Source organism: Podarcis muralis, chromosome 7 (assembly GCF_964188315.1).
Source record: "Podarcis muralis chromosome 7, rPodMur119.hap1.1, whole genome shotgun sequence".
NCBI classification, from domain to species: domain Eukaryota; kingdom Metazoa; phylum Chordata; class Lepidosauria; order Squamata; family Lacertidae; genus Podarcis; species Podarcis muralis.
In genome coordinates this window covers 3,040,719-3,112,032 of record NC_135661.1, presented here as the reverse complement: position 1 = coordinate 3,112,032, position 71,314 = coordinate 3,040,719, and the positions used below count along the sequence as shown (strand labels likewise).

Below are 71,314 nucleotides of genomic sequence, written 5' to 3'. Positions count from 1 at the left end.
GCTCTTCTAATGATATCACTAGATCATCGGCGTATGCCTTTAATTGATATTCCTTCACTCCAAGTTTAATTCCTCTTATTTCCGGTGTTTCCCTTATTTTATTTGCAATTATCTCCAGTACCATAATAAACAGGAGGGGGGACAGAGGGCACCCCTGTCTTGTACCTTTTGATATCATAAATGAGTCTGTTAAATTATTATTAATAATTAATTTCGCTCTTTGGCTCGAATAAATTGCTTTGATACCCTCCAAGAAGGGCCCCTCTATCCCTACCCTTTCCATACACTTTACAAGGAAACACCAGGATACATTGTCGAAAGCTTTTTCGGCGTCGACGAATACCAGAGCTGCAGGAATTTCATTTTTAAACTCTAAATATTCAATGATGTTTATTATATTTCTTATGTTGTCCTTCAGCTGTCTGCCTGGCAAAAAACCGGCTTGGTCTTTATGAATTGATTTTATCAAATATTTTTTCAGTCTTTTTGCCATTATCTCAGCAAATATTTTATAATCGTTATTGAGTAGTGATATCGGCCTATAGTTTTTTACGTCAAGTTTATCCGCCTCCGGTTTTGGTATTAGGGTAATATGGGCCTCTCTCCACGAGTCCGGTATCCTCCCTCCCTGTAAGATATTATTAAATACGTCACATAAGACAGGTGTTACATATTCCTCCAGGACTTTATAATATTTTTGTGACAGACCATCTGGACCTGGAGCTTTCCCTGGTTTCATTTTTTTAATAGCCTCCTTAACCTCATCCGTCGTTATTGGTTTATTTAGATGGGATTTTTCATCGTCTGTCAGCCGCTCACCCCCATTTTTCTCCAAATATCTTTCTATTTCTATTGTATCTTCATCCTCCTTTCTTTTGTACAAGGTTTCATAGAACTGAAGAAACTTTTCCTTTATTTCATTTGGGTCTTCTATTATATGTTCCTCTATTTTAATCTTATTAATCACCATTTGTTTTTTCCTTTTCCTTAATTGCCATGCTAACAATCTCCCCATCTTGTTTGCAGACTCAAAGTATTTTTGTTTCATTGATTTTATCCTCCATTCTACCTCTTGCCCTAATAATGTTGAGTATTGAGTTTGCAGCACTTTGGCTATTTGTTTCATCTTTTCATCCTCTGGGTTTATTATTAATTTTTCCTCACATTCTTTCAGTTGTTTCACTATTTCTTCCTTTTTTAATTCTCTTAACTTCCTTCTATAACTATTCTGTTGAATCAAGAATCCCCTGAGGACCGCTTTACTTGCTTCCCAGACTATGTCAATTTTGGTTCCTTTGTTTAAATTCCATTCAAAATACTCTTTCAGGGTGTTTTTTGCTTTCTCAATAATCTCTTCGTTTTCTAATAGGTATTCGTTCATTCTCCACCTGTACTGTCCCAGTGATCTACTTTTTATTTCCAAAATAATTGGGTTGTGATCGGAGAGTGTTCTAGGTTCTATCTCACATTTCCTTGTTCTTAATGATAACTCTCTTGAAATCCAAATCTGATCGATTCTGCCCCAACTCTGATGTACATCTGAAAAGTGTGTAAATTGTCTTATTGTTGGGTTTTTGTACCTCCAAATATCAATCAGATCTAAATTTTCCTGTAAATCTTTAAAAGATTTTGGGAGTTTCCCTTGGTTCGTCTTTCTCTTTTTTTCACTCCTATCCATTTCAGGGTCGGGGACTCCATTTAGGTCTCCTAAAAGAATTAATTTGTGGCTCTCTAATTCTAATAACATTTGTTCCAGTTTTTTAAAGAACCTATCCATTCTTAAGAAAATCAGCCCTAAGTGCTCACTGGAAGGACAGATCCTGAAGCTGAGGCTCCAAGACTTTGGCCACCTCATGAGAAGAGAAGACTCCCTGGAAAAGACCCAGATGTTGGGAAAGATGGAGGGCACAAGAAGAAGGGGATGACAGAGGACGAGATGGTTGGACAGTGTTCTCGAAGCTACCAGCATGAGTTTGACCAAACTGCGGGAGGCAGTGGAAAACAGGAGTGCCTGGCGTGCTCTGGTCCATGGGGTCACGAAGAGTAAGACATGACTAAACGACTAAACAACAACAACAACACATAGTTGTAATTCAACCAGTGTTTAATTGCTTTTTCATTGTTGATTTTCCCGCCTGGCCCCAATATTTTTAGCTTGTCTTATTTTCATCCGTGAGCTGCCTTGAGTCCCCGTCAGGAAAATAAATATGTGATCATTCTAATAATAAATTCAAGCCAGGCATTTTTCATCCCTATATACAATGCTGGCAAGAGAGGAAGGGCACCCATAACTTAAAGTGCGGAGGTGAAACAAGCATATGATCCTCAGATGAAGCGTGTCATAGAAATTTGATGTATTTATTTTACTTTAATAAATATAATAATGATATTGCCTTGACCTGCTTGGCCAAAAAAATCTCACATGGCTTTTGGATTCAGCAAAACCCAGGGGGACCGCAGTGAAACTGCAAGGCCACACCTGCACACTCCTGGCCCATTGTCCCAGGCCAGGTGAGCAAGAGGTCTCCTTTCCACTGACATCATTGCACTCCTGATGTTGCCATAAATAACGCTGTGACCTCATGTCTCCAGGGGCTTGGGGGCCCCTAGCAACGCTGGTGTGGAGGAGCCACATTATCAGAGAGTTTTTATTTCCTTTTGCCCCCTGAAGATTACAGATTTTTTTGTTTGTTTGTTTGTTTAGTCGTTTAGTCGTGTCCGACTCTTCGTGACCCCATGGACCAGAGCACGCCAGGCACTCCTGTCTTCCACTGCCTCCCGCAGTTTGGTCAGGCTCATGTTTGTAGCTTCGAGAACACTATCCAACCATCTCATCCTCTGTCGTCCCCTTCTCCTAGTGCCCTCCATCTTTCCCAACATCAGGGTCTTTTCCAGGGAGTCTTCTCTTCTCATGAGGTGGCCAAAGTATTGGAGCCTCAACTTCACGATCTGTCCTTCCAGTAAGCACTCAGGTCTGATTTCCTTAAGAATGGATGCGTTTGATCTTCTTGCAGTCCATGGGACTCTCAACAGTCTCCTCCAGCACCATAATTCAAAAGCATCAATTCTTCGGCGATCAGCCTTCTTTATGGTCCAGCTCTCACTTCCATACATCACTACTGGGAAAACCATGGCTTTAACTATACGGACCTTTGTTGGTAAGGTGATGTCTCTACTTTTTAAGATGTTGTCTAGATTTGCCATCGCCTTTCTCCCAAGGAGCAGGCGTCTTTTAATTTCGTGACTGCTGTCACCATCTGCAGTGATCATGGAGCCCAAGAAAATAAAATCTCTCACTGCCTCCATTTCTCCCCCTTCTATTTGCCAGGAGGTGATGGGACCAGTGGCCATGATCTTCGTTTTTTTGATGTTGAGCTTCAGACCATATTTTGCGCTCTCCTCTTTCACCCTCATTAAAAGGTTCTTTAATTCCTCCTCACTTTCTACCATCAAGGTTGTGTCATCTGCATATCTGAGGTTGTTGATATTTCTTCCGACGATCTTAATTCCGGCTTGGGATTCATCCAGCCCAGCCTTTCGCATGATGAATTCTGCATATAAGTTAAATAAGCAGGGGGACAATATACAGCCTTGTCGTACTCCTTTCCCAATTTTGAACCAATCAGTTGTTCCATATCCAGTTCTAACTGTAGCTTCTTGTCCCACATAGAGATTTCTCAGGAAACAGATGAGGTGGTCAGGCACTCCCATTTCTTTAAGAACTTGCCATAGTTTGCTGTGGTCGACACAGTCAAAGGCTTTTGCATAGTCAATGAAGCAGAAGTAGATGTCTTTCTGGAACTCTCTAGCTTTCTCCATAATCCAGCGCATGTTTGCAATTTGGTCTCTGGTTCCTCTGCCTCTTCTAAATCCAGCTTGCACTTCTGGGAGTTCTCGGTCCACATACTGCTTAAGCCTGCCTTGTAGAATTTTAAGCATAACCTTGCTAGCGTGTGAAATGAGTGCAATTGTGCGGTAGTTGGAGCATTCTTTGGCACTTCCCTTCTTTGGGATTGGGATGTAGACTGATCTTCTCCAATCCTCTGGCCACTGCTGAGTTTTCCAAATTTGCTGGCATATTGAGTGTAGCACCTTAACAGCATCATCTTTCAAAATTTTAAATAATTCAGCTGGAATATCATCACTTCTACTGGCCTTGTTATTAGCGATGCTTTCTAAGGCCCATTTGACTTCACTTTCCAGGATGTCTGGCTCAAGGTCAGCAACCACACTACCTGGGGTATACGAGACATCAATTTCTTTCTGGTATAGTTCCTCTGTGTATTCTTGCCACCTCTTCTTGATGTCTTCTGCTTCTGTTAGGTCCTTTCCACTTTTGTCTTTTATTATGGAAATCTTTGTACAAAATGTTCCTTTCATATCTCCAATTTTCTTGAACAGATCTCTGGTTTTTCCCATTCTATTGTTTCCCTCTATTTCTTTGCATTGCTCGTTTAAGAAGGCCTTCTTGTCTCTCCTTGCTATTTTTTGGAAATCTGCATTCAATTTCCTGTATCTTTCACTATCTCCCTCGCATTTTGCTTGCCTTCTCTCCCCCGCTATTTGTAAGGCCTCGTTGGACAGCCACTTTGCTTTCTTGCATTTCCTTTTCATTGGGATGGTTTTAGTTGCTGCCTCTTGTATAATGTTACGAGCCTCCATCCATAGTTCTTCAGGCACTCTGTCCACCAAATCTAAATCCTTAAACCTGTTCCTCACTTCCACTGTGTATTCATAAGGGATTTGACTTAGATTGTATCTTACCGGCCCAGTGGTTTTTCCTACTTTCTTCAGTTTAAGCTTGAATTTTGCTATAAGAAGCTGATGATCTGAGCCACAGTCAGCTCCAGGTCTTGTTTTTGCTGACTGTATAGAGCTTCTTCATCTTTGGCTGCAGAGAATATAATCAATCTGATTTCGATGCTGCCCATCTGGTGATGTCCATGTGTAGAGTCGTCTCTTGTGTTGTTGGAAAAGAGTGTTTGTGATGACCAGCTTGTTCTCTTGACAGAACTCTATTAGCCTTTGCCCTGCTTCGTTTTGAACTCCAAGGCCAAACTTGCCAGTTGTTCCTTTTATCTCTTGCCTCCCTACTTTAGCATTCCAATCCCCTATTATGAGCAGAACATCCTTCTTTGGTGTCATTTCTATAAGGTCTTGTAAGTCTTCATAGAATTGGTCAATTTCAGTTTCTTCAGCACCAGTAGTTGGTGCATAAACTTGGATTACTGTGATGTTAAAAGGTCTGCCTTGGATTCGTATCGAGATCATTCTATCATTTTTGAGATTGCATCCCAGTACAGCTTTCACCACTCTTTTGTTGACTATGAGGGCCACTCCTCATTACAGATCACAAAGAGGCGAAGGAGAATATCAGGTAAAATAACTCCTGCGTGTTTTCAGCCCTAAAGAATCTCAGTCTTAGGACAGGAGAACTAATGAAGGCCTCTGAACATATGCAAAGTGTCTTTCCTTTCACCACTTGAGTTGCAGCAACCCAATCACCTTCTTCTTGCTGCTCCAGCCTGCCACTCTGCAACTACGGGAGACGCAAGACCCTCTTGGGGTGTCGATGGTGTGAACCACTCCATCATAGGCTCAGGTTGCATAGATGTGTAAATAAACCATAGATCCTCAAGAGATCACTGTCTCCGCTGCCCCTCAATCCCAAAAGTAAACACAAACCCTGGGTGAATGCCTGGAACCCGTGGACTCTCGCACCACGGAGATTGGGTTGGCGTGCAGCAATAGGGAGGGATTGCTTGCTGCCCCTCAAGTGGTGAAAGGAAGGGGAGTCCAAAGGGGTTCCCAATGAGCAAACCAACCAGGGGGCCATTTCCTCTCTTGCAGGATGAAACCCTTCCTGCAGACATTCTGGTGCCTGAAAAAGAAGGACCAGGAAAGTAATGAAAACATCCAGGAGAGCAACCAGGGGCAGCGGGACAAGCTGGAGGCCCCGTCATCTAGTCTGCAACAAAGTGCCACCCATGACCCGGCTGGCCAGAGAACCTCCCAGCTCTTGCCCATGCTGGTAAAAGCTTCCCAGTCACCTGCGGAGGCCAGGAGGAAATCTCTGGCCCCTCCGGTAGTAGTCTTCCCAGAGCTGGTCCAGCGTCAGACCAGCACTGTTCACACCAATCAGCAGCAGACAGGACTCCAGGCAGCAGCAGCACTTGTTCCTGGGGGAAAAGAAGAGCCCCGAGGATTCTGGGCCAGTGTTCCCAGGTGAGTAGGCAGAACCAGATCCCTTTCGGGTTCCCCTTGGCAAGGCCTGCGTCATCCGAGGCCGGGGTCTCTCTTGGTTTCCTTGATCTCTGGGCGCAAGTCCCACCCACCCCACCCCTCCTTTTTAAGAGGCGTGTAACATGGAGCAGGGACTTCCAGGTGGCTGCCCCTGTTCTGTTCTGAATTGCTGGGGGTTGGACTAGGTGACCCCGCAGGTCCCTTCAAACGCTACAGTTCTATGATCCCTTCTCAGTTATGGCCTGCATCTGCTATCTGCACTTTCCAGAAACCATTTCCCCAGTTTGGTGAAAGGGGACAAATTCAACACAGCGCTAAGATTGCCACATTTGCTCAGACATTTCTGCTTTCCTGGTGGGACAACCTACCCGCTCCTTCCCCCCTGCATGCTTTGTTCTGGGGGTTCGCCTGCCTACCCCTGAGCCAATTAGGGGGTGCTTGGGGGGCATATGGGGAGAAGAGAGGGTGGGGGAAGCCCAATTGTGCTAGCAGAAGTCCAGGGTGCATGGAACGTACACACATGTGGGAAGTGTCTTGTAATTCTGGATATGCAGGAGTTTACAGTGAAGAGCAACGACAAAGTAGTACTAGGAGCTGTGGGGAGCTCTTTCATTAGGAGGTCCCTGATGAAGGCTGGAAATGACCCTCAGCCACCCCAGAAAGACCCCTCCCCTGAAAGTTTACCCCAGTATGATAGACACCAGGTGGTGCCATTTGAAGCGTGCAGAGATGACATGGCCACCCTTTGGGGTTGCCATTGCCGGTCCGAGGAACTGAGCCGATGCGGCAGTTCTGTGGCCCCTTCCCCATGACCTGCTTCCTGAACCTTCGTCCGGATCCGTTTGCCAAAGTTTGTGGGGATGTTGAATGAGGTCAGCGAGTGAGCGCTCGTCCCAATTCATTCGCAGGGAGATGAGACAATGTTGCATCAAGAAAATGCTAGCTCCCACTTTCCATTCTAGTTTCCCTGTCACTTTTCCCACCACAAAAAATGTCTGATTTGGAGTCTGTTGGGGAGTGGGAAGTAGGTTCATTGTGCAAATCGCTTCAACCGAGCAACTTGACTCTGCCGACGTGCCATTGAATTCCATCTGGAAGGAGCAACTGGAAGCCCCCTGACAAAGAACTGACCTTTCCTCTCGTCTGCCTCACTTACTCACCTCTCTCTTTCTCTTTCTCTTTCTCTTTCTCTTTCTCTTTCTCAAGAACTCTCAGATGAGAAATTTGGATACTTGTGGGCGGGTAAGAAGCTGCTGAGAGGAAGATCGCTCAGAGAAATTTTGGAGATGATGGATGAGCGGGAAATTTTGGACACCATCCTCCAACACCTCCAGCCAGCTCCCCAGGTGTGTGTGATGCAGGGTAAAGGTAAAGGTAAAGGTACCCCTGCCCATACGGGCCAGTCGTGTCCGACTCTAGGGTTGTGCGCCCATCTCACTTAAGAGGCCGGGGGCCAGCGCTGTCCGGAGACACTTCCGGGTCACGTGGCCAGCGTGACGAAGCTGCTCTGGCGAGCCGGCACCAGCGCAGCACACGGAAACGCCGTTTACCTTCTACTTGCACTTAAGAGTGCTTTTGAACTGCTAGGTGGGCAGGAGCTGGGACCGAACGACGGGAGCTCACCCCGCCACGGGGATTCAAACCACCGACCATGCGATCGGCAAGCCCTAGGCGCTGAGGTTTTACCCACAGCGCCACCCACGTCCCTTATGATGCAGGGTAGAGTTGATTTAAATCAAATCAATTTAAAATCATGACTCAAATCACTAGCCAGTAAGATTTTGGGAATAATAAATGTTCAGAGTTGTTTTTTGCACTTATATCAAAAACTACTGATTTGGTTATACTGTTAGAAATGCATAGACAGATAATTATGATATTTCTAGTCTAGTCTATTTCTAGGCATGCATATTTTTTAAAGAGAAGACAAGTGGCAAATAAATGGCAACTGTTCTCTAGACAAAAAAAATGACACTTTTCTTAATTTTATTCCTTTTTCTTTCCGACTTTAAAAGCAGACCTCCAGTGTCCACAGAAAATCGACTATCTTGTCCCATGATTCAGCTGCCTCAAACCTGAGAGCAGCAGTCCCTGGCCAGCAGAAGACCTCTAAGTCAGGACATGAGAAGGTAAGTTCTGAGTATTGTAGATGACACCGGGTGGGGTGGGCAGCATACAATCTGAGGAAAGAAGAACAGAGAAGTTTTACTTTCTTTCTTAGCACAGGCCTTGTACATAGCAGGGAGACACTGAACAAAACATTCAGAGGCAAAGCTCCCTCAGAACTACCAAGCCAATCAGAGTGCAGGCTTCCTCAGTAAGCGTCAGCAAGCAAAACCTCCCCCTTTCCCTCTTTTGGTTATTTGGCTTGAACATGAACACAACTCACCTAGAATGACCTCCTGTTGGAAGGGTGAACTTCCAGCAAAACATTTTCTTCATGGAGCGTGGGAGATCATCCCCCCACTCCTGCTTCACACACTCAGGCCCTGAGAGGGCCGTAAACATCTGGTCTCCAGCTGCTTTTGAACTACAGTTCCCATCGTCCCTGACCACTGGTCCTGCTAGCTAGGGGTGATGGGAGTTGTAGCCCAAAAACAGCTGGAGACCCAAGTTTGGGAAACCCTGATCTAACGCTAATATTTTAAGGAGCTTTGAACAAGGGTTCTGTGGGGGAAGCAAGACCATTCATGGGGCATGAGGGTGCTTCTAATGTCTGGTGCAGACGGAACTCTGGTTTCTTCTGAGCTCGAGGGTCCACAGCAGTTGGCTCCCCCTTTCCCCCTTTGGGAAAAGAGAGGGGGCAGAGCGTTTGGCAGTCTCCCTCATTGAGCAAGCTGACCAACTCTGCCTCTTCTGGCTGTCCCCGCAGGGAATACAAGGAGATCGTCTGAACGCAACCTGCTGCTCAGGTGTTCTCTCTGTCTTGGCAACCAACAACTGTGGCGTAGGTGGGGTGCCAGAAAAGAGACCACCCTCTCCCAATTTCAGTCATGCAGGGTGGGTGGGGAGACCCATAAGAGGCTGCGGGTGCAGGTACTAGTTTTCTTAAAAAGCGGGAAGAACCTAGGGTCAGTTTATCTAGGACAAAAGTGTGTCGTAAGAACGAAAGAGGAGCCTGCTGGGTAAGACCAGCAGCCCGCAAAGTCCAGGATACTTATCTCACAGTGGCCAACCAGATGCCCATGGGAAATTTGAAAGCAGAATTCGAACACAGAGGCCTTCGCCCTCCTGTGGTTTCCAGCAACTGGTATTCAGAAGCATTCCTGCCTCCAGCTGTGGAGGCAGAGCAATTAGGACATGCTGAACTTTTCAGCTTTCAAATTCCTCAAATGAGGGGTACTAAAGAGTTGTAGCATGACTTGGGATTTCAGAAGATACTGTGGTTAAATTAATATAATTTAGCTTTGTGTGGTAAGTAAACTGTGTGTCAAATTGCATACAAATCATTAAAACAATTGTCTAGTACTTGCAATCTTCTATTATTATTATTATTATTATTATTATTATTATTATTATTATTATTATTTTATTTAGCATTACCTGACATTTTCAGAAGGTAAAATTGAAATTCTTTGGTTTTCGAAAAGCAGTTTATGTAACTGGTGGGGTCTCCTCACTGTGACTCACCCAAACCTTCCCCACCCCTTAGACTGTCCTCTATAGATACTACGGACTCAAACTACGGGATTCCAGGAACAAAGATACAGTCCACCAATACTTGCACTTACTTCTAAAGTTGCCTCTTGAAGAGGAAACAGTCAGAGAGGTGAGTGAATTCCTGTGTTCCCATAAAGTCCTAGGCAGTGCTACACGGTTTGGACAAATGTACACGTTTTTGCCAGCGGATCCCACTAATACAGCACTTTTATTCAAACATTGGTTGGATGACTGCATCACAAAATTACCTGTGCAAATTTTGAAAGATAGCAATGTTTTGTTTCAAACATTGTTTCTGAAAGTGCAGATTGGCATGTGTTATGAGAATTATAAGGTCTAAGATATAAAATAAGTGTACCAAGCAAACACATACATAAATATATAAACCGCATGTCTGAAACAGTACAGGGAAAAGTCCTGAAACCATTTTGTCTCTCCCAAACTGACCTCAAATGTTTCTCTGCAAGGAGGGAGGAAATGAGAAAAACTTCCCCATTGTCTCTTTGCTCACAAATCCTGCCATAAGGGCACATTTAAGATATGATTAGGGTGAGCCTGTGACCTGGACTCAGGAATTAAGTACCGTAGTTTTCATCACGAAAGAATAGCCAGGCTGTCCAGGTAAACCCATTAGCAGCCAGGTAACCCCACCAACAGGTTTTGTGTCAGACAGGATTCTGTTGTAGATCGCCCCTTCTCTGATGTATGTATGATGTATTGGGGGGGGGGCAGGTCTTGGGCTCCAGGGTGGGCAAATTTAAAATGTCTATATAAGGGCTTGTGTGTCATTGTTTGGGGTCCCTCCTGCTTCCTGCGTGTGGTTGTGAGCACCCTGTTGCAACAGTTAATAAAGATCAGGCTTACTAGCTGCTTTGCTTCTCAATATTCTCTGGTTGGCCTCTGTTATTTTCTCCTACCGATAGAGAACCTGCAAAAGGACTCTATGGGCTCTTGGGTACCCCATAAGGGAAAAGGAGCATTTTTTCCTCATAACATGTGCATCGTTCTCCATAGGGAATTTCTGAAGCTGTCGGTGTGGCTTCATACTGCCATTTATCTCAGATGCTGATGGCGCTGCGTGATTTTGGCCATTCTTTTTTTTTTTTTTTTTTAAAAAGATATTTATTAAGGTTTTTTTAAAAGTTTGTATAAAATAGAAAAAACAAAAAACAGAAAAAACAAAAATACATACATAGAAAACACATACAACAACATGTATAATTTCAAACCCTTATATTCGTAAAAACCTACTTTCCCGACCTCCTCATACCTCCCCTTTCTGTATTCCAATCTCTAATTCATTCAATTCAGCAAATCCCTCCCCTAATTTCTATTTACCGTATTTTTCGCTCTATAACACGCACCTGACCATAACACGCACATCGTTTTTAGAGGAGGAAAACAAGGGAAAAAACATTCTGAATGAAATGGTGGATGTATCATTTTTGTGCTTCATGCTGTGGCCACAGACATGTGATCTGATGGTGAATTTGGGGTGACCCAATGCAAAAATCCTGAGAATTCCTGTGGATCCATGCTTTGTAACCACGTTTTTGCACCATTGCAGCCCCAGGCAACAGTGGGTGCGTGATTTTTTGGGTGCAGGCTGTAGCCATGGACATGCTATGTGATCTGATGGTGAATTTGGGGTGACCCAATGCAAAGATCCTGAGAATCCCTGTGGATCCATGCTTTGTAACCACATTTTTGCACCATTGCAGCCCCAGGCAACAGTGGGTGCGTGCTTTTTTTGGGTGCAGGCTGTAGCCATGGACATGCTATGTGATCTGATGGTGAATTTGGGGTGACCCAATGCAAAGATCCTGAGGATCCATGTGGATCCATGCTTTTTAACCACGTTTTTGCACCATTGCAGCCCCAGGCAACAGTGGGTGCATGATTTTTTTGGTGCAGGCTGTAGCCATGGACATGCTATGTGATCTGATGGTGAATTTGGGGTGACCCAATGCAAAGATCCTGAGGATCCATGTTGATCTATGCTTTGTAACCACATTTTAAGTGGGGAGCGAAGGAAAAACAAAGAAGGGACATGAGAGGGGTGTGCAGAGAAGCAGCTGGCTAAGAATGCTGGAGAGGGATTTAACGGGTGGGAGGAAAGAAAGGCAAAAGTCCCCCCCCCCAAGTCAGCCATCTCTCTCTCTCTCTCTCTCTCTCTCTCCCTCCCTCCCTCCCTCCCCCCTCTCTCTCCCTCCCCCCCTCTCTCCCTCTCCCTCCCCCCTCCCCCTCTCCCTCCCCCCTCTCTCTCCCTCCCCCCCCTCTCTCCCTCTCCCTCCCCCACTCTCTCTCCCTCTCCCCCAGCAGCACCGGAGCACAGAGAGGAATTAGAAAGAACGGCACTCTGCTTGCCTGGAGGGGAGGGGCTTTCCCTGCTCTTTGTTCCGTTTCAGCAATCACAGCAACGAAACAGAGGAGGGTGGGCAGTAAGACCCTGAGGCAGAATGCAGGAAAGCTGCCACTTCCTCTTTTCAGGTTTCCCTTCTCCGTGAAGAGCGATTTGACTTTTGCTTGATTTTTTGGCTCCAGGGACCACACATTCGCTCTATAACACGCACAGACATTTCCCCTTCCTTTTTAGGAGACAAAATCTGCGTGTTATAGAGGGGAAAATACGGTAATTTTTTGACCTTTCTTTTCTTAATTGCATAATCATTACAGCTAAAAACCACTTAATTTCTGAATCAACATCGTTCTAACATTCAGTAATTTTACAATGTTTCTTAAGATAGTCCTTAAATTTCTTCCAATCTTCTTCCGCCGTCTCTTTTCCCTGGTCTCGGATTCTGCCGGTCATTTCTGCCAGTCCCATATAGTCTATAACCTTCATCTGCCATTGTGATTTCGGCCATTCTGAGGTAAGGGTGTCAAATGAGGAAGGAGCATTGCAAGAGTGTGGCTCAGCCACCCCCAACCTGGTGCCCCTTCCCCATCTGTGTGTTTTGAACTGGAACTCCCATCAGCCCCAGACAGCATGGCCCATGGTTAGACACGATGGGAGCTGTAGCACAACAATATCTGAAGGGCACCAGGTTGAGAAGATCCTGGCAGATTGGGTCCTTAGCTGCTATTTACATCCACACTAAAGCATACGAAACAGCCTCTGGGTTCCTATCATCTAGAACAGGCATCCCCAAACTCGGCCCTCCAGATGTTTTGCGACTACAATTCCCATCATCCCTGACCACCAGTCCTGTTCGCTAGGGATGATGGGAGCTGTAGTCCCAAAACATCTGGTGGGCCGAGTTTGGGGATGCCTGGTCTAGAAAAACAGAGCTGCTTTGGAAGAGAATGAATCCTCCTCCATTTCAAAATATGGTCTTTTTCAAGGCATGTGATCCTTACCACTCCAATAAAGGAATTGGATCTGCTAATCCTCTCAGTACGGAAGGCCAAAAAACTTCCTCTGGGTGTATGTCTCAGCCATCCTTCTGAAGTGGGCTCCAGCAGTCCTGTCTCTGTGGCTCCAGATCCTAGATCTAATCTGATCCTTTTGCTCAGTCAGTCAGCCAAACGGATTCGTTAGAAACCATTGGTCATCCCCAAAGTACAAGCAATACAAAAGTGCACTGACTCATGTTTTTAGGTTGGTTGTCAGACCGTTGGTTAGCATTTCTTCAATAGTGGAAGCTAATTTTGGTGGGAGGGAGGTTGTCCCCTGGTTACCATAGAAGATAGAATCACAGAGTTGTACTGTTGGAAGGGACCCCACGGGTCATCTAGTCCAACCCCCTGCAATGCAGGAATCTCAGCTAAAGCATCCCTGACAGATGGTCCTCCAGCCTTCGATGAAGGAGAGTCCTGAACCTCCTGAGGGAGAGTGTTCCGCTGTCAGAAAGTTTTGAATGGAGAACCTCTTAGAGTTTGGAAGAGGGGACACCTCTCCAACTGAGGGGAGGGAGCAAAACCCAAGAGAGAAGGCAGTCGGCAGGTTGGGAGAGTCAGAGAGAAAGAGGGGAGAGGTTTCAGCTGCAATCAGATTTTGAAAATGGGGTGCTCTAGGGCAAGCGTTCATCTGCCTTATGGGAGTGCCTGCTGGCCACATTCCACTATGTTTTAGAGTAGACCCATTGAATTTAATGAACATGACTAAGTTGGGCCCATTCATTTCAACCGGTCTACTTGAAGCAAAGCATAGATGAGTATCACTCTCTGTGTTCACCTCCATATATTTGTAAATGAGGCGAATTGTTACAAAGGCATAGTAGCTGCGTGCACATCTAACAGTTCCATAACCTGAGGGGGCCTTGGGGTCATGTGCCCCTGACTCTCCACTTCTCCTCCAACCCAGCTGGAAGGAGATCAGAACCTTTTCCTTCCATTTTCAGTTAACTTCCATCAAGTGTTACTTCAAACGCCCCAAAGGATGGTTAATATTCACTGTGATTTGTTCAAAGGAGCCAAGAAAAATGAAACCCAGGAGTGTGTTGCCCCACACTCACTTTCTCCACCCTTTCCCTCCAGAATACAGGGGAGAGGAATGCCAGTATCACCATCATGCTTTGCTACGGGCAGATGGCTCTTGGGGCGCGGCCTGAGGACCTCCTGCGCTTCATTGAGCTCATTGTGGCAGAGCTCGTCTTCCAATTCCAGAACACCAGGAAGGTATGGCTCTCATTTTCCCACGGACTTCTGTTGCTTGTTCTCTTGGCACTGAGCAGACCTCCTGAACTTCGTCAAGGTCCTTGCACCACATGCCTTCAGACTGTGCCCTAGGGCAGGGTCTCTGGCTTCATCCACCGAAGGGTTGTAGACTGACTCCACACTTAGGACCAAATGGGATATTACAGTGGTACCTTGGTTCTCAAACTTAATCTGTTATGGAAGTCTGTTCTAAAACCAAAGTGTTCCAAAAGCAAGGAGTGTTTTCCCATAGAAAGTAATGCAAAATGGATTAATCCGCTCCAGACTTTTAAAAACAACCGCTAAAACAGCAATTTAACATGAATTTTACTCTCTAACAAGACCATTTCTGGGTTAGGCTTAGGGTTAATTTTGGGCTTGGGTTCGTGTTAGGGTAAGGATTAGAATTAGGGTTAGGGTCAGTGTGACTTTATGTTGCCTTGTGATTTTGATTCAATCTCAATTTTATAAAATCCCTTCTCCTTTTAGGACGAGGCTCTGAAAAGGGGCCTTATGAAGGCAGCCATTCTAATAACCAAGGCGCTTGTGCAAACGAATGTGGGGCATGTCATCTTTCCGCACAAAGCGGAGCTCACCATCTGCATCATTGTGAGTAAAGAAAAAAGAAAAAAGGAGGGGAATCTCCTGGGGTTTTTTTTCCAGAGCGTTTTTTTTTTTTATAGCTGTGTAGGTCTAGTTCTGGTAAAATATCAGGGTTGCAGGTTCTGAGCATCTGGCCCCAAACAATTTCTGGGTGGTCACGTTCTGCTCCAGCTCAAGTTTCCAAACCCTCTAGAAAGGCAGCCCTACATTGTGGCAACCTCAGCAGGATGTCACCAGTCCCTAAGGAAAAGTGGCTAGGTTCTCCCAGGAGGAGAGGGCTGTCCATGGCTCCTAGCCATGATTGCTGTGTTCTACCTCCACAGCGGAAGGAAGCAATGTTTCTGAACATCAGTTGCTGGAAGCCACAGGCGGGGAGAGGGCTCTTGGGCTCATGGTCTGCTCCCTGGTTTCTCACCGCTGTGAGAACAGGATGCTGGTCCAGAAGGCTGATCTTATGCTCTTATGAGGTAGAGCTCTGTCCAGGTGAAAGATGGATCTGATTCCCAGATCCAGGAAGCCCACTCTTCTCCCCTAGGAGGACCCACTTGCCAGTTGCAAAGGTGCTGTCCAGTGGGCTGGGCTGGAGAGAGAGCACAAGTCAGGGCTTGGAGTGGTGGTGGCAGCGATGGTGCCTCCAGGTCTCTGACGTGCTGTGTGCTTCCCCACAACAGGAAGTCATTGAAGAGGAGCCGTTGGGATCTTGCTCTATTTCTGTCCTGCACCACGCCATCGTCACCGTCAGCTGCATGACGTAAGTACAGGGAGGTACTTCTCACTGCCCCACTTATTCCTGGTCCTTCCCTTGCCATACACTTGGCCAGACACACTGCATATTTCCTCACCAGGAACTGCTGGGTGCTGAGCATTTCCTCTCCTTTCTCTTTCCTCTTCAGTGCCGTGAGACCACCTATGGACTCCACGCTTCGGTCTGAGCTAGTGAAAAAAAGCATCAAGAAGGTGTTTTCGTTGCCCTCCTTGAAACTTACAAAACTCAAAGCCGGGAGTCCCACGCAATCACCACAGAGCCAGGTGACTGGACCTTCTGCTTCTAGGGATATGAATGGAGGAAAATGGAGTTGCCAGGTTAAAGGATTTGAGGGCAGAGAGTCTGGGCCGTGTAAGCTACAGATAATGCTGCCACAGACACTTGGCCCATCACAATGATGTAACAACCAGGGACTTTGGGTGTGGTTTTTATTTTATTTTAATCATGTTTAAATATTAACTGCATTTAACCTTTGGCTAGAATGCATCCACGAATGATTCCTGCATGCCTGCATTTTGTGATTCTCATGCCTCCCTCCTATGCAGCATTTAATTTTGTTTGCTTGTTTGTTTATACGCCGCCCACCTGATTGGGTTACTCCAGCCACTCTGGGCGGCTTCCAACAAATTAAAACACAGTAAGACATCAAATATTTAAAACTTCCCTATGCAGGGCTGCCTTCAGATGTCTTCAGAAGGAAGTATAATTATGTATCTCTCTGACATCTGATAGGAGGGTGTTCCACAGGGTGGGCCCCACCACCGAGAAGGCCCTCTGCCTGCTTCCCTGTAAGCTCCCTTCTTGCAGTGAGGCAGCTGCCACAAGGCCTTCTCAATAAACAACAGCAACAGCCCCCTCTGAAGATTTGATTGCTATGGCAATGGAGGTTAAAGTACGATAGTTAGGGCCAAATGGTTTGGGACATCCCAAGGAAGTTGAGCCCAGTGTGGAGTCCTGTATCTTTATATCCCATGATCTGTAACCTTTCTTGGTGTATGTCAAAGAACGTTTGATGTTTATGACTCTTTGAGCGCTGTGTTTGAACCCCTGCATAAGCTTTGTTACGAACTTGCTGAGCAAGGCTGCCCTATTGCAATAGCCCTAATATACTGGGTCCCTAGTTGGATTCTCTTGTTTCTGTGTGCCATTCAAAAGGTGTTTCCTCACCTGGGCAATGGACAGGTGGTATAGAAATAAAGTCTTACCACAACAGCCCCCCCCCCCCTTTGGCTCTTTCCCTCTTTTCTCATTCTGGCTTCAGGCTGCAAAAGTACTTTTCTTTCATTGAAAAGAAATAAGAGTTGAAGAATGTGTGCTTCGCCAGATGTGCTGCCATTGGCCCCAGTCAGCACAGAACCATAGAATCGTGACAGGTGGCCACCCAACCTCTGCTTAAAAACCTCCAAGGAGTTCACGTCTTGCTTGCAGGTTTCCCACTGGGTCATCTGGTTGGCTACTGTGGAACGGGGATGGTGGACTAGAAGGCTCCAGAGCACATGGGATTTCCACGGGGGTCTTCAGCTTTTAACCGCTTTTGCTTCTCTGCTTTCAGGACTTTTATCAGCAGACGGTCAACGCCTGCCTCAACATGCTCACCAGCTTGCTGTCGGAGGCCCCCTCTCTGGAGGCGCTGCAGGATATATTAGTGGTAAGGGAGCCCCCAAGATGTCAGAGCAGGGGGAAGCAGCAGATCCTGTTGAAATGATTGCACGGGGGGGGGGGCGTCTGTGGCCAGCTCACAGGTTGTGGATGCTGATGCTGATGGTGAACTGGGCCTCTGTTCTGCTAGGAAGGCTTGTGCAAGGCACACATCCGTTTCCTTTCAAAGATATGTCCGCTGCTGATGGCATTAGGGGAAGGGCCGTGGCTCAGGGGCTGAGGATCTGTTTTGCATGCTCAAGGTCCCAGGTTCAGTTCTCAGCATCTCCAGGTGGGGCTGGGAAAAGACTCTCTATCTAAAACCCCGAAGGGCCAACTGCCAATCATCATTACCTGTGGCCAACACCAAGGTTGGTGGATCAATGGCTAGGCTTGGTCTAAGGATGTTTCCTGCATTCCATGGCTATGGATGTGGTGAGGTGTATGTTGTATTATTGCAATTATCACAAACACACAAATGACAGGTCGCAGGGCAGCTCACAACATGAAAATACAAAATAATAATAATAATAATAATAATAATAATAATAATAATAATAATAAATTTTATTTATATCACGCCCTCCCCAGCCGAAGCCGGGCTCAGGGCGGCTAACAACAATCAAATAAATTAAATAATCAAACAGTCAAATAATCACACATTCTAAAAATATTTCATTATAAAAATTAATTAAAATCAAATTGATTTTAATGAGAACACAAAATGAGAACACAAAATACACAATAAAACAAAAACAAACCAAGGGCCAATTAATTTCTAATTCTATTAATGTTCAACGTGTTTCATTTAATGGCTTCTTTTTTCTATTGGCGCTCCTCAGGGGGACACCCTCCACTTTTCTGATGTCCGGGCTGTGATTGGTCCAGACTCCAGCCTGGACCTATCACAGTAGAACATCATCTTCCGACTTCCTTCCCGCCTGAGCTCAGTGTGCGCAGCAGTGGAGAGAAGAAGACGTCGCGACTCGAGTCACCAGGAGGACCGGAGCAGGAGGAGACGGACGGAGACCAGGACTCGGCGGGAGTCGGCACTGCAGAGAGACCGCATCCGGATCCAGACCAGGCCGCAGGTGCAGCGTGAGGTGAGGAGGTCATCTGGAACCAGTCAGTCACGGTCGGGTTGGAAGAGAGACGAGTGAGTCCAGCCCTGTGCAGCAGCAGCAGCCCGGTAAGTTTATATATAGTCAATGTAGGCACAGAATTAATTTTTTTAACATTTTCTAATGGTGGTGTGCCTCGTGATTTTTTTCATGAAACAAGTGTGCCTTTGCCCAAAAAAGGTTGAAAAACACTGCCCTAGACGCAATCAAAAAACAATGGGAGAATGACATAGGCTATGAGATTAAGCCCACTCAATGCACTCTGCACGAGGTGGAGCCTGTGAAGCAGATCCAAGGGCAGCCCCCCCCCCCCCCAGAATACATTGTAGTAATATATTAATGGTAAGGGAGCCCCCAAGATGTCAGAGCAGGGGGAAGCAGCAGATCCTGTTGAAATGATTGCACGGGGGGCGTCTGTGGCCAACTCACAGGTTGTGGATGCTGATGCTGATGGTGAACTGGGCCTCTGTTCTGCTAGGAATGTTTGTGCAAGGCACACATCCGTTTCCTTTCAAAGATATGTCCGCTGCTGATGGCATTAGGGGAAGGGCCGTGGCTCAGGGGCAGAGCTTCTGTTTTGCATGCTCAAGGTCCCAGGTTCAGTTCTCAGCATCTCCAGGTGGGGCTGGGAAAAGACTCTCTATCTAACACCCCGAAGGGCCAACTGCCAATCATCATTACCTGTGGCCAACACCAAGGTTGGCGGATCAATGGCTGGGCTTGGTCTAAGGATGTTTCCTGCATTCCATGGCTATGGATGTGGTGAGGTGTATGTTGTATTATTGCAATTATCACAAACACACAAATGACAGGTCGCAGGGCAGTTCACAACATGAAAATACAAAATGAGAACACAGGAGGACTCCCCTGAGTGAGTGCTTGAGGGCCCTGCTCTTGCCACTTACCATCTGGCCTGGGGCGGGGCCTGAAGCCTCATAAGGACTGCGTGCTGCTTGCGGCCTGCTGCCCAGGAGGACTCCCCTGAGTGAGTGCTTGAGGGCCCTGCTCCTTCCTGCCACTTACCATCTGGCCTGGGGCGGGGCCTGGGGCCTCATAAGGACTGCGTGCTGCTTGCGGCCTGCTGCCCAGGAGGACTCCCCTGAGTGAGTGCTTGAGGGCCCTGCTCCTTCCTGCCACTTACCATCTGGCCTGGGGCGGGGCCTGGGGCCTCATAAGGACTGCGTGCTGCTTGCGGCCTGCTGCCCAGGAAGACTCCCTGAGTGAGTGCTTGAGGGCCCTGCTCCTTCCTGCCACTTACCATCTGGCCTGGGGCGGGGCCTGAAGCCTCATAAGGACTGCGTGCTGCTTGCGGCCTGCTGCCCAGGAGGACTCCCCTGAGTGAGTGCTTGAGGGCCCTGCTCCTTCCTGCCACTTACCATCTGGCCTGGGGCGGGGCCTGACAGGCCTCACTAGGACAGTTATTGCCGGAGGGGCACAGAGTGTTTTTAAAATGTTTTTTAAAAAATTTCTTTGGATTTTTTGTATGTGGGGGGTGGGGGTGGGATGGATGTGTGGTTGGGTTTGGGGAATTATTTTTTTATTATTATTTTGATGTTTTTGTAATTTTTACATTTTTTTGTTTGTATTGTTTTATTGATTTTGTTTGTTTGTTTAAGGTGTTATTTTGTTCTTAGGGGGAGGGGTCAGGGCTGCCAGGGAGTGGGCCCCAGCCCACAAAATGGCTGGGGCATGTTCCACAGGGGGGGATGCACTGGGACAACTGATCTCAGTGATCACGGGTAGGAGGAGGAGTTACGCTAAGACTAGACCATGTCATTACAGAGGGGGCAGGTTTAGTCGTTGTCTGAGGACTATTCCTGCCTCCGGGTCTGGTCCTGACCGGATGGATACTAGAATCAGCAAGGGATACCCACATGACCTGAAAGTGTTGCTGTGCAATGCCAGGTCAATGATTCATAAGACCACTGCCATCCATGACGTGATCATGGATGGAGGACTTGACCTGGCATGTGTGACAGAGACTTGGCTGGATGAAGCAGATGGGCCTGTCCTTGCTGCTGCTTGTCCGCCAGGTTTCTCTTACGCACAGCAACCCAGGTCATGTGGGCGGGGAGGGGGGGTTGCAGTGATTTTTAGGAAGTCATTAGTTTGCACCGGGCGTCCTATTGGGAAGACCCAGTTTTCTGAGTGCATGTTCTGGAAGTTGGGCAATAGGGGCAGTACAGGATTCCTTTTGGTGTACCGACCTCCCCGCTGCACCAAGGATTCCCTGTCCGAGCTGCTTCAGGTCGTGGCGGATGTTCTCCTGGAGACACCTAGCTTGGTCGTCCTAGGGGATTTTAACATCCATGCCGACACGACCTTACAAGGGGCCGCTCGGGACTTCGTGGAAAGCATGGCCTCCATGGGGCTGTCCCTGAATAAGTCTGGCCCTACCCATAGCCGTGGACATGCCTTGGACCTGGTGTTTACCTCTATGGATGTTGGTGATCTGACACTAAGTAAAAGCGAAACGAAAGAAGTGCCATGGTCAGATCACTTCCTGGTGCAACTGGACTTCTCTGTGACCCATCCCCTCTGCAGGGAGGTGGGACCAATTCGGATGGTCCGCCCCCGCCACCTAATGGATCCAACTGGTTTCCAGAGAGTGGTAGGGGATGCTTTATCCCATGTTGATGGCCTTTCAGCCGATTCCCTGGTGGCCCGCTGGAATGTGGAGTTAACCAGGGCTATTGACTGTTTGGCTCCGAAGCGCCCTCTCCGATTGCATGGAGCCCGGACAGCCCCGTGGTTTTCCACGGATCTGAGGGCAATGAAACAATCGTTGAGACGGCTAGAGCGCCGGTGGCGGATAACTCATTCCGAATCTGACCGGACACAGGTTAGAGCTCAACGTCGAGCCTACCAAGTGGAGATAGCGACGGCGAAGAAGAATTTCTTCACCGCCTCTATTGCATCTGCAGAAAACAGCAGCAGGAGACTTTTTCAGGTGGTTCACAATTTAGCGGAACCACCTGCAACATCGGGGCCCAGTACGGGCCACATGTTCTCCTGCAATGATTTTGCAAAGTTTTTTGCAGATAAAATCGCTCAGATTCGGGAAGAAGTAGACTCCACCGTGGGAGCAGGGCCGTGGCGGGAGAGTGCTAGAGTTCTGTCTAGTCAAGTTGAGTGGGATCAATTCCAATCTGTTACCTCCGAGGATGTGGACAGGCTGCTTGGACGAGTGAAACCAACCACCTGTCTCCTGGATCCTTGCCCATCCTGGCTTATAAAAGCTAGCCGGGAAGGACTGGGCGATGGGCTTCGTGGGGTGGTGAATGCTTCCCTCCGTGAGGGAGCCTTCCCAGACCCGCTGAAAGAGGCGGTTATTAAACCGCTTCTTAAAAAACCATCTTTAGATGCGGCCACGATGGCCAATTATCGCCCAGTCTCAAATCTTCCATTCCTGGGCAAGGTGATTGAGCGAGCGGTTGCCGAACAACTCCAGGCACGCCTGGAAGAAGCAGACCATTTGGATCCCTTCCAGTCGGGATTCAGGCCTCATCATGGGACTGAAACTGCCTTGGTCGCACTGGTTGATGATCTCCGGCGGGCTAGGGACAAAGGTGAGAGCTGTTTCCTAGTTCTGCTGGATCTCTCAGCGGCATTTGATACCATCGACCATAACATCCTTCTGGACCGTCTTGAGGGGCTGGGAGCTGGGGGTACTGTCATACAGTGGTTCCGCTCCTTCCTCCTGGGCCGCGTTCAGAAAGTGGTGGTGGGGGATGAGTGTTCAGACCCCTGGGCTCTCACTTGTGGGGTGCCTCAGGGTTCTGTCCTCTCCCCTATGCTTTTCAACATTTACATGCAGCCGCTGGGAGAGATCATCAGGAGGTTTGGGCTGGGTGTTCATCAGTATGCCGATGATACCCAGCTCTACCTCTCTTTTAAATCAGAACCAGTGAAGGCGGTGAAGGTCCTGCATGAGTGTCTGGATGTGGTTGGAGGATGGATGGCGGCTAACAGATTGAGGTTGAATCCTGACAAGACAGAAGTACTGTTTTTGGGGGACAGGAGGCGGGCAGGTGTGGAGGATTCCCTGGTCCTGAATGGGGTAACTGTGCCCCTGAAGGACCAGGTGCGCAGCCTGGGAGTCATTTTGGACTCACAGCTGTCCATGGAGGCACAGGTCAAATCTGTGTCCAGGGCAGCTGTTTACCAGCTCCATCTGGTACGTAGGCTGAGACCCTATCTGCCTGCGGACTGTCTCGCCAGAGTGGTGCATGCTCTGGTTATCTCCCGCTTGGACTACTGCAATGCACTCTACGTGGGGCTACCTTTGAAGGTGACTCGGAAACTACAATTAATCCAGAATGCGGCAGCTAGACTGGTGACTGGGGGCGGCCGCCGAGACCATATAACACCGGTCTTGAAAGACCTGCATTGGCTCCCAGTACGTTTCCGAGCACAATTCAAAGTGTTGGTGCTGACCTTTAAAGCCCTAAACGGCCTCGGTCCAGTATACCTGAAGGAGCGTCTCCACCCCCATCATTCTGCCCGGACGCTGAGGTCCAGCGCCGAGGGCCTTCTGGCGGTTCCCTCATTGCGAGAAGCAAAGCTACAGGGAACCAGGCAGAGGGCCTTCTCGGTAGTGGCGCCCGCCCTGTGGAACGCCCTTCCAGCAGATGTCAAAGCGATAAACAACTACCTAACATTCAGAAGACATCTTAAGGCAGCCCTGTTCAAGGAAGTTTTTAACATGTGATTTTACTGTATTTTTGGTTTTTATGGAAGCCGCCCAGAGTGGCTGGGGAGGCCCAGCCAGATGGGCGGGGTATAAATAATAAATTATTATTATTATTATTATTATAAAATACACTATAAAACAAAAACAAACCAAGGGCCAATTAATTTCTAATTCTATTAATGTTCGATGTGTTTCATTTAATGGCTTCTTTTTTCTATATCTCAAGTTGTTCTTATTTTGCTTGTAAGCTGCCTCGACTCCCTGTCAGGGAAAAAGGTGGGGTATAAAATAATGATGATGATGATGACGTAGAACAAATTGCAGCAAACTTTCTCCTTTACAAAACAACCCCTTTTTGAAATTTGTCCCCTCTATGGTCCCGGCATGATTGATCCAGCCAGTAGCCAAAGCTTTGTGAATTTGCAAACCTGGATTAATGGTTGTCCTTCCATGTGATGATGATGATTTCTCTCCCGCAGCACACAAATGGCTGGATTGACTCCACAAAAATCTTAGGGCGCAAAAGAGCTGTCAAGAGCACCAGCTTTCTAATGAAATATGTTTCCGAGCATTTCAACTTTGATGTGAGTGACCAAGGCTTAACGCTGCAATTTCAGATTTGTGTTTTTTTTAATGTATTAAATTTCCATACTGCTCTTCATCTGAGGATCACAGGGTGGTTTACAATATAAAAACACAGGAATACAATGACAGATCATTCCGATTAGATAACGCGAATGGGTCTTTTTTCATTTTCGTTTTTAACTTGCTTTAACTTGTATTTAACTTGTCGGATTTTCTCCGGAAAGGGTAAATCTAGATTCAATGGAGGTAGGTTACAGGGTGGGATACAGGCTAGCATTTATACTGACATAATGTTTTATGGCTGCTGTGTAAGACACTGTGGTGTAGTAGTTAGGGTGTTGGTCTGAGACCCGGGTTCAAATCCCCCTGCTCAGCAATGACTCTCATTGGGTGTGACCTTGTGGGCCTGTGACTGCCTCTTGGCCTAACCTACCTCTCAGGATTGTTGTGGGGATTAAATGAGGAGGTGGAGGAGGACCACCTTAAGCTCCCTGCAGGAAAAGCTGAGAGGTAATTGCAATAAAATAAATAAATAATAAAATTAAAACTTGCATATGTTGTGTGCCTCGAGGGAAGTGATTCATTAGTGAATACAATAATAACTGGTACTAATCAGCACTGATCCCACAGGAAAAACCCTTCTGGAAGCGTATCCAGGGCAGAATCAGGCTAACCGGTCTAACCCTCGAGCAAATATGAGGGTTGTGTGTGGAAATTCCCTTCCTGACCTATGTAGATCATAAGAACAGAAGAATCACTTTGCTGGGTTCGCCAAGAAACCCATTTAGTTCATCTTGCTATCTCCAACTTCAGACAGAGGGATGCCTCTTGGGAAATTTCAGCCAGGGTGTTAAATTGAGTCTGCATCTGTGCATGAGATATATAATAACATAGCAAGTTAGCATCTCTCCCCCTTTCCCTCTGGTTTAACAATACTCCCATAGATGTTCTCAGCGATCAAGCTGGGATATATGAGTTCCTGACATCCTGAGGCAGCCTGGACCTCAGATGGTCAGGGCTTTGTCAATGAATAGAAGGAACTTGAAGCTGCCTCAGAAATAGATGGGCCGCCAATGCAGCTGTTTTAAGAATGGTGTCCCATTTTCTCAGCCCGAGGCCCCCACCAGCAATCTGGCCGCAGCACTCTGCACGAGGTGGAGCCTGTGAAGTAGATCCAAGGGCAGCCCCCCCCCCCCGAATACATTGCAGTAATCTAGCCTTGAGGTTCCCAAAATATGGACTACAGTGGTCAGGCTATCCCCATCTAGGAAGAGCCACAGTTTGCAAACCAGACAAAGCTGGTAAAAGGCACGCCTAGCCCTAGAGGATATTTGGGCCTCTAGCTGCCAAGATGTATCCAGGGGTACCAGAAACTAGACAGGTAAAAAGAGACTTGGTCTACCCAGGATTCAAGCATGTTGCTTTTATGAATTGTGCATTTCTGTATACCTTCTCCCGTAATCTCTGCGTTTTGTTGTGGTGCTTTGGAGAACTGCATTGCCAAATTTGTAGAAGCGAGGATTTTGAAGGAAAACCTGTGTCTTGGTTGGCGTATTGCTTTGGAAAGTTCAGGTGTGAACTAGATGGATTTTCCCCTGCTCCCCAAAGCGGTGTGGCATGTCCATCCCAGGGGAAGGTGCCAGCCAGTGCTATTTTTCTAGAAAAAGAGGTGCCAGGAATCAACATGAACTCACCTCCCTCATTCTCTTATAATGGCAATAGCGCCCACCTGAGAGGTGCCAGAACTGAGTTCCAGTGAGTTCTGGCTGGGGGGAAAGCCCTGGGGCAAGCCTTGGGTGGGCCACCTAAGCCCAGGTCTCTTGCCTGCGCCCCTCTGCCACCTTTGCTGCCTGAAAGCATGCCAGGCGGTTTTCTCTTGCTGGGCTCTGTGGGACGAGGGCTGACTGTGCATCTCTCTCTCCACCTCTTAGATACCCCCAGGATTTCCCCCTTCTGGGACAGCTGGTGGCGCTCTTGTCCCTTCACCTTGCAGACAACGTGGAGGAAATTGGCCTGCAGTCAGCGGAGGCCTTGTACCATCTCCATTGCATAATGAAAGCCAAAATGGGTGAGGGGGATGCTGGGAAAGGGGGTGTTTCTTGCAAGCCGCAGGGTGGGAGATCTGCAGCCCTCCAGAGGCTGCTTCAACTCCCATCATCCCTGAGTGTTGCCCAGGCTGGCTGCTGCTGGGGGTGATGGGAGCTCAGGAGGGCCAGAATTCGTGCCAGCCCTGGCCTGACGAATGAGAGGGCAGTCTGAGGGGAGGGATTCACTGCTGAAGAAGACAAGAAAAGCCGCCTGGATCAGACCAGTGGCCCAGCCCAGTCCAGCATCCTGTTCCCCCAGGGGTTGACCAGGTGCCTGTGGGAAACCAGCAAGCAGAATTCGAACTCAAGAGCTCTTTCTCCTCCTGTGCTTTGCTGCCTCTGACCGTGGAGGCCGAGCATAGCCATCCTGGCTAATAGCCATGGGTAGCCTTCTCTTCCATGAATTTGAAAGCCACCTTGGTCCATGGCTATCAGTGCCTCCTGTGGCAGGGAGTTCCAAAGTTGAGCTGTGCACTGCAAGAAGGAGGAGCATCCTGAAACTTCAGTTTCATTGGAGGTCCAGGAGTTCTCGTGTTAGGAGGGAGAGAGAGGAAGCTTTCTCTCTCTCCACTTTCCCCTTGCCGTACATTGTGTCTCCTCTTCCTCACCATTTTTCTAAACGGAAAATCCCCCAAATGCTGCGACCATCCTGAAACTTCAGTTTCATTGGATGTCCCGGAGTTTTGGTTGCCCCCTTCTGAATTTCCCCCAGTTCTGAATTATAATTTTTGAGGTGAAACTGAGAATCTTTTTGTGGGAAAACAAAACTCCCAGGTGGTTATCTCCAATGGAGGCGAAGGCCGTGGAAAAACTTAATATGGAGTCGAAATGGCCGAAATATTGGGAAATTGTGGAACAAGAGGGGGATAAATTGAAATTGCAGAGTTATGAGAAATTGAAAGATAAAGTGTGAGACTGGCTTCACTATTATCAAATAATGGAGGTTTTTAAGACAGATAGGAAAAATCGAAATTGGAGACAGAATTGTTAGAGTCCAAAACTAAGAACTTGTCAAAAATGTATAACTTGCTGTTGGAATGGAATACACAGGATGAAACAGTTAAATCAGCTATGATTAAGTGGGCACAAGATATTGGTTATAACATCATGTTTGAAGACTGGGAACGGTTGTGGACCACCGGTATAAAATTCACGGCATGTAATGCCTTAAAAGAAAATATTATGAAAATGATTTATAGGTGGTACATGACCCCAGTCAAGCTTGCAAAAATTTACCACTTGTCTGATAATAAGTGTTGGAAATGTAAAGAGACTGAAGGTACATTCTTTCACCTTTGGTGGACGTGCCCAAGGATTAAGGCCTTCTGGGAGATGATTTATAATGAAATGAAAAAGGTATTTAAATATACCTTCCTGAAGAGACCAGAGGCATTTCTCCTGGGTATGGTTGGCCAATTGGTGTTAAAGAAGGATAGAACATTTTTTATGTATGCTACAACAGCAGCAAGAATACTTATTGCAAAGTATTGGAAGACAGAAGGATTACCCACCGTGGAAGAATGGCAGATGAATGTACTAGACTATATGGGACTGGCAGAGATGACCGGCAGAATCCGAGACCAGGGAAAAGAGACGGCGGAAGAAGATTGGAAGAAATTTAAAGACTATCTTAAGAAATATTGTAAAATTGCTGAATGTTAAGACGATGTTGATTTTGAAATTAAGTGGTTGTTAGCTGTAATTATTACGTGAATATGAAAAGAAAGGTCAAAATTTTAATAGAAATTAGGGGAAGGATTTGTTGAAGAGAATTAATTAGAGATTGGAATGCAGTAAGGGGAGGTATGAGGAGGTCGGGAAAGTAAGTTTCATGAACATAAGGGAATGAAGTTATACATGTGGTTTTTTGTATGTATTTTTGTCTTTTTGGTTTTTTTTGATTTTTATGTTATATAAATTTGTGAAAATGCCAATAAATATCTTATTAAAAAAAAGAGAGAATCTTTTTGTGGGTCGCAGTGGGGAAACTGGGGGGGTTTGTGCAGGGAGCACTAATGCTGTGTTCTTTTGCCTGCATATCCCCGTTTAGCTAAGAAGGTGGAGATGAGGCATAAGAACAGGAAAAGCAACGTGGTCAAATGGGTCCGAGAAGACGTCTTCATCCCTGGGCCCGCCATCTTTTACACCGACCTAGAATCATAGAATCATAGAGTGGGAAGAGACCACAAGGGCCATCGAGTCCAACCCCCTGCCAAGCAGGAAACACCATCAGAGCACTCCTGACATATGGTTGTCAAGCCTCTGCTTAAAGACCTCCAAAGACGGAGACTCCACCACACTCCACCTCTCCAAAGTGGCCAAGGTAGGTGTGGCTTTTTGGACTGTTTCTTGCTAAGACTGCAGCCAGCTCTCAGTTAGCAGCCCACGCCTTCTAGGAGATGAGGGAGAGATTCAGAGCAGTTCACATTTAAAGCCAAAGCTATCAAATCCAGGCTTCCTGAAACAATATGAGAACGGAAACATAAGCTGCCTTTGAAATTCATACATCCTTGATTTTTTCAGTGCCATTTCCTGGCCAAACAGTGTCTACAAAAAGGATTGTGCAAGCTAAAAGTGTCCAGAAAATGAATATATTAGTGTAAATAACATATGGAAATGCATTGTATTAGAATAAATCTTTTGAAGCCAAGCGCCCATTGGTCTAAACTGCATGCCAAATTCTACTTACAGTGGACGCTTGGGTTGCGAACGTGATCTGTGCAGGATGCACGTTCGCAACCCGCAGCATTTGCAACCCGTGTTTGCGCATGCGCGGGTTGCGATTCAGCACTTCTGCGCATGCACAAAGTGGTACTTCCGGGTTTCGGTGGTCTGCAACCTGAAAAAACGCAACCAGAAGCGGTTGTAAACCGAGGTATGACTGTATTCTAAAAGGTCACATTACACAAAACGTTAGATAGATAGATAGGTGATAGATAGATCCCAACCCCAAACTACTCAGGCACTGCCACAACTGTGAGATCTGTATACATTACAAGCTGCAACCTGCCAGGCCAATGAATTCTGCAGGAGAATTGTGGAGTAGCCCTAGCTGTGCATCTGATGGGCCACTGCGGTGAGGAGAGCTGCTTCCCTGCATGTCTGACCTTTGCTGGATCGAGAAGAGGCAGTGTGGTGCAGTGGCTAGAGAGTCTGACCAGGCGCTGGGAGACCTAGGGCTCAGATCCCCACTCAGCCAGGAAACTCATGGGGTCAGTCACAGTCTCTTGGTGTAAACTAACTCATGAGGATGAAATGGCGAGGAGAGAGAACCATGCAGTGCCACCTTGGGCAGAAAAAGAATATGAAAAGTTGACCCATTTGGTGCCCGTTTCATGAGGCACTGCCAAGCCAATGGGCTATGCCAGGCTTCCTCAACCTCGGCCTTCCAGATGTTTTTGGCCTACAACTCCCATGATCCCTAGCTAGCAGGACCAGTGGTCAGGGATGCTTCCAAAAATCAACCACCCTGTTTTTCATCTCGCTGTTTGCTTTGGCAGTATTTTAATTACATTATTCCACCCTGTTCATTTCAGTGCAAAGGAAACACAATATGGACAACACTGAGGTCAATTAATAAAACTTTGCTATGATCAAAATGATCACCCTCCCAAAACTAACCTACCAATTCCAAACCCTCCCAATCTGGATTCCCCCAACACAACTCCACAGATGGCAGAGAAAACTACACTCTTTTATCTTCTCACATAAAAAACCAAAAATAAGCCCCAAATACCTGCACCTCCCCACCTCAGAAGGAGGATGGGGAATCCCCAACATAGAAGCATATTACATTGCCAGCCAAATACTCCATATAATCCCATATATACTAGAAGATGAGACAAAACAATGGGTACACCTAGAGAGAGACATAATTGAAAATACCAACCCCATCCCCACTAATTCCCATGCCGTACCACCCATTATTCCACCATGCAGCACAAAACCTCCAGATAAAAACCTGGCAAGCCAAAGGCTTATATCGCCTAATAGACTTCTGTAAAAATAACAAACCTTTGTCAACTCAAGAAATACAAGACAAACTAGAAGACATCCAAATGCCCTGGTTGACACAACACCAATTACATGCCCTCTTAAACAATCCAACAGTAAAATCAGCAGCAACTAGGCCCCTGACAACCTTTGAAAACCTCCTCCTAACAACAAAGGGAAACGGTAAAGGGATGGTATCCGCAGTATACAAAATACTACTCCAAAATCCCACAAACCCCCTAGACGCAATCAAAAAACAATGGGAGAATGACATAGGCTATGAGATTAACCCCACTCAATGGATCAGAATGTGGTCTATACCCCCCTTTAAATCCATATCAACGAAAAGAACTCACTCTGAAACTCACCTACAGGTGGTACCTAAGACCAAAAAAACTAGCGCTAATACGCCCAGGAACCTTACCAAAATGCTGGAGAGGGTGCACCTCCACAGGCACATACCTCCACATGTGGTGGGAGTGCCCCAAAATCCAACTATTCTGGACAACAGCCATACGAGAAATATGTAAAATAACTAAGCAAGTATTAGACATCACCCCAGAATTGGGCCTACTATACATCTTCCAAGACAGCAATGCCCACTTACACCACAAAGAACTCATAACCCACCTACTTTCAGCAGCCAGAAACACCATAGCCAGACACTGGAGAGACCTGTCAGGAGTAAGCATGGACCAATGGTACCAAATAGTATGGGAAACAGCCCTACTAGAAAAATTAACCAATAAACTGAAACTGACACAGGGACAAATAGAAGAGGACGCCTTCACCCTGGTATGGCTCCCCTTTATCACGTACACAGCCCAACAAGACAATGACAATAATCCACCAACAGCATACAAATCAATATGGCTAACCTGATCCAAAACACCCACTCACCCCACTCTCACACGAAAACAAAGATCACCACAGCCAATCACAAACAAACAATCACACCCTAGGCCAACCCCAACCTCTCTCACCACCAAAGGAACACAAGTGAACAGCACGAGCAACGCTCACACCAAACCCTACATACATTAAGCAAAATAGAAACAGGTTCACCACACTTTCTCATCCTGGTCTTCTTTTACCTTCTTCCAGCTGCCTATGGTTGTGAAGGAGATTTACAACCATCTCCACCGGATCCCCGACACCCGCACTAAGGAAGAGACGCTTTCGGCTATTGTCAGCCTGGCCACCAAAGCGCCTGCAGCCGGTCATAGACAGCCTGTTGGACTGCTCAATGGAGTGTGATGAGTAAGTTTTTGTGATGTGAAAATGGGGAGGGCTAGATTTAAGGGGTTTCTTAATTTATATTTATTTATATTGAATTTCCTACTTGCAAAAAATTGTGCTCCAAGTTGTGGTTTCTTTCTTTGCTAATGTATGTGCAATATAAAGAAAATATCAAAGGCCTGACTTTTTTTAAGAAAAGGAAAAAGGAAAAATTCTGTTTTGAAAAATTGCAGAAGTGCCACAGCGATCTGGAAGGCGTTGGTCACCGATCCGTATTCCAGCGTCAAGCTGCTGAGACCCCTCCTGAAAAGGCTGCAGGATGAAGACCCCAAAGCGGAAGTCACTTCCAGGCGACGCAGCACTTCTCAAATGCCAATGGCGGTACGAAACCACTCAGTTTCTCTCTCCTGGATTGTTTTGACCGGGGCTCTGAGTCGCGTCTGAGTCTGAGATCTTGATCTGACGATGACCTCTGCTGAATGCCGTTCTTCTGTCCTTGTCCCTCCAGGCTACCAACGCTCTGTGTCATATCCTGTCGTTCCCTGAGGCTACAGGTATACTGAAGAGCAAGTTTCACCACCTGCTGTTTGCACTTAGCACTCAGATCTGTTTTGTCCATGAGGCGAGAAGAAGAGGTTTGAGGGCGACAAGTCTAATCCCGGAGCCCTCTTTGCATCTCGATCCGCTGACGTAAGGGACCTGCTAATGCCTTCGGGGGGGGGGCTCCCTTCTCTCTCTGACCCATAGCAGTGATGGCTCAGCCCTCCCCCAAGAGATAGGCTTCATTTGGACATGGAGGTTCTGCTTAGGTTAGATAGCTAGGAGACCCAGGCTTCCCCAACCCCTGTGCTCTTCAGTCGCTTTGGACCACAACTCCCACCAGCCCCAGCCAGCACAACTGGGCTGAAGATGGGAGTTATTGTAGCCCAAAACATCTGAAGGACACTAGGATGGGGGAGGATGTTGGAGACTCTCCCGCACGATGGGCTGATTTGGGTGTGGTGGGACTCACGTGTCATGAAACCTTAAGTCTCCATCACAGCCAAAAGGTTGCCGCTTGTGCTGGAAACATGGGGGAGGCTGCAGGGGGTGATGGTTGGGGTTGGACTGCAAGATGTCAAGGACCTAAAACTCCCCAGATGAACCTACCCAGACCTTGTGCTCATCATCGGAAGCCCGATGTGGCTCCCCATTAGTGGGTTGCTCTCCCCAGAGGGGCTTGCCTGGTGCCTTTAGATGCCAGGCAAAAATGGTCCTCTTCAGTCAGGCCATTGGCTGATTAACCTCCTATGCCCTTTCAACTGTGTTTGTTGGAGGGAGAGGAGTTATTGGTTTGCTTTGGTTCTTGTTTTTATTCTCTATTTTGTGCTTTTTAACTTGCATTTTTTTTGCTGTGAACTGCCCGGAGATCTACGGGTGAAGGGCAGTATACAAATTTTAAAAATATAATCTTCTTAATTCCTTCACTTGACTCAGGATCGCTGTGCAGGCCCTGAAACAACTGACTGGGCATGTTGAATACCTTGATGATTTTGAGGCTTTGGGGTTGCAAAGCTGCTGGGATATGCTGTCAAGTCCAGAAAGCTTTTTCAAAGGCATTCGTCTTCTGGCAAGGTAAGAAGGTGAAAAGGACTGGCAGGTGAGGCATGAAGAACAAGGCCTGCTTTCTGGGGAAATGGGGATAAACTTCTTATTTATTTCAGAAAATGTACCATATTGTTCACTCTATAAGACGCAATTTTCCCCTCCTAAAAAGTAAGGGGAAATGTGTGTGCGTCTTATGGCGCGAATGCAGGCGGGAGGCTCTGCTCAGCGTTCAAGTAACCTGGTGGTGGTTGTTGTTGTGCAGGAACGCTGAGCGGTTCTTCCTGCCAGCTTCAGGCTTGTGAATCCTTTGTCTCTTACTCTTATGTTTCAGGACCTTGTTCACCTCCTCAACAGAACAGTACAAGAGGATTGCCCGATTGGCACGGGAATATATGTGCTGTCCGAACAATAAGAAGAGAGCCATTGGCATGGTGTTTTACTTGGAGGTAGGAACTGGAAACAGGGAATGCCTGTTCTAATGTTTCTAGTGGTTTCTTTATTCCTCGCAATTTAACTGTCAAATGTTCTTTAGCATTTACACATTTTTTATTTAATTGTACAACTTCAGCTGCATTCACTGCTATCATGTCTAATATATATGGACAATATTTTTTTGATAGAAGATGAATGTATACATAATAAAAGATGCACTTACAGTGGCTTTGCTCCAACTTAGGGAATGTCCGACTCTGACACTTCCATGACCTAGCGCGCAAGTTACTGAAGGCAGCAATCATACAGGTATTCCGTTAATGGATGGACAAGTCTTCACCTTTGGAAGGCTAGGATTTTTATTAAAATTACATTTTTATATGTACTATTGCCCCTTCATGGATCACTGCCTTGCCGTGGCGAAGGGGCTTGAAGAACTCAGAGAAGCTATGAACTATGCCGAGCAGGGCACCCAAGATGAACAGGTCATAGTGGAGAGTTTTGACCAAACGTGATCCACCTGGAGGAGGAACCGGCAAGCCACTCCAGTATCCCTGCCAAGAAAACTCCATGGACAAAGACAACAGGCATATAAAAGTTATGACGCTGGAAGATGAGCCCCTCAGGTCGGAAGGTGTCCAACATGCTACTGGGGTAGAGCGGAGGACAAGTACAAGTAGATCCAGAGCTGATGAAGTGGCTGGGCCAAAGCCGAAAGGACGCTCAGTTGTGGATATGCATGGAAGCGAAAGGAAAGTCCAATGCTGTAAAGAAAAATATTGCATAGGAACCTGGAATATAAGAACCATGAACCTGGGTAAGTTGGATGTGGTCAAAAATGAGATGGCAAGAATAAATATTGACATCCTGGGCATCAGTGAGCTAAAATGGATGGGAATGGGCGAATTCAGTTCGGATGACTATCATATCTACTACTGTGGGCAAGAAACCCGTAAAAGAAATGGAGTGGCCCTCATAGTCAACAAAAGAGTGGCGAAAGCTGTACTGGGATGCAATCTCAAAAATGATAGAATGATCTCAATACGAATCCAGGGCAGACCTTTTAACATCACAGTAATCCAAGTTTATGCACCAACTACTGGTGCTGAAGAAACTGAAATTGACCAATTCTATGAAGACTTACAAGACCTTATAGAAGTGACACCAAAGAAGGATGTTCTTCTCATTATAGGGGATTGGAATGCTAAAGTAGAGAATCAAGAGATAAAAGGAACAACTGGCAAGTTTGGCCTTGGAGATCAAAACGAAGCAGGGCAAAGGCTAATAGAGTTCTGTCAAGAGAACAAGCTGGTCATCACAAACACGCTTTTCCAACAACACAAGAGACGACTCTACACATGGACATCACCAGATGGGCAACATCGAAATCAGATTGATTATATTCTCTGCAGCCAAAGATGGAGAAGCTCTATACAGTCAGTAAAAACAAGACCTGGAGCTGACTATGGCTCAGATCATCAGCTTCTTATAGCAAAATTCAAGCTTAAACTGAAGAAAGTAGGAAAAACCACTGGGCCAGTAAGATACAATCTAAACCAAATCCCTTATGAATACACAGTGGAAGTGAGGAACAGGTTTAAGGATTTAGATTTGGTGGACAGAGTGCCTGAAGAACTATGGATGGAGGCTCGTAACATTGTACAGGAGGCAGCAACTAAAACCATCCCAATGAAAAAGAAATGCAAGAAAGCAAAGTGGCTGTCCAACGAGGCCTTACAAATAGCGGGGGAGAGAAGGCAAGCAAAATGCGAGGGAGATAGTGAAAGATACAGGAAATTGAATGCAGATTTCCAAAGAATAGCAAGGAGAGACAAGAAGGCCTTCTTAAACGAGCAATGCAAAGAAATAGAGGAAAACAACAGAATGGGAAGAACCAGAAATCTGTTCAAGAAAATCGGAAATATGAAAGGAGCATTTCGTACAAAGATTACCATAATAAAGGACAAAAGTGGTAAGGACCTAGCAGAAGACATCAAGAAGAGGTGGCAAGAATACACAGAGGAATTATACCAGAAAGATATGGATGTCTCGTACACCCCAGGTAGTGTGGTTGCTGACCTTGAGCCAGACATCCTGGAGAGTGAAGTCAAATGGGCCTTAGAAAGCACTGCAAATAACAAGGCCAGTGGAAGCGATGGTATTCCAGCTGAACTATTTAAAATTTTAAAAGATAGTGCTGTTAAGGTGCTACACTCAATATGCCAGCAAGTTTGGAAAACTCAGCAGTGGCCAGAGGATTGGAAAAGATCAGTCTACATCCCAATCCCAAAGAAGGGCAATGCCAAAGAATGCTCCAACTACCGCACAATTGCACTCATTTCACATGCTAGCAAGGTTATGCTTAAAATTCTACAAGGCAGGCTTAAGCAATATGTGGACGGAGAACTCCCAGAAGTCCAAGCTGGATTTTGAAGGGGCAGAGGAACCAGAGACCAAATTGCAAACATGCGCTGGTTTATGGAGAAAGCTAGAGAGTTCCAGAAAGACATCTACTTCTGCTTCATTGACTATGCAAAAGCCTTTGACTGTGTCGACCACAGCAAACTATGGCAAGTTCTTAAAGAAATGGGAGTGCCTGACCACCTCATCTGTCTCCTGAGAAATCTCTATGTGGGACAAGAAGCTACAGTCAGAACTGGATATGGAACAACTGATTGGTTCAAAATTGGGAAAGGAGTACGACAAGGCTGTATATTGTCTCCCTGCTTATTTAACTTATATGCAGAATTCATCATGCGAAAGGCTGGGCTGGATGAATCCCAAGACGGAATTAAGATTGCTGGAAGAAATATCAACAACCTCAGATATGCAGATGACACAACCTTGATGGCAGAAAGTGAGGAAGAATTAAAGAACCTTTTAATGAGGGTGAAAGAGGAGAGCGCAAAATATGGTCTGAAGCTCAACATCAAAAAACCGAAGATCATGGCCACTGGACCCATCACCTCCTGGCAAATAGAAGGGGAAGAAATGGAGGCAATGAGAGATTTTACTTTCTTGGGCTCCATGATCACTGCAGATGGTGACAGCAGTCACGAAATTAAAAGACGCCTGCTCCTTGGGAGAAAGGCGATGGCAAACCTCGACAACATCTTAAAAAGCAGAGACATCACCTTGCCAACAAAGGTCCGTATAGTAAAAGCCATGGTTTTCCCAGTAGTGATGTATGGAAGTGAGAGCTGGACCATAAAGAAGGCTGATCGCCGAAGAATTGATGCTTTTGAATTATGGTGCTGGAGGAGACTCTTGAGAGTCCCATGGACTGCAAGAAGATCAAACCTCTCCATTCTGAAGGAAATCAGCCATGAGTGCTCACTGGAAGGACAGATCCTGAAGCTGAGGCTCCAATACTTTGGCCACCTGATGAGAAGAGAAGACTCCCTGGAAAAGACCCTGATGTTGGGAAAGATGGAGGGCACAAGGAGAAGGGGACGACAGAGGATGAGATGGTTGGATGGTGTTCTTTAAGCTACCAGCATGAGTTTGACCAAACTGCGGGAGGCAGTGGAGGACAGAAGTGCCTGGCGTGCTCTGGTCCATGGGGTCACGAAGAGTCGGACACGACTAAACGACTAAACAACAACAATGTACTATTGGAAACACCTTAAAGCTGGTATAAGTTCACATGTATTTATTTTTGCCTGCTTTAAATATTGATTTTTGTGTGTCTGCTGGTTTATTATATATCTTTTTTCTCTTTGTTCCGCTATGTATCAGGGTGGGGAGACATAATAATAATAATAATAATAATAATAATAATAATAATAATAATCCTTTGCTCGTCCAAATAAGCTTTTTTCATTTATTTATTGACGCCACTAAGTCTTTGAACTGAAGAGATTTCTCCAGTTTCAAGCCTCATTTCATGCTCTTTATGAGCCAAGTCCAAACCCTCCTGCAGTTCAGACCCAGCTTAGGATGTGTTTGGTTCAGCATGATTCCAACCAGCTCATACTCCTTCCTTCCCTTTCCCACCAAAATGTACCTGACTGTGAGAGCAGAGGCGAATTAGATTAGGAGGGCCATGCCCAGCCCTAGAGGTTGGAATGCGGGGTCCAGGCCCACCAGAAACCAGCGGAGAACTCCATAGTTCCAAATGGAAGCACCTGCCTAGCTTCTGCTGCGGCCAGATTGGGATGAGAAGGGGCAGGAGGGGTCATGCGTGGCTGGGTGCTTCTTGCTGGAGACCATTGAACTGAAGTGAGCTGCTTTGGGGGCCAACCTGCACTGCTGCCTCTTCCTTTTCTGGCTGTCAAAGCCTCGACGACCTGCGCTGCAGCCTCTGCTTCTTCTGGCTGTCAAAGCCTCGACGGCCTGCGCTGATGTCTCTGCCCCTTCTGGCTGTGAAAGCCTCGATGACCTGCGCTGCAGCCTCTGCCTCTTCTGGCTGTGAAAGCCTCGATGACCTGCGCTGCAGCCTCTGCTTCTTCTGGCTGTGAAAGCCTCGACGACCTGCGCTGATGTCTCTGCCCCTTCTGGCTGTGAAAGCCTCGATGACCTGCGCTGCAGCCTCTGCTTCTTCTGGCTGTGAAAGCCTCGATGACCTGCGCTGCAGCCTCTGCTTCTTCTGGCTGTCAAAGCCTCGACGACCTGCGCTGATGTCTCTGCCCCTTCTGGCTGTCAAAGCCTCGATGACCTGCGCTGCAGCCTCTGCCTCTTCTGGCTGTGAAAGCCTCGATGACCTGCGCTGCTGCCGCTGCTCCTTCTGGCTGTCAAAGCCTCGACAACCTGCGCTGCTGCATCTTATGGGGATGCTTTGACAGCCAGAAAAGGAAGAGGCAGCAGCGCAGGTCGTTGAGTCTTTGACAGCCAGACGAGGCAGAGGCAGCAGCACAGGTCATCAAGGCTTTGACAGCCAGAAGAAGCAGAGGCTGCAGCGCAGGTTGTCGAGGCTTTGACAGCCAGAAGGGGCAGCGGCAGCAGAGCAGCCTGCCTTGATTTCAGCAAGGCATTTGACAAGGTGCCCCATGATATCCTTGTAAAGAAGCTGGTAAATTGCGGTCTTGACTATGCTACCACTCAGTGGATTTGTAACTGGCTGACTGACCGAACGAACCCAAAGGGTGCTCATCAATGGTTCCTCTTCATCCTGGAGAAGAGTGACTAGTGGGGTGCCACAGGGTTCTGTCTTGGGCCCGGTCTTATTCAACATCTTTATCAATGACTTGGATGATGGACTCAAGGGCATCCTGATCAAATTTGCAGATGACACCAAACTGGGAGGGGTGGCTAACACCCCAGAGGACAGGATCACACTTCAAAACGACCTTGACAGATTAGAGAACTGGGCCAAAACAAACAAGATGAACTTTAACAGGGAGAAATGTAAAGTATTGCATTTGGGCAAAAAAAATGAGAGGCACAAATACAAGATGGGGGACACCTGGCTTGAGAGCTGTACATGTGAAAAGGATCTAGGAGTCTTGGTTGACCACAAACTTGACATGAGCCAACAGTGTGACGCGGCAGCTAAAAAAGCCAATGCAATTCTGGGCTGCATCAATAGGAGTATAGCATCTAGATCAAGGGAAGTAATAGTGCCACTGTATTCTGCTCTGGTCAGACCTCACCTGGAGTACTGTGTCCAGTTCTGGGCACCACAGTTCAAGAAGGACACTGACAAACTGGAACGTGTCCAGAGGAGGGCAACCAAAATGGTCAAAGGCCTGGAAACGATGCCTTATGAGGATCGGCGAAGGGAGCTGGGCATGTTTAGCCTGGAGAAGAGGAGGTTAAGGGGTGATATGATAGCCATGTTCAAATATATAAAAGGATGTCACATAGAGGAGGGAAAAAGGTTGTTTTCTGCTGCTCCAGAGAAGCGGACACGGAGCAATGGATCCAAACTACAAGAAAGAAGATTCCACCTAAACATTAGGAAGAACTTCCTGACAGTAAGAGCTGTTCGACAGTGGAATTTGCTGCCAAGGAGTGTGGTGGAGTCTCCTTCTTTGGAGGTCTTTAAGCAGAGGCTTGACAACCATATGTCAGGAGTGCTCTGATGGTGTTTCCTGCTTGGCCGGGGGTTGGACTCGATGGCCCTTGTGGTCTATTCCAACTCTATGATTCTATGATTCTAGGTGGATCAAAATAATTGCAGGGGTGTGTCTGGTATGGTGTTTTGTTATAAAGGTTGTCCATTTGAATGGAAGTCCCAGACACAAACCATTATTTGTCTCTCCACAACAGAGAGTGAATTACGTGGATGCATTCAGGCCACTCGTGATGTGGAATGGTATCTGCAAGTATTTGCAGACCTACAGATGCAAGTAACACTACCAGTAAGAGTTTACCTTGATTCCCAGAGCGGACTCGCTATCCTGTTTTCAGAGACCAATACGCAGCGCACTAGAGTCTTAAGGTTACGTTTACAGTTTGTAAAGAAACTAATTGCTGACGAAATGATTGTATTTGAATATGTTCCAGGTGACAATCAAATTGCAGACATTTTTACTAAAGCACTTCCAAAGGTTACACATGAAAGACATGTACAAAATATGCTTTATGTTTTTGTTCCACAATGATGAACCGCAGGGGAAATGTTGAATGGTTTCTTTAAATGTAAAGGTTCATCATTGTTCCACCAGTTGTGTATGTCTTTAAGGGGCCAGAGCAAAATAACGAGACCCAGCTTTACAGCTGTGAAACATAGCAGGTGCTGAGTTGTTTTGATTAAGGTGTGTCAGCATTTGGGTGTAGTATATAAGGAGCAGCACCTAGCTCTCCCATTACCCTGGGGGATGGGTTGGTGGTTGGGTCTGGTTTGTTGTTGGTGTATTTAGTGTATAAGGAGTTTTTGTTTTTGTTATTAAAACCTTGTTTAAGTTATTTTTGAGTCCCATTTTAATGCATGGTCTCCCCAGCAAGCTCTCTGCAGTGCTACTATACTGCAAATAGCTAACACTGGCACCTCTCAGGTGGGGAGGTGACTTCATGGTGAGTCCTGGCACCTCTTTTTCTAGAAAAATAGCACTGGCTGGCACCTTCCCCTGGGATGGCCATGCCATACAGCTTTCATCTAGTTCACACCTGAACTTTCCAACGCAATACGATTTGAAATTGCAGCGTTAAGCCTTGGTCACTCACATCAAAGTCCAAATGCTCGGAGACATATTTCATGAGTGCGTTGGTGGTCTTGACTGCTCTTTGCCTCTCACTGATTTTTGTGGAGTCAATCCAGCCATTTGTGTGCTGCGAGAGAGAAATCATCGTCATCACATGGAAGGACAACCCTTAATCCAGGTTTGCAAATTCACAAAGCTTCATAGAGGGGACAAATTGCAAAAAGGGGTTGTTTTGTAAAGGAGAAAGTTTGCTGCAATTTGTTTATTATTATTATTAATAATAATACTAATACCCCACCTTTTTCCCAGACAGGGACTCGAGGCAGCTTACAAACAAAACAAGAACAACTAAAGACACAGAAAAAAGAAGCCATTAAAAAAAAAAGCATTAGTAGAATTAGATATTAATTGGCTCTTGGGTTGCTTTTGTTTTATTGTGCATTTTCTGTTCTGATTTTGTATTTTTATGTTGTGAACCGCCCTGCAATCTGTCATTTGTGTGTTTGTGTGTGTGATAATTACAACAATGCAACATACACCTCACCACAGCCATAGCAATGGAATGCAGGAAGCATCCTTAGACCAAGCCCAGCCATTGATCCACAGGTACTGAGGACTGGCAGTTGGCCCTTTGGCCTTTCAGGCAGAGAGCCTTTTCCCAGCCCCACCTGGAGATGCTGGGGACTGAACCGGGGACCTTGGGCATGCAAGACAGATGCTCTGCCCCGAGCCACGGCCCTTCCCCATACGCCATCAGCAGAGGACATATCTTGTGTGCCTTGCACAAGCATTGCTAGCAGAACAGAGGCCCACTTGACCATCAGCACCCACAACCAGCGAGTTGGCCACAGATGCCCCCCGTGCAATCATTTCAAGAGGGTCTGTCCTCCGGCATGGGAGCTGCTGCTTCCCCCTGCTCTGACACCTTGGGGGCTCCCTTACCACTAATATCTCCTGCAGCGTCTCCAGAGAGGGGGCCTCCGACAGCAAGCTGGTGAGCATGTTGAGCCAGATGTAGATGGTCTCTTGATAACAGTCCTGGAAGGAGAGAAGCAAAAGCACTTAGAAGCTGAAGACCCCCATGGAAATCCCACATGCTCTGGAGCCTTCTAGTCCAAATTCGTAACAAAGCTTATGCAGGGGTTCAAGCAAGGCACACAAAGAGTCATAAACAGCAAACGTTTCTTTATGTATGTAAGGTTACAGGTCATGCGATATAAAGATACAGGACTCCACACTGGGCTCAACTTCCTTGGGGTGTTCCAAGGCAGAGGGCCTTCTTGGTGGTGGGGCCCACCCTGTGGAACACCCTCCTGTCAGATGTCAGAGAGATACATCATTATACTTCCGTCTGAAGACATCTGAAGGCAGCCCTGCATAGGGAAGTTTTAAATATTTGATGTCTGGCTGTGTTTTAATTTGTTGGAAGCCGCCCAGAGTGGCTGGAGTAACCCAGTCAGATGGGCAGCATATAAACAAACTAGCAAACAAATAAAATTAAATGCTGCATAGGAGGGAGGCATGAGAGTCACAAAATGCAGGCATGCAGGAATCATTCGTGGGTGCATTCTAGCCAAAGGTGAAATGCAATAAATATAGAAACATGATTAAAATCAAAAATATACACCCCAAGTCTCTGGCTGTTACATCATTGTGATGGGTCAAGTGTCTCGGGCAGCATTCTTTGCAGCTTACACGGCTCAGACTCTTTGCCCTCAAATCCTTTAACCCGGCAACCCCATTTTCCTCCAGAAGCAGAAGGTCCAGTCACCTGGCTCTGTGTTGCTGGCACGGAGCTCCCGGCTTTGACCTTCGTAACCTGCAATGATGGCAATTGGAAGACCTTCCTGATGGTTTTCTGTAGTGGCTGAGACCGGAGCAGGGGGTCCATGCGTGGTCTCAAGGCACTGAAAAGAGAAAGAAGGGGAGAGGAAAGGATCAGCACCCAGCAGTCCCTAAACCTGGTGAAGAAATATGTACTGTGTCTGGCCGTACTTACGTCATAAGAATGATGGTTTCCATCGCTTGATGTACGATGGTGAGCGATGCCAGCGGTTCCTCTTTGATAACCTCCTGTGGTGGGGAAGCACACAGCATGTCAGGGAACTGGAGGCGCCATCCCTGCCACCACCACACCAAGCCCTGAGGTGTGCTCTCTATCCAGCCCACTTGACAACTTCTTTGCAATTGGCAAGTGGGTCCTCCTAGGGGAGAAGAGTGGGCTTTCTGGATCTGGGAATAAGATCCCTTTTTCTCCTGGGCAGAGCTCTACCGCATAAGAACAGCATAAGAACAGCCTTCTGGACCAGGCCAAGGGCCCATCAAGTCCAGCATCCTCAGCACTCTCACTGTGGCCAACCAGACGTCTGTGAGAAACCAGGGAGCAGACCATGAGCCCAAGAGCCCTCTCCCCGCCTGTGGCTTCCAGCAACTATATTCAGAAACATTGCTTCCTTCCTCTGTGGAGGTTGAACATAGCAATCATGGCTGGGAGCCATCGACAGCCCTCTCCTCCTGGGAGAGCCTAGCCGCTTTTACTTAGGTGCTGGTGACATCCTGCTGAGGTTGCCACAGTGTAGGGCTGCCTTTCAAGAGGGTTTGGAAACTTGAGCTGGAGCAGAACGTGACCACCCAGAAATGGTTTGGGGCCAGATGCTCAGAACATGCAACCCAGAGCTAGACCTACAACAGCTATTTTTAAGAAAAAAACGCTCTGAAAAGAAACCCCAGGAGATCCCCCTCTTTTTTTCTTTTATACTCACTATGATGCAGAAGGTGAGCTCCTCTTTGTGGGGGAAGGTGACATATCCCACATTCGATTGCACAAGCGCCTTGGTTGTTAGAGTTGCTGCCTTCATAAAGCTCTTCTTCAAAGTCTGGTTCTGAAAGGAGAAAGGATTTTATAAAATTGAGTTTAAATCAAAATCACAAGGAAACATAAAGCCACACTGACCCTAACCCTAATTCTAATCCTTCCCTAACACTAACCCAATCCAAAAATTAACCCTAACCCATAAATGTTCTTGTTAGATAGTTAAATTCATGTTAAATTGCTGTTTTAGGGTTTCTTTTAAAAAGGTCTGGAACGGATTAATCCATTTTGCATTACTTTCTATGGGAAAGCGTGCCTTGGTTTGGAACGCTTTGGTTTCAGAATGGATTAAGTTTGAGAACCAAGGTACCACTGTAATGCCCCATTTGGTCCTAAGTGTGGAGCCAGTATACACCCGAGTCTACAACCCTTCGGTGGATGAAGCCAGAGACCCTGCCCTAGGGCATAGTCTGAAGGCAGGTGGTGCAAGGACCTTGACGGAGCTCAGGAGGTCTGCTCAGTGCCTGGATGGTGACCACGGGGGAAATGGTTGCACACCTCCTGGAGGCGTATGACAGGAGAAAGGCAGGATATACCGTATTTTTTCGTGTATAAGACACCCCCTATTTTGGGGGACTCCAAATTAAGAAAATGGGGGGAAGGATTGCCCAGAGTTGCTGAGCTTTTTTGGGGGGGAGGATTACCCACAGTTGTTCAGCTATTTGGGGGAGGGGATTCCAAAAATTGCTCACCCGCTGGACCTATGCTGCCACTCACACACGTCGCAAAACCCACCTATTGTCTGTCCCTCGCCGGCAGAAACCGCCAATCGCCTTCCCAATTTCCGCAGCGACAGCCAGTCAACACCACCCCTTGCCGCAGCCACCAATAACACCAATAACCACCAGAAGGCCCTCGGCGCTGGATCTCAGTGTCCAGGCTGAACGATGGGGGTGGAGAGACTCCTTCAGGTATACTGGTCTGAGGCCGTTTAGGGCTTTAACACTTTGAATTGTGCCCGGAAACGTACTGGGAGCCAATGCAGATCTCTCAGAACCAGTGTTATGTGGTCCCGGCGGCCGCTCCCAGTCACCAGTCTACCTGCTGCATTCTGGATTAATTGCAGTTTCCAGGTCACCTTTAAAGGTAGCCTCACGTAGAGCGCGTTGCAGTAGTCCAAGCAGGAGATAACTAGAGCATGCACCACTCTAGTGAGACAGTCCGTGGGCAGGGAGGGTCTCAGCCTGCGTACGAGGTGGAGTTGGTAGACAGCTGCCCTGGATACAGAATTAACCTGCACCTCCATGGACAGCTGTGAGTCCAAAATGACTCCCAGGCTGCGCACCTGGTCCTTCAGGGGCACAGTTACCCCATTCAGGACCAGGGAATCCCCCACATCTGCCCGCCCCCTGTCCCACAAAAAAAGTACTTCTGTCTTGTCAGGATTCAACCTCAATCTGTTAGCCACCATCCATCCTCCAACCGCCTCCAGGCACTCACACAGGACCTTCACCGCCTTCACTGGTTCTGATTTAAAGGAGAGGTAGAGCTGGGTGTCATCTGCATACTGATGAACACCCAGCCCAAACCCCCTGATGATCTCTCCCAGCGGCTTCATATAGATATTAAAAAGCACGGGGGAGAGGATGGAACCCTGAGGCACCCCACAAGTGAGAGCCCAGGGATCTGAACAATCATTCCCCAACACCACTTTCTGAACACGGCCCAGGAGAAAGGAGCGGAACCACCGTATAACAGTGGCCCCAGCTCCCAGCCCCTCTAGACGGTCCAGAAGGATGTTATGGTCGATGGTGTCAAAGGCCGCTGACAGATCCAGCAGAACTAGGAAACAGCTCTCACCTTTGTCCCTAGCCCGCCGGAGATCATCAACCAGCGCGACCAAGGCAGTTGTAGTCCCATGGTGAGGCCTGAATCCCATTCGAAGGGATCCAAATGGTCTGCATCCTCCAGGCGTGCTTGGAGTTGTTCGGCAACCACCCGCTCAATCACCTTGCCCAAGAATGGTAAATTTGAGACAGGGCGATAGTTGGCCAAACTGGCTGGGTCTAAAGATGTTTTTTTAAGAAGTGGTTTAATGACCGCCTTTTTCTGCGGGTCTGGGAAGGCTCCCTCACAGAGAGAAGCATTCACCACCCCGCAGAGCCCATTGGCCAGCCCTTCCTGGCTCGCTTTTATCAGCCAGGATGGGCAAGGATCAAGGAGACAGGTGGTCGGTTTCACTTGTCCAAGCAGCCTGTCCACATCCTCGGAGGTAACAGATTGGAATTGATCCCATGTAACAGGACCAGACAGAACTCTAGCACTCTCCTGCCCCAGCCCTGCTCCCACGGTGGAGTCTACCTCCTTCTGAATCTGAGTGACTTTATCTGCATAAAACTTTGCAAAAGCATTGCAGGAGATCTTGGGATCCCTACCAGGCCCCGGTGGTGCAGGTGGTTCCGATAGATTGCGAACCACCTGAAAAAGTCTCCTGCTGCTGTTTTCTGCAGATGCAATGGAGGCGGCGAAGAAGGCCCTCTTCGCCGTTGCCATTGCCACTTGGTAGGCTCGACGTTGAGCTCTAGCCCGTGTCCGGTCTGATTCAGAGTGAGTTTTCCGCCACCAGCGCTCTAGCCGTCTCAACGATTGTTTCATTGCCCTCAGATCCGTGGAAAACCACGGGGCTGTCCGGGCTCCATGCAATCGGAGAGGGCGCTTCGGAGCCAGACAGTCAATAGCCCTGGTTAACTCCGCATTCCAGCGTGCCACCAGGGAATCAGCTGAAAGGCCATCAACTTGGGATAAAGCATCCCCTACCACTCTCTGGAAACCAGTTGGATCCATTAAGTGGCGGGGGAGGACCATCCGAATCGGTCCCACCTCCCTGCAGAGGGGAAGGGTCGCGGAGAAGTCCAGTTGCACCAGGAAGTGATCCGACCATGGCACTTCTTTGGTTTCGCTTTTAGTTAGTGTCAGATCACCAACATCCGTAGAGGTAAACACCAAGTCTAAGGCCAAGGGGAACCCAAAAGGGATCTGGTTCTGCCTACTCACCTGGGAACGCTGGCCCAGAGTCCTCAAGGCTCTTCTTTTTTGAGGGCCGCTGCTGGCTTGGGTCTTGCTTGCTGGTCTGGGGCTTCACCAGCCCTGGCAAGACTAGGGGTCTGGCCTCTGCCGCCCTGGCCTCTGCCGCTGATGGTGTAGGCTTTGCCAATGCTGGCAGTAGGACAGGGGCCTCGTCCTCATATGAGGGGTAGATCTTGTTTTTGGGTGCAACTTGATTTTTCCTCCTGCCCTCTGTGGCTGATGTTGAAGGCTTCGCCAATGGCGGCAGTAGGGCAGGGGCCTCATCCTCGTATGAGGGGTAGATCTTGTTTTTCTTTTTTCTTTTTAGAAAAAAAGCCATCCTGCAAGATGCAAAAAGATTAGGAATTATTGGGAAATGATATATAATGAATTGAAAAAAATGTTTAAAAAGACTTTTGTTAAGAAACCAGAAGCATTCCTTCTAGGAATTTTAGACCAAGATGTAAAAAAAGAAAATTGGAAATTATTTATGTATGCAACAACAGCGGCAAGAATTTTATTAGCACAAACTTGGAAGACAGAAGAAATACCAACGAAAGAACAATGGCAAGGGAAACTTATGGAATATGCAGAACCGGCAAAACTAACAGGAAAATTACATGAAAAGGACAACAAAGACTTTAAAAGAGAATGGGAACCATTTACAACGTATATGAAGAGGCAACATAAAGAAATGGACTCATTGGCAGGGTTTGAGTGGACAATCACAACTGTCTACAACAAAAAATAAGAACTATATGTATTGAGGAAATTTTGGGGAAACATCAAATACGCAAGGTGAACAATAGGGAAATAAAACAAAATATGAGTACGAGGGAAGTCCAGGGGAGGAGGGTCGAAATATGAAAACTTGTTAAAGATATAGTGTTAGAAGTAGAATCCATGGAAAAATCAATAAAAAATTATTTTTTAAAAATAAATAGAATCTCTGGATAAGAAAATGTCATTGACTGGAATATGATATTCCAGTTTTGATTGCTGGAAATTTAGCAATTGGGAAATATTATCCTGGATATTGACAGAATCTGGGAATGATTCAAAGTACTTGGTATTGTATTTTTATTTGTAAACATTGAAATGAGGAAGTCTTTTTACTCAGAGTGAGAAGGATGACCAAATATTTGACAGACCTTGAAATAGCAAGGTCATGTAGATCCAAGGGGGGAGGAAGTGGATACCGCGGAAGAATATTGTAAAATTTGTGGAGGAAAATGATCTGACATGATCTACTATTCCAGCCTGGTTATCTCTTCCTAATTCTGGGTGTTGTGTTTTATTAACTTCAATATCTCTTGTGAAAAGGTCTTTTAATGTACGGTCAGTAAAAGCCTGGATGTAAGGCCTGCCTTTTGTGTGAACAGTTTTGTTTTCGTTTTCTCCTTATGGGTGGATCCCAGGACAGACTAGGTCTGGCTGAAGGTCTGCCCTGAAACCTTTGCTGGAAGGATCTCCCATTGCTGTGCCACTTTGCAGGAGTCGACTCCTGCAGGCGGCTTCTCTTGTGTGCGGGTGGAGGCGCGCTGCCTGCAGAAGTGGACCCTGGGACTAGCTACCTGGAAAACCTCTGTGCCTGAGGACGCCACAACTCCTGTGGCCTTTTCAGCCTTTGCCCTCGGATGGGAAGAGCATTGCACCCGGGAGAGGGAAAGGGGAGTCAAACAGGCACTCAAGGGATAATTTCAGAGAAAAAGCTTTATTTCTGCCATCCGGGGTTGGTAGAAGGAGCTAGTGTGATAACTTCACAAACAAGCACAAGTTCACAGCCATTTGCACAGAGCATATCTTCCCCTCCAGTTCCCTCCCCCTTCTCCCCCTCCTCAGGAGTCCTGCCTCATGAGTTTCCCTGAGCATGAACAGAAAGCTCCTGTCCTGGGACTCTTGGGACTCTTGGTGCCCTTCCCAGGAAAGGGGGATGAGAAGCCAAGGGGGTTGAAGAAGCCTTGCGTTCAGCGGGTCCAATATGTGTTGCAACTGGATGAGATAAGACTCAGTTCCCAGGCCTGTTTATTCCTGGCATTGACAGAGCCTATTCATTAGCTTTTTGAAGCCTTCTTGTACTGATAAAAAATAACCTTTTGCTTATGCAGCAGCATCTTGTGAGAAAGCAGAGAAGAGCAGAGAAAAGCTGTTGTAGACGAGAGAAAGGGGAAATTTGGTTTTGAGGCCTGGGGTGACTTTGGGCCTGGGGGGGGGGGTCACCTGTCCTCACCTCCTTCACTCCCTGGCTTCTCTCCCCCCCCCCCCCCCCGGAGAAAGGGGAAGGCATGGACAACAGACAGTCGCTTCAGGACACCGATCCGCTCTCAAGAAGCCGACGCATGGGAAGAGCCGCACCCCATCAGCTGCGAGCAGTACCTGTTCCGCCTCCAAATAATCATTTGGGCTTCTGTGTATATTCCCAGGTTGTACTTTCAGTTAGTTGGGAAAGGGGGGGGGGCGGTTCTCCAGCAGATGCAGGAGTGAAACGCCATCCCTTTTGTTGTGTTGAAAACAACAACTCTCATCTGTGGGAGCCTCAGCTTCTGATCCTAAGGATGAGGCTAATGCTTCTGGTCCTATCCCTGAAGTTCTTTTATAGGTACTGAGGATTGACTGGATATTCTGTTTATTGGTTTGGTAATGCTGTGTGTCATTTAGAATGCGGTTGAACAACTCACACCGCTCATGTGATGGTGTGATAGGCGCACGTACATAGATCAGCACAGGAAGACCGACCTGAAGCCATTTTGATTCCTAAACTGAGCAAATGTTTTCTCTGCAAGGTCAAACTGGAAAAGCCTTCCCACTGTCTTTTCCTTCACAAACCCTGTCTTAAGGGCATGTCTGTGTTTGAATAGGGTATGAGCCTGTGACCTGGCCCAGGAACTAAGTATTTATCATTACAAAAGACTGGTCAGGCTCCCCAGGCAATCCAATCAAGTAACCTGCCAGACAGGAGATAAACAAGGACAAAAACATTCTGTTTAGACCGCCTTTTCTGTGATGTAGGTGTGATGTATCTGAGGGGTGGTCTTAGGTTACACCCCTTCTGTGATGTATGTATGATGTTCCAGGGGGTGGTCTTGGTCTACAGGGTGGCAATTTCAAGAGTCCATATAAGGCCTTGCACACCATTGTTCTGGGTTCCTCCTCCTCTCCTGCTTGTGAGGGGAGCACCCTGTTGCAACAGATCAGTAAAGATCAGGCTTACTAGCTGCCTTGCTTCTCAATATTCTCTGGTTGGCCTCTGTTATCTTCTCCTACCAATAGGGAACCTATGTAAGGACTCTATATGGGCTCTTGGATACCCCATAAGGGAAAAGGGCAATTTTTATTTACAACAGAGGCTCTCTGGGAAGTCAGCCCAAATCACGGCCTGCACCGCATCCCAGAGAAAAAGGGTGCGTGAGCCTAAAACGTACAGGGGAGGGAACCAAGCAAGCTGTTAGGGACCAATTCTCATTTACTGCACCCTCATAGTAAGACCTTGGGAAAATGCCACCTTTTCCCAGACATGAGCTATATAGAGCATGGTTATTCCTCTTGTGAAATCAGGGAGACGTTTAATTAGTAAGGAATTCCATGGATTGTAATGACACCACCACAAATAGCTCTGAACAGGCCTCTGTCTCCAATTTCTACATTTTACCCTGGCCAGCCCCTGAAAGAGCTGAATGGTTCTGGCTTTGGAACAAAATTCTGCCTAAAAGGTCCTTCCTGGGGGTTTTTTATGTTAGCCGCTGTGAGCCCGGCCTCAGCCGGGGAGGGCAGGATACAAATAAAAAATTCTAATTCTTATTCTTATTCTTATTAAAAGGGAACACAAATGCCAAATTAAAACTAAATATACCACACTGCCTTTGGGGAGAAAAAGAAAACACACTCACTCTCTGTGGAGGTCGCTGTGTACCAGCGTTGCTAAGGGCCCCCGAGCCCCTGGAGACATGAGGTCACAGCACTATGACAACATGATGGAATGATGATGTCAGTGGAAAGGAGACCTCTTGCTCATCTCTTTTTCTATTTACATACTATTTGCTGATTTATGATCCAGCAAACCTTCACTGAAGATGAACTAAGAACTTCTTAATGGATTGAATATTTTTTAAATTAATTCTCCATTAGTAACATTCTAATGATAACAAATCAAATCAATTCTTGCCACATCATAATACAAACAATAAAGCCAATTATACATTCCAAACTAAAAATTTTGGGGAGGCCTTTCCATGTTCTGGCTGTCGGGAGACCCGGCTGCTTCTCCCCCTCCCAACCCCGCCATATCCACGAGGGAGCGCCGAGAAAGGCGGCCCTTCTTCCTTTCAATCCCCCCTTGGTGGGCAGTGCTGAAGCGGAAACCGGGTTTGTGAGGGGAGATAGGGAAGCAGCAGCCATGGAGGCAAACGGCGGCCGGAGGGGGTGGGGCGAGAGAAGGCCTGGGCGCTCCCTCGCTCGAGGCTGGGCTGCGTGGTGGGTCTCTTCAGCACGACCGCCAGACTCGACGCGTGCCGTCGCTGCCCAGGCCCCGGTCTCCCTCCCTCCGTCCCAACCGGCTCTCCTCCTCCGCCAGCTGCCTGGGCGAGACCCGGGAGGTGGGCGGCGGGAGGGTGTCGGGTGTGTGGATTGATAAGAGTTTGAGGCGCCTCTATTCGCCTTGCTTTTCCCTCAGCTGTGGGGGGCGAAGGAGGCGCTGCGCTTCCCGAGGCCCCCCAAGAAAGTAGTTGTTGTTGTTTAGTCGTTTAGTCATGTCTGACTCTTCGTGACCCCCTGGACCAGAGCACGCCAGGCACTCCTGTCTTCCACTGCCTCCTGCAGTTTGGTCAAACTCATGTTGGTAGCTTCAAGAACACTATCCCACCATCTCGGCCTCTGTCGTCCCCTTCTCCTTGTGCCCTCCATCTTTCCCAGCATCAGTGTCTTCTCCAGGGAGTCTTCTCTTCTCATGAGGTGGCCAAAGTACTGGAGCCTTCATGGATCACTGCCTTGCCGTGGCGAAGGGGCTTGAAGAACTCAGAGAAGCTATGAACTACACCGAGCAGGGCACACAAGATGAACAGGTCATAGTGGAGAGTTTTGACCAAACGTGATCCACCTGGAGGAGGAACCGGCAAGCCACTCCAGTATCCTTGCCAAGAAAACTCCATGGACAAAGACAACAGGCATATAAAAAAAAAGTAGTAACAAAATACAAATACAGTTGCACACAGACCTGCAGTTCTAGTCCCCTTGTTTTTTCCACAATGGATTTTTAATGTGAAAAAGAGAAAAATAGATACACTTGCACAGACGTTCAAGGCGAGCCTTCCACTGCGACTTCTCAATTCGTCTCCAACGAGCTCCAGGCGGCACTAGCACCCATTGTCGCCCTCGCCCCGTCCAGAAAGCTCGAAGCCCTCAGGCTCCATGGCAGCAAAGAGAGTTCCAGAAAACCGGCAGAGAAGAGTTCTGTCCATCGGTATAAGTTAGGAGAGCAGAGTGGAGCCTCCGCGCCCAGAGGCTGTACAGCAAAGCAGCTGTACAGAAACAGCCCTTGAGGGCTTTCCAAAGGTCCGTTTAACAAGAGTCCCTGCGTGGCAAGCGTGGAGGGGGAACTCTGCGTCTCCCGCCCACCCCCCAGCCAGGCATACCCCTCTTGTTCTCAAGCTCTCCTGAAAGACCCCTCCTCAATTCTTCTGTTTTGGCAAAGATGGTGAAGGAGGGGGCTGAGCTGCCCACCATCTCCTGCCAAGCCTATTCATAAGCAAAGTGGGTACTTAACTGGAAGGACAGATCGTGAAGCTGAGGCTCCAATACTTTGGCCACCTCATGAGAAGAGAAGACTCCCTGGAAAAGACCCTGATGTTGGGAAAGATGGAGGGCGCAAGGAGAAGGGGACGACAGAGGACGAGATGGTTGGATAGTGTTTGTGAAGCTACCAGCATGAGTTTGACCGAGGCTGCGGGAGGCAGTGGAAGACAGAAGTGCCTGGCGTGCTCTGGTCCAGGGGGTCATGAAGAGTCGGACACGACTAAACAACTAAACAACAACAACTGAGGAAGGCGAGGAGAAAGAACCAAGGCTCTCCCCTCCCATGAGTGGGAAAAGAGCCTTTAAAATGCTCAGCTACTTCTTGCAGCTCCATTCCCCTCCCAACAAGCCACGGAGCCATGACGGAGCTGACCAGCTTTTCTGATTTTATGTGAGTAAACTGGAACAGTGAGTGTTGAGTTTAGGGCCGATTGTGTTTATAGTGCCCAGGTTTTTTGTTTTTGTTTTGTATTCTTTCTCCCTACCTTTTATTCCCAATTGGACCATGGAGTGTGTGTGGTTGCCCACCTCTGGGTTTGAGGATCCCCCACATGCCTAGATGGTTGGCATTTGGGCTCCTGGGAGTTTAGGGTTGGTGTTGTAAGTGACCAGCGCACTCTTTTGGCGACTGGGAGAAGTTCAGAGAAAATACATGGCGCCTTTACACTCCAAAGGTGCAACTTGCATTGAGAAGTGCCGAGGCATTGATTTGGGGACCTTTTAAAAAGTAATTGTTTTCCTGCATACCTGGTTCCCTCCCATCTGTGGCTGCAGGAATAAGTGGAGAGGTGGTGGCAGCAACTACAGCACTGCAGGACTGAGTTGGTGAAGAAGTGTGACAACTTCTTGTGCGTCCCTGTTTTGTCATGGTTGCCGACAAAGAGAAACCCTGTGTAAAAAGTATTTGAAGTGAGGAGGCAACAGTGAAACAGAAAAGTTATGTTTTCTTTTTGAGGGGGAGAAATTGAAATGCCCTTTTAGTTAAGAGTAAGGAAAAGGAAGGAGAGGCATCAACAAATACAAATGCAGTTGAAGATGAGGAAGAAAAATACCATGGAACAGGAAGGAAATAGAGCTGCTGAAGTTAAAAAATGAGGTTACAAATCTAGCAGGCTGTGATTTGGAATCTGCATCCACAGACATGAGGATGCAGCTTAGTCCGTGTGTTGCATCTTAGTGCTTTCCATGCACAGGAGTATAGAAACTAAGATGCCTTAAAACCTAATAGCTGTCTTAAATCTGCAGAGAAAACTGTTTGAGCCACAAGGAACTTACAGAAACTGCCCCCTATCCTCGTCCAACATGGCAGTGCTGGCGTCACTTCCGCCCTCCACCCCCTTCAGGTGCGCCTGCCTCTCCTCCGGTGGTGCCTCTGTCCGGTCCTCACCCAACATGGCAGTGGCAGCTCTTCCACCCTTTCTTCCCCTTCCAGTCCTCCTGCCCTCGCTCTGTGAGAAACAGAGGGAAGGAAGACTGCCTGCTGCTGCAGATTGGGCCTGCCCACTGCCCACAACGAAGGGGAGCGGGAGTGAGAGAGGGAAGCTGCCCTTCCCGAATGCCACCAACTTCACCCCAGCCTCAAATGCCCCCCCCCCGACTGCAGGCGCTCACATCGCTGCAGTCCTCAGTGCCATCGCAAAGGCAGGCAGGGGCACTTGGAAACTGCTTGATGGAGAATCTTCGTGATGGATATTGAGTAGTTTGGTGGAGCTGGTTGTGTTGGTGAACAAGGTGCATGAATCTGTCTTCCTGAATAGCAAATATTTCTGCAAAAGGAGTGGTGAAATTGATCCAATAAAGTTCTTCTTCTGATCCACCAAAGATTTTTTGAACAAAATAGTGACACTGAAATCCTCAGAGGTGGCTGATGAAGGTACAGTGTAGGTACCATGACTGCATAGTGCTTAAAAAGCCAGGAGAAGGCTGCAGGTTCACAGGCTCCTCTCCACCTCCTTGATCAAGTTGGAATTCCACTACTTGGCCTTAATACTGCTACATATGTTTGTTTTATTTTATGTTTTCAAAAACATCACTTGCTTTTCACATTTTACCACATCAGTTGTCAGCCAAAGCTCCTGGGATATTCAGTAGGTCAATTTTGGTTCGTGTTGGCAAGTTCTTAGGGAAATAGACATTTTCCACAAAGCTCAACAATGTTTCACTGCAACAATTTCCCCCTGAAAAACTTGCAAAAGATTTTATCAACCAAAGGCAAAATTATTTGAATTTCTTATGCATAGATGCAAGATTTCAAAGGAGCATGGGTGAAATATAATCCATCACACTATCATGTTTGTAATGTGTGTGACAAAAGCATACTATAAACACAATTGCAACACACTTATACATATGTGAAAGGCATATGCAGCATAGTTCAAATGACAAGAAAATGAGACAATAGGTCACAGACATGTGTGCCAGTGTCTGTTGCATCTGTTGCATGTATGGACTGGGTACATGTCTTAGTTCCCACATATAGCTCATGGTTTACATGTATATCACACTTGTCAGAGGCAGCGGAGTAGCTAGCCTCTTGGATGCCCAGTGCAGTGCACACGTCCTGGCTACACTCGTTCTTCTCTGCTTGTATATAATAAAGAAGTCCTGGTTCCTTCTATAAACTGCCCCAGCTGACAGAGGTTATTGTCCAGTCATTCCTGGCAAAACCATTTATCTTCTGTTGTTTGCCTCAAACTCCTTATCTTCACTTAACCACACAAGATTTTTATAATGGGGGGAGAAGAAACCAGGGTTGCAGTGTAGGCTGCTGTCCTCAGATAGGTAGTCCTCCAAACTCCTCCAATAAGCAGAGCTTGTGCAAATCAGCTTTAGAGCATTTAGCCCTGGCAGTTGCAGTTCGGTTTGGCTTTGGAAAGACAAGCTCCCACTGGAAACAGTTGCCTTGCTTGCTCTCAGTTTGGGGCACAAATGACTAGGGTGCCATAGGGAAAATCAAGCGGCAAGCCAGCACTTCAAGCTTCTTTGCTTATAGGGACTGTTTGTAGAAGGGCACCTTCATTCTTCCATCTAAACAGATCAAGTTTGTTGTGTGAGCAGCATAATGTGTTTCTCAGTTGCAGGTTCAGCTTCATGCTTAAATAATTTTTATTGACATAAGCTTACATATAAAAGATTTTTCCACTTCCCCGTCTTTCCAGGCCTACATACAAATTACCTTTGTGGAACTCTATTTGGATAACTATGAGATAAAAGACAGAGTGACCAATTTTGAGAAAAATTTCAACCTCTGACGATTTATGTATGTACTTTATGTACTTTAAACTCAGGATGGACGCCCACGAGGAAAACTGAGTGAGCAGTATAAGAGGGGGACCATATTGACTACAATGCATGCTTTCCCCATCAAAACTAGAACCAATGTCATTCAAAAGGAATGTCTGCTTCCAAAGTAATAGAACTAAAACAAAATGTGCAGTAATCATACAAGAGTCAATGGGATCATCCACGTTGAGACCAAATGAATATTAAATCTCAAAAAACTGAGCTACAGCATGCGGGACGGGGCACTCTTAACATTGTCATTTCTGCTTTCCCTACCCTTCTTCCCCTCCTGTTTCATTTATGCTATCTGATGGGAGTGGCTCATTTAACTTCCTCTCACTTTTTTGCCAGTCTTTTATCAAGTGGCAGAGAGTGGCAAGACCATGCTATCTACTTTTGGCTAAAAAACAACCCTCAGAAGATGACCACATAAAAACAGCTTATCATCCTTGTGCCAACTGAAGTTTCTATGTTAAAGAGTTGCAACCAGTGGCGTAGCGTGGGTTGTCAGCACCCGGGGCAAGGCAAGTAATTTGCGCCCCCTAACCTGTGGATTTGCGCCCCCTAACCCATGGATTTGCCCTAACCCCAGATGTTGCACCCGGTGCGGCTGGCCCCCCCTGCACCCCCCACGCTACGCCACTGGTTGCAACCTACCTGTCCCTCTGTAATTACAGTTTGTTTTGATGCCAATTGAAGTAGCTATTGAATACATGCAAGAGAAAACGCTTGAACTGGCTGTTGCTACCAGACAGGTGCTCCCAGATCCCAAAATGCTGCAGATGGTGCTTCAAGGTTCTGTGGGGGACACAGTAAATCAGATATATTGTCAGAATACTGTTGATTCTTCTTCTTTTCTTCTCTCTGCATGTTAGCAGCAAAAGCAAAACATTAAAATGGCATGTGCACATGCACACTCATGCACCTATTAATGGAAATCAGTCTGACATTTCCTTGTCACTAATCCCAGTGACTTCTTAGGCCCAAACATGAAAACTGCAGCCCAATCATCCTGTAATACTTTGATTCCCAGATTTCCCTCTCAAGGGTCAGAGAAAGCTGGGTGTCTAAAGGCTGCTACCATTTTCTTACCAATTCCTGTTTTAGAGTACAGTGGTGCCTCGCAAGACGAAATTAATCCGTTCCACGAGTCTCTTCGTCTTGCGGTTTTTTCGTCTTGCGAAGCACGGCTATTAGTGGCTTTAAGAAAAAGGAAACAAACTCGCAAGACGTTTCGTTTTGCGAAGCAAGCCCATAGGGAAATTCGTCTTGCGGAACGACTCAAAATACGGAAAACCCTTTCGTCTAGCGAGTTTTTCGTCTTGCGAGGCATTCGTCTTGTGGGGCACCACTGTACAGTGGTACCTCTGGTTACGCACTTAATTTGTTCCGGAGGTCCGTTTAAGAACCTGAAACTTCTTAACCTGAAGCACCACTTTAGCTAATGGGGCCTCCCGCTGATTTCTGTTCTCATCCTAAAGCAAAATTCTTAACCTGAGGTACTATTTCTGGGTTAGCGGAGTCTGTAACCTGAAGCGTATTTAACCTGAAGCGTATGTAACCCGAGGTACCACTGTACTGTCCCACTGAATTCCTCTCCTACTCCCTCCTGTTGCAACTGAGTTGCCCTGAAAGTTGTGTCTTCCTGATATCTGACTAGATTACTGTTTTGCCATTTATTGGGTTTCACACGATAGTAATTCTGGTTGATGCCTGATCTGGTTGATACCTGATCATCCTTTCCTCAAGAAATATGCTTTATGTAATACAATTTTATGTTCTTCTATAAGGGACCACTAGAAGTAGCTCAAGTGCTCCTGGCTGAAATTCCAGAGGATCTAAAACTTTATCGACATCACAACAAGTTAAGGTGAGTAAATGAGGTGAGTAAAGTGGCAAAGTAAAATCTGTTAAAATTGCAATTACACTAAATCTATGTTGGCACATTCTTAGGCGTTAGCTGGCTTCACAGCAAAGATATAAACAAATTACACCATCCCCACTGTAGCATGTAGTGCAGCCTCTGGTGAAATTATTGTCCCATTGAACACTAAATTGATCCAAGTAACAAGACTAAAAAGTCTTGACTGAACTTCAAGTTCAGTCCCAGCCAAACTTAATTACAAGATGCACATGGTCCAATACTGTGCGGTTATATTAATCAAAAAAATTGTTTTCTTCATTTTTGGGGAACAGATGTGGTGAAGCAGTGGAGAAAAATAAATACCTGATTACTGCTGACCAAAGGGAATATCAACAAGAACTGAAAAAGAACTACAACAAGTTGAAAGAGAACCTCAGACCAATGATTGAGAGGAAGATCCCAGAGCTGTATAAACCTATTGTGAGAGTATTTCAAGGTATAAGAAACACCCTTTCCCCCACATGCCCAATAACCATAGCAAAATACAGCATAGGACGGGGGTAGCCAGTGTGGTTCACTCCAGATGATGTTGGACTGTCAGCCTCAGTTATCATGGGATAGTCCAACAACATTTGGAGGGAACCACCTTGGTTAACCAAAACCTGAAGGCAACCCTGTATAAAAAAAAAAAAAAATATTGTCTAATGTTTTACAATTTTTTATGTGCTGTAAGCCGCCCCACAGTGGCTGGGGATACCCAGCCAGATGGGTGGGGTATATGATGATGATGATGATGATGATGATTACTGCTGCTGCTACTACTACTTACTTACTTGTCCAGTCATTTCTATTCTCATTTTCTTCTTATTTATTTTAGGGGCTCTTTCCCTAATTCTAGTTTTAGGAAATATGAAAATCTGCCTCCACAGAACAGTTAAAAGCAGCATCATGAAAGGGAGCTATCTACTTGCAGTGGATCAAATACAAGAGGATATGCAAATGCTGTTCAAAATCGTAAAATTTCCCCACAATTTCTCATGAACCCATTTTGGAAAGATCGCATTCTGTACAAGACTCAAGAAGGAAGAGTTATAACTCATCCTGGGTATTGAAACTAGTTACAGAAAAACAGATATTTTATTATAAATTGACATGGATATTTGCACGCATAGAGAAAAGAGTTTTGTGTTTTCTCAAATATTCTAAAGGCCAGTTGGAGGGAGGGCATTTAGGGTTCCTGATCAATTCTAACAGGGAACTGAGACTAAACCATTTGTGCATCATTTGCTTTAATTGCCTAAGACCTGGGGTCCTGAGACCTCCTATACGGTCTGGGGACAATAAAGTCTGACCTGTCACTCTGCTTCTGCTTCTTTCTGAAATAAAATTGTGAAGTAAGCTGCGCCAGTGAGACAGTTGGGAAAGGGGGATAAGTTAAGGTTACCAGATTTTTTCAATGAATCCGGGGACACTTTTCAACTTCCTATTAAATAGATGGATTTTGTCAGGGGACTGATTTGTAAATCCGGGGACTGTCCCTGGAAAACAGGGACGTCTGGTAACCTTAGGATAAGTACAAGTAAGGTCTGAAACAAGAACAGGAATTGGGGGAGTATGGACATCTTTATGTATACAAAATGGGGAAGGGGGAACATATAAAAAGAAAGAAAGCTGCCTCCTGCTCTTGTTCTCTCTTTTTTTAATCTACTTCAAGCAGCTTATTGTCAGTTCTGCTTACAATATTTGTATCCAGAGTACTGGGCAAACAAGTTTAATAGTTTTGTTCAATATTAATAAGTTGTTTATTTTAAGGGGGGGGGGGGGAGGATTCAGATACCTACCACAGTGAGGATATAAAAAGAGGCAGAAGTGTTGTAGCTCACTGTGTTTGCAAGCTAAAGATCCCAGATTCAATCCCCAGCATCTCTATGGGAATCTTTTTTGCCTGAAGAGCAAGTCAGTGTTGGCAATTTTTATTTGGGTTGACTAATAATTCTGATATGGCAGCTTCCTATATTCTGAGAACGGATAATGGATTCCAAAGCTGTGGCACGAGCTGTTGTTGCAGAATCCTAGTTCTGCAATTTGAATGACTGTTAAAATTACCGGAAAATTGAAGTTTGGTTCAGTTGCTGGCCTTAGCCATTCCCCATACTTAATATGGGCTGTTCATTTTTTAAAGAAAAAAACACCCTGCTTTTAAAGCTCCGTATGATTATCTTTTTAACCATCAAATACCATTTTTAAATGTGTGTGTGTGTGTGTGTGTGTGTGTGTGTGTGTAAGTTCTAAAGTCTGGAAAAGGAAAGCTTTCCATTTGCCAGAGAGCTTCCAAATTAGCCCCCCCTGTTCTTAAAATGCATTTTTCTTTAGTCTTGGTAAAATTTAGCACAGTAGGTCATTAGCAGTATCACTGGCCATGACCACCTGGCAGATTATTTTGGGACCAAGAAAGGGAGTGTAAGAGAGTGATCTTAAGAAATTATACATTGTACCAGGAAGAGACCTTGCATACAGCACATTACTTCACAAATATCAATAGTAAATACCTCCCCCAAATTACTATGTAAAAACCATAAAATCATATGGGGGGGGGGGGATGTGTCACCTACATTCTAGCCAATCTTCTCAGGTTAAAGAATTTGTACTTTGAATATTTGCTCTGGAAATACGACCTTATCGCAACCAAAGTACTACCTTCCGGGGAGATGCGAAACGGAAAGACTTGCTGCCCCGAGTCTGATGCCTGATGCACGGAGTTGCAGGGGCAGGACGGAGAGAAGGTGGCACCTCGGATCCCAGAGACGATTGCAACCCCCCCACCCCCCCAAAAAAGGAAGCCAAGGTTCCCTGGAGCCAGTCCCACCTTGAAGGGCCAATGCAGCCGGCCACGCTCGTGCAAGGGGCAAGGGCAAGGGGAAAGAGGTTTTTGAAGAGAGCCCCCGGGGACATGAAGAAGATGGAAGGAAGCCCAGCGCCTGGGCGGTCCCTCCTTCAAGCCAGGCTGTGAGGGACGGGACATCATAGAAGAGGGCAGCAAGCGCCGCCGGCGCCATTTTAGGAGAGGGCAGCGGAACGGCCTCCATGTTGGAAGAGGGCAGAAAGCGCCGCCAGCACCCTTTCGTGGGAGGGAAATTATCCCGGGGAAGCTGTGTCAGCTGTAATTCTTCTGTTTCCAGTCAGCAAAAATTGATTGCAAAGTCTGCTTGCAGATGCAGTAGAGGCCTCGATCCAGTGGCTATACATAAATATCTTTAAAGGTGCCACTGGAGTGCGACACCTAACAGTCACCTTGTGGTCCTGTGAACACCAAGCAAAATACTGTACTGAAAAAGAAATTCACTAGCAACCCCCAAACCAGGCTAAACTGATATGCCTAGTGTTGCATTCATGTTGCGTTTCTAGAGATTTTGCTTCTCCCTGTGTTGCGTCTTCAGATTAGGGTGATTCTGCTTCTCCTCAATTGGTTTTCATGATTTCTTTGGTTTGAATTATTTGTTTCTTTCATGTTTTGTGGTGAATTCAGCATTATGGTGGTGGTTTTTCATTGTTTTTGTGTCTTCTCTGGTGTTTTGTCATTTCTGGGAGGGGGTTCCAATTTTTGTGTTTCTGCTGATAATCGTGTCATTTATAAGTTATTTATAAGTTATTCATAATTTTAAAAAGGAAGGAAACCACCTCAAACCAAGGAAACCACCAGAAACACATAAATTATTTGAAAAGAACCACCCAAAAAACAAGTTAAATACTGAAAATAAATTCACTAGAAACATAACACACAAGCAATACATAGCATTTTACTATACAGTGGGGATTTCTAGTGAATTTCTGCATTTCTGGTGTTTCCTTGGTTTGGGGTGGTCTGCTTGCTTTTCAAAATTATCACTGACATGAAATTGACACAATATTGACAATAACACAATAGAACATTTCCCCACCCCCCACGAAATGAAGCAGTACCCAAACAAAAACAATGAAAAACCATGACAGCATGTTCACCCAAAAACACGAAACGAAGAAAAATAAGCCGAAACAAAGAAAAAACGTCAAAATCATGAATAGAAGCAGAACCACTCCAAACTGAACAAACACAAGGAAAAGAAGAAATCACCAGAAACGTAACACGCAAGCTGGCCTACACCGGAAGAGTTGGTGGCCCTTTCCAGGTGGGTCTTGGACTCCTCATCCTCCCTGGACGGCTCCTTATCCGGAGGATGTCAAGAGCACTGCCTCCCCCTCCAAAGGTGACCTCAGTGGCAGGCGTGGCATTGGACAACATGCAGTTTAGGAACTGTGACCCCCAAAGTAAGGCTTTCTTTTCCCCTCCCCGAAACCGGGCCGACCAGATAGACTGCCCCAGGGCTTGGAGGCTCCCCATTAACCGTCCCAACATTTCCAGGTCCCCGGAGCTGCGCCCCAGGCGAGTGCCTGCCGAGTGGCTGCGTGGCTGAGGTGACGGCGGAGACGTACGGGGTTGTGGTGAGCAGTCAGGGGGCATTTGAGGCCAGGGGGACGTTAGCACCACCGGAAGAGTGGGGGGAAGCATGGAATCATAACACAGGGCAAGATGGAGAATCGCCATTCAAGGAAACCTCCCAACCAGGCCAAAGCATTTGAGGTGGGTGCAGAGTATGCTCTCTGAAGCGGGCTTAGCCTTGCGAAAATCCTGAGTGGAAGTTGCAAATTGGTGGCCTCTTGTGGCAGGGAGTTCCATAGTGTGCACTTCATAAAGAAGGACTTCCTTTCTTTGATGTGTCCTGAATCTTCCACCGTTCAGCTCTGTGAGTTCTAGCATTATGAGAGAGGGAGAAAAACTTTCCTCTATCCACGTTCTCCAGGCCATGTCTCATTTTATAAACTTCCATCACAACTCTACACAATTTAATGCACAAACAGTCAAAGAACAAATAGGAAAACTCTTGTCCACTTAGCCTTCCCCTGCATTTGCTAAATAACCACATCCCTCATTTGTGTTGTTGAGATAAATTTATTTAACACTCCAATGAACTCACCTGCCAAAACACAGGAGAATATCAACAATCCAATTTTTTGTACCCAGGGTGTTTTGTTTTTCCAGAATCAGCTAAAACAGAAGGGAGAGGTAAGCCATCACCCGTAAGGGAGCAAATATTCCTTTGAGAAGCTTCTCTCAAAATGGAAGGCACACAAGACTCTGTAATTCTCTTCTTTGGGAGGTATGTGTCATGCAGGTGGCATTGGGGAGCTGGATGAGGAGGCACGTCCCAGCCCTTTGGATTGCAACAAGGACAACCTGAGAGCATCTCTCACCTGCTGTGCCTGCAGCTCCTCACTCTCCCAATTGCTACCTCTGCTCCCAGCCGAGAACAAAGACCAACCTCTCTTGTGGGGTTAATGTGGTGTTCCCATTATGTAGAGACTGGTGATTCGCTTCAACTTAAGGGTCCAGACTGAGGTTCCCAGGGTGGCACGTGGACTCCATGGCACCCTCAGAAACCCTCCTTAGCACCAAGGCCCCCTGACCCACTTTTAAAGGGTGTTGCAGCACTGCAAAAACTAACAGATTTTGAGAAAACTTTTTAAAAATGGGAGGGTCAGGGGGCCTTGGTGCTAAGGAGGGTTTCTGAGGGTGCCATTTTTAATGTTTTATTTTACAATTTACAGTGTGGGTGCTAAGAAACTGCCAAATGTTTTTGTGGCATCACAGTCAACCCACAGACAATGGCAGCATCTGGGGAGGCATCACCAATCCTTGTTTTGAGACATGGATTTGTAAGTAAAAAATGGCTTATCTTCTGAGTTTACGCCAATAAAACTGAGAGACAAGAGGTGTTAGGGGTCCACTGTTGTTTATTGCAAGGCAATAGGCTAAATTGTTTTGCAAAACTGCAACCCCGCCCAGTGGCGTAGCGTGGGTTGTCAGCACCCGGGGCAAGGCAAGTAATTTGCGCCCCCTAACCCGTGGATTTGCCCTAACCCCAGATAGAATAGATTCTTTATTGTCATTACACAAGTGCAACATTGCACAAGTGCAACGAAATTGGATGCCATCCCTTAAAAACAACAAAAGCAAAACAACAACAACAACCAAACAAACCACATTCCAGCCACACCCACACCAACACCCATCAAACTCCCAGGTCACACTATCGAGTTACAGCATTCAAAAAGGCCACAGCTCTTGGATAGAAACTGTTTTTCAGTCTATTTGTCCTTGACTTGATGTTTCTATATCTCCTGCCAGAAGGCAGTAGTGCAAACAGACTGTGTCCCGGGTGAGATGAATCCTGCAGGATGTTGTTTGCTTTCCTAAGACAACGGGAACCGTACAGTTCTTCCAAAGATGGGAGAGGATGACCAATAATCCTTTGGGCTGTGGTTATGACCTTCTGGAGCACCTTCCTCTCCCTAGCTGTACAACTGGAGAACCAAGCACAAATACAGTATGTAAGAATGCTCTCTATGGAGCCTCGGTAGAAGGACACCAGCAGTCTCTCACTCAGATTGTTCTTCTTCAAAAGTCTGAGGAAATAAATTCTCTGCTGGGCCTTCTTCACCAGAGCAGTGGTATTTGCGCTCCAAGTCATGCCCTGATCGATAGTTACTCCCAAAAACCTGAATTCCGCCACCCTCTCCACCCGTTCCCCGTTGATATACAAGGGCTGAATGTCCGCCTTTTTTTTCCTGTAATCCACCACCAATTCCTTGGTCTTAGCCGTATTAAGAGCCAGATTGTTCTCTCCACACCAAACACAGAGCCGCTCCACCTCGTCCCGATAGGCGGACTCATCCCCTCCTGAAATGAGCCCTACCACCGTAGTGTCATCAGCAAACTTGATGATTTTGTTGCTGGAATAGATGGCTGTACAGTCATACGTATAGAGAGCATAGAGCAGGGGACTCAACACACAACCCTGTGGTGAGCCGGTGTTAAGGCTAAGGGCTGTGGACATATGTGACCCTACTCTAACCCTCTGAGAACGTTCTGACCTGCTGTCAGATGTCGCGCCCAGTGCGGCCGGCCCCCCCTGCACCCCCCACGCTACGCCACTGACCCCGCCCAAGGGCGGTGGTATTTATAACATTTCAAACAAATGATTTCAATTTTCATCAATCATGTACATCATTACCTCATTTCATGTTTAAAACATTCACAATAAGCGTTAGCAATTTCCGTTGATTCAGCTCTGATTCCCAGCGCTGTTACACTGTGTTAGTATGCGTGTTGGGAACCTGTGTTATGTGTAGCCATTTGCACCTTTGAGCCGTATCTTTGTGATTCACATATTAGCTGTATTTCTGCCCCAATGCGGGAAGGCAACTTGCAAAATCATCTTTTAAAAACTCATGAGTTCTTTCCCCAAAGAATCTGGGAGCTATAGTTTGAAAACGGTGCCGAGAGTTGTTAAGAGAGTTTCCCTCCCAAAGCTACAATTCTCAGAGTTCCCTACCCCTACCCCTAACACAACTCTAACCCTAACCCAACCCTAAGCCTGTGATTGGCCAAAAGCAACGAAGAGTCCAACCTATTGCCGCTGAGAATATTTCGTTTCATGTTTTTTTGGGTGAAGTGAAATAAGCGAAAACAAAGCTTAAAAATTGATAGTTAAAAAAAAAAAAAAAAAAAAAGGAAGGAAGGAGATAGAGACAGAGGGACCTTTTTGCTCCTCCTTCAGCTGCTGCCCTGCAAGCTCTTTGGTCCTTGTAGATCACTAAACAGGGGTTCATTGGCCATGGAAGCTGTGGGAAGTAGATGAATCATTTCTACTCACTTAAATCTGTTTCAGGCAGGGTCCCAGCTCCCTAACTGTTTCCTTCCTATTATTTATTTATTAAATTTCTATACCACCTTTCATCTGAAGATCACAGGGCAGTATACAATATAAAAATACAAAAATATGTAACAATGCCCCTGGTATTATTATTTATTAATGTGGTCAGCAGGTGAGCCCTTAGTGTGGATTGCCTTTGGTTGGTACAGCACTGAAGTTAACAAGAGACTGTGAGCACGAGAAAAGTGTGACACACCATCACCTCAGTGGCAAACGCAACTGAAGTATTTGCCGTTGACCTATTTCTGGCTTCTTCTCTGGGAAAAACAACACATCTAGCAACTTGGAACATTAACAAGTGTTGCTTGGCCTCTCTTCTTTAAAAAAGCATTTGATGTAGCTACAGACACTGAGTGCCATAGCAATGGATGTCTTAATAGACCCCAAGCTGATGCCTGTAAAGGGCAAATTGCACAGACAGCTACATTTTGGATTCTGGCTCTGCCAGGATCGTAATGAACAGCCCTGACTGTTTTACAACACTCACAAAATTGCCAAAAGTCAAAGGCAGCATTTGTCTTGCTGATGGGTGGCATTGCCCAATCTCAGGTATAAGTACATGCTATTTGCCATGCCTAGATGCAGAACTGAGGGATGTATGCCAGAAAGTGGGGAAGATTTGTTTTCAGACTCTGACTTGCAAAGTGCCACAAACAGTGAATCAGAGGAATAACAAAATGTAGGACCACTGTAGGACCACTGTAGTCACCCCCAACGACACGTTCCCAAGATGGAGGGTGAGGGAACAGCTGCAGTCGCCTGTGGTTCCTGCGCAATGTTTGCCATCTTGCCAAAGGTTGCAGGCAGCTTTACCTGCAGCAATTGCATGTTGATTGCCCTCTTAAAAGACAAAGTCCAGCAACTGGAGGAACGTGTAGCTACGCTCCAAAGAATTAGAGAGCTGGAACTCTTCTTGGAAGCAACAGAGCACACCGTCTCCACCAAGGAAGAGACAGGGGACTCCCCTGAGATGGTGGCTAGTTCACCAACACAGGAGTCAGATATATGGAGAAACGTGACTCAAAGAAGTAGGAGGCCCAGGGTTCGCTCTGATTGTTTAGAAATACGCAATCGCTTTGAGGTCCTTTCCCCTAGCATGGAAGACGAAGAGCAGACTCCATTTGAGGATCTCTCCCTCATTACAGTCGATCAGGTATATGAAGACGAGGAGCAAAGGCAGTCCTCTGGGAATGTCCAGGCGACCTTGGAACCGACAGCTCACAGAAGAACCCCGACCAGACCTAAGAGGAGGCGTGTAGTGGTGATAGGGGATTCCCTACTGAGGGGAACAGAAGCAGTGATCTGTGGGCCTGACAAGATGTCTCGGGAAGTGTGCTGTCTCCCCGGGGCTAAGATCCAAGATGTAACTGAACGACTGCAAGGAATCATAAAACCCACTGACAAATACCCCTTCCTCTTGGTTCATGTGGGAACCAATGACACTGCAAGCAATAGCCTCCAGAGGATCAAAAGAGACTATGAGGCTCTGGGCAGGAAATTGAAGCAATTAAATGCACAAATTGTCATCTCATCTGTCCTCCCAGTTGAACGACGTGGCCCAGGGAGAGAGGGGGAAATAGTGGAAGTAAACAACTGGCTTCGCAAACGGTGTAAACAGGAACGGTTTGGATTCTTAGATCATGGGCTGCAGTTTCTTAAAGATGGACTTCTGGCAAGCGATGGGCTGCACCTCACAACAGTTGGGAGGAATGTTTTTGCCAAAAATCTCAGAAACCTCATCAGGAGGGCTTTAACCTGACTAATGTGGGGGAGGGAGACAGTGCTCCTGAAGGTAGGAGTCTATCAATTGATGAAGATGAACATCCAAATGTCATAGACCAAATGGAGCAAACAGCACACAGACCTAGTGGTGGGAGGAAAAAATCCTTAAATAAGAGACACGGGGGAATGATTAATGGACTTCAATGTCTGTACACTAATGCGCAAAGCATGGGAAATAAACAAGATGAGCTTGAGCTCTTGGTACAGCAAACTAAATATGACATAATAGGCATCACTGAAACCTGGTGGGATAAGTCCCACGATTGGAATGTAATAATGGAGGGATACAATCTATTTCAGAGAAACAGACCAGACAAGAAAGGAGGAGGAGTGGCGTTATATGTCAGGGATGTGTATACCTGTGAAGAGATCCAAGATTTAGAACCTCAAAGCCAAAGTGAGAGCATTTGGGTCACAATTAAGGGAGAGAAGAATAACAGAGACCTCATTGTGGGAGTTTACTATAGATCCCCAAGCCAAACGGAGGACATAGATGATGCCTTCCTGGAACAGATGGCCAAGCATGCAAAAGGAAGGGAGATAGTAGTAATGGGGGACTTCAATTACCCGGATATTTGTTGGATGTCAAACTCAGCCAAGAGCATAAGGTCAAACAGATTCCTCACTGGACTTGCAGACAACTTCATTGTCCAGAAAGTGGGAGAAGCAGCAAGAGGAACAGCCATTTTAGATCTGGTCCTAACCAATGTTGAGGACCTGGTTAGTGGGGTAGAAGTGGAAGGATCATTAGGCACGAGTGATCATGCTCTTCTGAAGTTTACTATACAGCGGAAAGGAGCAGCCAAGCATACTAGGACTCAATTTCTTGACTTTAAGAAAGCCGACTTCATAAAACTTAGGGAAGTGCTGAGTGAGATCCCATGGACAGTAATACTAAAAGGAAAGGGAGTTCATGATGGCTGGGAGTTTGTTAAGAGGGAGATAGTAAAAGCACAACTTCAGGCAATACCAATGAGACGGAAACATGGAAGGTGCCTAAAGAAGCCAGGGTGGCTATCTAAAGAACTTTTAACTGAGTTAAGATTAAAAAAGGATGTGTACAAAAAATGGAAAAGGGGGGAAACCACCAAAGAGGAATTCAAACAAATAGCCAGCACGTGTAGACACAAAGTCAGAAAAGCTAAAGCACAGAATGAACTCAGGCTTGCTAGAGAGGTTAAAAGCAACAAAAAAGGCTTTTATGGGTATGTTCGTAGCAAAAGGAAGAACAAAGAAACAGTGGGGTCATTCAGAGGAGAAGATGGTGAAATGCAAACAGGGGACACAGAAAGGGCTGAACTCCTCAATGCCTTCTTTGCCTCAGTCTTCTCCGATAAAGAAAACAATGCCCGACCTGAAGAATTTGGAGCAAATGATTCAGCAGAGGAAACACAGCCCAGAATAACTAAGGAGATAGTACAAGAATACTTGGCTAGTCTAGATGTATTCAAGTCTCCAGGGCCAGATGAACTGCATCCAAGAGTATTAAAAGAAGTGGCAGATGTGATCTCAGAACCACTGGCAGTCATCTTTGAGAATTCCTGGAGAACAGGCGAAGTCCCGGCAGACTGGAGGAGGGCAAATGTTGTCCCTATTTTCAAAAAGGGGAAAAGAGAGGACCCAAATAATTACCGCCCAGTCAGTCTGACATCAATACCAGGGAAGATTCTGGAGCAGATCATTAAGCAAACAGTCTGTGAACACCTAGAAAGGAATGCTGTGATCACCAATAGTCAGCATGGATTTCTGAAAAATAAGTCATGTCAGACTAACCTGATCTCGTTTTTTGACAGAATTACAACCCTGATAGATGAAGGGAACGCAGTGGATGTAGCCTACCTTGATTTCAGCAAGGCATTTGACAAGGTGCCCCATGATATTCTTGTAAAGAAGCTGGTAAAATGCGGACTTGACTATGCTACCACTCAGTGGATTTGTAACTGGCTGACTGACCGAACCCAAAGGGTGCTCATCAATGGTTCCTATTCATCCTGGAGAAGAGTGACTAGTGGGGTGCCACAGGGTTCTGTCTTGGGCCTGGTCTTATTCAACATCTTTATCAACGACTTGGATGATGGACTCAAGGGCATCCTGATCAAATTTGCAGATGACACCAAACTGGGAGGGGTGGCTAACACCCCAGAGGACAGGATCACACTTCAAAATGACCTTGACAGATTAGAGAACTGGGCCAAAACAAACAAGATGAATTTTAACAGGGAGAAATGTAAAGTATTGCACTTGGGCAAAAAAAATGAGAGGCACAAATACAAGATGGGTGACACCTGGCTTGAGAGCAGTACATGTGAAAAGGATCTAGGAGTCTTGGTTGACCACAAACTTGACATGAGCCAACAGTGTGACGCGGCAGCTAAAAAAGCCAATGCAATTCTGGGCTGCATCAATAGGAGTATAGCATCTAGATCAAGGGAAGTAATAGTTCCACTGTATTCTGCTCTGGTCAGACCTCACCTGGAGTACTGTGTCCAGTTCTGGGCACCACAGTTCAAGAAGGACACTGACAAACTGGAACGTGTCCAGAGGAGGGCAACCAAAATGGTCAAAGGTCTGGAAACGATGCCTTATGAGGAACGGCTAAGGGAGCTGGGCATGTTTAGCCTGGAGAAGAGGAGGTTAAGGGGTGACATGATAGCCATGTTCAAATATATAAAAGGATGTCACATAGAGGAGGGAGAAAGGTTGTTTTCTGCTGCTCCAGAGAAGCGGACACGGAGCAATGGATCCAAACTACAAGAAAGAAGATTCCACCTAAACATTAGGAAGAACTTCCTGACAGTAAGAGCTGTTCGACAGTGGAATTTGCTGCCAAGGAGTGTGGTGGAGTCTCCTTCTTTGGAGGTCTTTAAGCAGAGGCTTGACAACCATATGTCAGGAGTGCTCTGATGGTGTTTCCTGCTTGGCAGGGGGTTGGCTCGATGGCCCTTGTGGTCTCTTCCAACTCTATGATTCTATGATTCTATGATTCTATGACACATTCCCAAGTCGAGGGTCTCTTTCCAAAACATTGGGGTAGGGGGGTTGTCTCCAAAGCCAGCCTCTTATTTTAGACTCCCTTCTGCAGAAAACAAACCAACACCCTCTCGAAATAGCGTGTGATCTGCCCATATCTCCCCAACCAATAGGAGCCAGAGATGGGCCTGCTCCCCAGCCTCGCTGCTGCTGCCGGGGTCACGGGGAGCAAGTTGCTAAAAACGGAGGTGACTTATTGTTGCGCTCGTGGTTTATTTATATTCCAGCTCAGCAAAAGCAGTCCGGGGTGTGTGTACTGGGGAGAATTCCAAGGGCCAGATAGAAAGGCCCGAGGGCCACATCTAACTCCCAGGTTTGAGGTTCTCCTGCCCCTGCTGCAGCCTGTGACGGTCAAAATTGTGATGGTCTAAATTGGACCATCCGCTTGCCTTTACTGCCCCTCGCTACCTCCATCACAATTCTGGAACCTTCTGGATATCGATGGACTCCAGCTCCCATCATCCCACTCACCACTGGCCATGTAAGCTGCAGTTAATGGGAATTGGAGTCCAACCATCTCTGAAGGGCCAAAGTCTCCCCATCCCGGAACTGGCCCATCACTTGCCTTTACTGCCACCAGCTCCCTCCATCGCCACTCTGGCTATCGCTTGCCTTTACTGCCCCTAGTGACCTCCATCACCACTCTGGCCATCACTTGCCTTTACTGCCACCAGCTCCCTCCATCACCACTCTAGCCATCACTTGCCTTTACTGCCACCAGCTCCCTCCATCGCCACTCTGGCCATCACTTGCCTTTACTGCCACCAGCTCCCTCCATCGCCACTCTGGCCATCACTTGCCTTTACTGCCACCAGCTCCCTCCATCGCCACTCTGGCCATCACTTGCCTTTACTGCCACCAGCTCCCTCCATCCCCACTCTGGCCATCACTTGCCTTTACTGCCATCCGCTCCCTCCATCACCACTCTAGCCATCACTCTAGCCTTTACTGCCACCAGCTCCCTCCATCACCACTCTGGCCATCGCTTGCCTTTACTGCCCCTAGTGACCTCCATCGCCACTCTGGCTATCGCTTGCCTTTACTGCCCCTTGCAACTTCCATCACAACTTTTAATGTAGGAATAGGGGAAACCGGATGTTGCTAGACTACAGCTCCCACCATCCCTGACCATTGGGCTGTGCTGGCTGGGGCTGATGGGAGATGGAGTCTGGCAGCAACCGGAGGGGACCCCTGTTTACCCACCCCAACTAACAGAACCCGGGAGAAGATCCCAGTGGGTCTGGCTTGAATTTCTCCAAGGTTAGAATTTGTCTTCCTTCCTTCCTTCCTTCCTTCCTTCCTTCCTTCCTTCCTTCCTTCCTTCCTTCCTTCCTTCCTTCCTTCCCTCCCCCACCCACTCCACATCCTGCTGAAACTCTCAAAGGGTGCTTTTAATTAGCCAGCTTTTGTGGGCACTTGGTTTTGAAAAGCGTGACCCCACCTTCCATTTTGCTCACCTCATTAAAACACAGCACAAATATCCCCTTGGGACACGGTGTTGTCTGGAGAC

The 71,314-nt window shown here is 46.7% G+C and overlaps 1 protein-coding gene, 1 long non-coding RNA gene and 1 pseudogene across 3 annotated transcripts; 1 reads left to right on the top strand and 2 right to left on the bottom strand.

Annotated features, from left to right (window-relative positions):
- Nucleotides 1–14,292: 14,292 nt before the first annotated feature.
- LOC114589722 (maestro heat-like repeat family member 5) lies at nt 14,293–31,960 on the top strand (annotated as a pseudogene). Its single transcript, XR_013393488.1, has 9 exons — nt 14,293–14,523; nt 15,031–15,150; nt 15,816–15,895; nt 16,038–16,173; nt 17,463–17,558; nt 23,842–23,946; nt 31,087–31,287; nt 31,500–31,647; nt 31,775–31,960. The product of XR_013393488.1 is annotated as a maestro heat-like repeat family member 5 (transcript).
- LOC144328339 (uncharacterized) lies at nt 18,095–19,519 on the bottom strand. The gene is made up of 2 exons (XR_013393520.1): nt 19,351–19,519; nt 18,095–18,716 (listed from the first exon to the last, which is right to left on the bottom strand). It is a non-coding gene; the product is annotated as an uncharacterized LOC144328339 (long non-coding RNA).
- An 8,383-nt stretch (nt 31,961–40,343) lies between the features above and the next one.
- Nucleotides 40,344–60,035, bottom strand: LOC144328332 (uncharacterized). Its single transcript, XM_077931009.1, has 9 exons — nt 59,794–60,035; nt 55,975–56,181; nt 52,783–52,924; nt 46,237–46,589; nt 43,133–43,252; nt 42,370–42,443; nt 42,142–42,277; nt 41,313–41,408; nt 40,344–40,497 (listed from the first exon to the last, which is right to left on the bottom strand). The coding sequence occupies exons 2-9, from the start codon at nt 56,030–56,032 to the stop codon at nt 40,478–40,480; spliced, it is 999 nt and encodes a 332-aa protein (XP_077787135.1). The 5' UTR covers nt 56,033–56,181; nt 59,794–60,035; the 3' UTR covers nt 40,344–40,477.
- Between the last annotated feature and the right edge of the window lie 11,279 nt (nt 60,036–71,314).

What these genes read in the sequence shown, in the direction of transcription:
- LOC144328332 (XM_077931009.1), bottom strand. Translation starts at nt 56,032, where the DNA reads ATGTATTCAATAGCTACTTCAATTGGCATCAAAACAAACTGTAATTAC. An exon ending in CTGTAATTACAGAGGGACAG is followed by an intron (nt 52,925 to 55,974) that starts GTAGGTTGCAAC and finishes CTTTTTACACAG; the next exon opens with GGTTTCTCTTTGTCGGCAAC. An exon ending in AGCTCACCTTCTGCATCATA is followed by an intron (nt 42,444 to 43,132) that starts GTGAGTATAAAA and finishes TCCCCACCACAG; the next exon opens with GAGGTTATCAAAGAGGAACC.